Below are 61,200 nucleotides of genomic sequence, written 5' to 3'. Positions count from 1 at the left end.
TTCTAACCACTGATCGGTATAATAAAGTGAAACTATTTAAATGCGGGGATTTTCCTAAAAAATGAATTGGAGGCTTAGATTTCCCATAATTTTCGCTGAAATCAACAATTATAACAAAGGAATGATGATGCCACTGATCTCTGAAAGGTGGCAATATCACTTTAACTGACATACCACTTCCACCCACAAAACATGTATACAGCATACCAGTCTTATACCGTATTATGTTATGCTGTAGACTTCAAATATTCGACGTAGAATTTTCATTCGACAAAATATTCGCTACGGTATTCAATTCATTTTTATTTCCTACCAAATGTGTGTTGACAAAAAATCATTTATATGTTATGTCAAATATCTGGTGGAAATACATTATCGATTTTATGATTTTATAATAACTGCAAATAGAATGGGAGATTAAATAACGAAGACATGTCGCATCGAATATTCTACGTCCACTAAAAATTCTATAATGACCTTAACAATACGGTATTCATGAATTGTTTATGAAATCCACTTTGAAGTGAGTACAGTACAGAGGGTTTTCGTTATTGATTTTTTTAAACAATGGCATTCAGTAATATGTCAGGCTGTCCAAAGAAAATAATGAAAAGATGGGACCATATTGATATTTTAGAAACCCGGCCGCGTTACCAAAATTGAAATTTTGTGGGCCAATCTAAGCTAAATTACAGCATATGTCACTGAGTAATCATGCATTGTCGTAATGCAATAATAGTTACACAATTTGTTTGTGCTATTTCATGTAAAATTGCATAATCTTACCAACGACAGACCCAAACAAAGATTTGAAAAAGCTGAATACTAACATAGCTATATGCAGCATGGTATTGATAAATAATTGCAAAACCCTCAACTTTTAGGAGCAACTCAGCCGCTTATTGCACCTTTTTTGGACAACGCCTGCCAGGCCCGTACGCAGAGGGGGGGGGGGGGGGGGGTGCGGGGGTGCGGCGCGGCCAATTTGGAAAAGTATACAAAATGTCCAAAAAATAAAGAATTTGCGAGCGTAGCGAGGCAAAAAAATCAGGGTTTTTACACTTTTTTGGACAAAAAAGGTCAAAATTTTAGGCAGAAAGTCCACTTTTCACAAAATTTGGAAAAAAGGTCCACTTTTTCAAAATCAGCACCCCCCAAATGAAATCCTGCGTACGGGCCTGACGCCTGCGATTGAATAGGAAGATTGGACTAGCAAAGTAGAGGATGCACAGTGTCGACTTCCTATTCGATAAATATAAATTTAATACTCCGTTGGTGAGCGACGGGCGACTGGTATTTCACCGAACGCAAGAAAAGGAGTTCTATCTGATTGGCTAGCAATCGATCGCTTAGGTCGCTTAGTAGTCAACTACAAACTCAAAACTGAGCATCGTATTCAATTCGATTGAAATCGATATTCTATTATTGCCGTAGATAAAGAGGGTGATAGTGTGTCAATAATGTACATTGTATTGCAGCTGGATTTTACATGCATTCTTTTATATAAATTTTTTCTCAAAGAGTTGAATATGATCAAAATTTTTACTCAGGATTTCAAATTTTTACCCGCAAATTGCAGTTAAACATATCCACAGCAAAATACCGGTCCTCACTAATTAGTGTATTTAATTTCCAGTTAGTGTATTTAAGATAAAACCTGACAACAAATAAAATTTTCTTGCAATAGAAATATCATATGGGATACTGATATGGTAGGCCGCAACCGCCACAACGTGGAGCTGGATATACGCGTAGCTGACTTTTTGCTCCGTGGAGCCAAATTGACCAATCATGATCATGTTAGAGTTTTTCATTACTCGGAGGTAAAACTGACTAATTAAGTACCGGTACGACTTACTCATTACGTGAAGCGAATTTATTCATTAAGAATTTGCCAGGCGAGCGTCACGTAGTTGCAAGATATCCTCGGTCACGAAAGTTATGATTCAAAAAGTAGTTTATGAAAAGTACGAACTGACTTATTATTAAGATGGACATGCACTCATAAGAAACTCATACAGTATTGTACATAACTATATAGCTAGGCAGAGTGGTGGTAAACTATGCACACAGTTCTGCGATCTGCAGTGTATCGCCGGGAGCTAATTTGTATAACTTGCGCGGTGTCCCTGCGGAATTCGACCTTCAGCAAACTGCAAACCAGTTCGGATTTACTTTATATATACTAGTAGTAGGCCATACATACTGTAGTTACTGTCCGTTTTCCTATACACAATACTCAGTGCGCTCACCATTGACGCGTGACCTCTACAAATAGTGTATGTTAGAAGTATAGGCCATTGCCTAGTTGACGTCACTACTGTGTAAAAAATAACCGACCAATATTTAAAGTATTCTCTGAAATTCTAGAAAATATAGTTTTGTAACATGTCCTAAATTTTAGCTAATTTAGGTGTTTGGAAATATTGGTACTTTTGTACCAAAAATATGAAGAAATTATTTCTAAACCGTGTTAAGTCATTAAGCTTCTCATTTTCAAGAACGCTGGTTAACAATAAGCAGACTATTGTCTCATTTCGTAAACAAAAGCCCACAGTATTGTTACCTTGCGTTCGCCTTATAATCGTTCACCCAACTGAAACTATAATACCAGCTCATTGCTCATTGCACAGGTAAAACAGACACAAGTGCAGTGTGTATTTAACCAGAGAAGATCTGATGTAACATAGTTGAGCCGTTTTCATTGAGTGTTATCTTGGTTTAATAGCTTTTAATAGGGTTTAAGTCCTTCAAAGGTCGTGGTGAGTTCTACTGTAGACATGACTGCATCATGATTATTTTTAAGTCAACAACATTCAACAATATGCTCACCGTGATAGTATGAGAGTATCAGTACCGTGGGTGTCATTGATCCTGGCCTGACACAGTAGACAAACAAACAAACTAACACGCCACACACATGACACATGCATGCAAGGTAACATTGACTATACACTAATCAAACAATGGTATTGATCCTGTACAACTGGTCGTGGTTTATTTACAATCGATTCATTTAAAATCCCCATAGTAAACATTAATTTTGGCAAGAGTTTTCTCTCTCTGGAACGAGGATGCATCCACTGGCTCCGCGTAATGAAAAGATCTAACATGATTGGTCAATTTAGCTCCGCGAAGCGAAAAGTAAGCTACGCGTAGAAGCTCCACGTTGTGGCGGTTACGGCCAGCCATATATTGATCATGCGAAAATCGTAAAACATAGAATAGAAACAGTGTGGCAGGCGCTCAAAATCTCAAATTGTACGCTTAGCCTGAGTTGCACGGCCTATCTCGAATAAAATCACCATGCGTAGTTGTTGAAAAACGTGAGGATTCATCGTACTATCACGGCAATTTTTAACATGAAGATATAGGGATGATGACGGTGTGGGATGCACTGCCGATTCACATTTGAAGAAGTCAGAGTCATACCTTACGAAAGCTCGACAACATGTAAATCCGGCAACAAACCCGTTGGACCCCTGGCCCTGTTGCTTGATTCTAAAGGCAGTGTTTTTGATCAAAACGGAAATTAAAGCCATACTGTGTGATTTGCATAAAGAATATAATAATCACCTGTTTTATTGTATTATCATGCGAATTGGTTGACTCTGTCATGAGTGACGTCGTATTGTGTAACAATTCTGCAATATTATTCAAGGTTGTCATCGACTTGACAACAGGCACGCCCCGGTACAAACAGTTGTAACTTGTGGAAAATCATGTTTAATTGTCGGCCGTATTGCAAAATACGCATTTCGAGAAAATCGAACTTTAAAATTGAGCGATTTTCATTTGCTGCATAATCTTGATGAAAACATTATTGTCGATTAAAACCTGGTTAAAAGTAATGCGAATATTCCATATTTTTAATGAAATTCACTTATCACTATCAGAGCATAAATTCTGCAAAAATCAATATTAAATAAAATAAAATACGTCATTATCTGAAACAGTTGCGCAAATACGTCATGTAAAATGGACAAAACAGCAATTTTACCCTGCAATGACAAAGGTGCGCAAATACGTCACTATGTGAAACGGCAAATTCTTCAAATTGCAGTTACGATATACTGGGCTTACGCAGTATAGATGATCGGCAAATACGTCGTTATGTGATACAGACATTTCAAGGTTTGCAAATACGACATAACTAAATTAATTAATATTTTACAACTTAAGCTACTTTGAGGCATGGTTTTTTAGTGAATATATAGAGTAGAACATAGCAAACTAATACCAATTTTCTCAAAATGTTTCAAAATGTCCAATCAACGATGGGATACCGATTAAGATACAGTAGATGTGTTTGTCTGGATCAACGAAGACGGGCTCCAATTACGAATTTGATGACAGCAAAATACGGACGCGAATGCCTTTCGATAGCGCGCGTTGCTGACGCTATATAAAATCGGATTCACGACTGCGTTGATTGTTATTAACAATCTGGCTATCAGGAATAAGAGGGCCATGTTTTCCGTCTGAAAACCAATCTTCATTTCAGACATTTCGAGAATCGCATCATTCAGTCCGACAATATAATACGGTAAATAGCAGAGAATGAACACAGAGCCAGTAATGATTAAAAGCCGGGCTACATGGTTGCGCATTCTTCTTGCGTCGATTTCTCGCAGAGTTATCGTAGTGTTGTTGCTTGAAGATTTGCTCTTTACTCGTGAGTGCATCTTCTTGATGATAGAGGCGTAGATGAAAATAGTTATAAAAGTGGCGAGAAAAATGGCACCGCTTGAACTATAAAGGGAATCGATTCGAAAATTGGATGTACTGGCTCGCATGCTCCGATCACTCTAGGCATGTTCAAGTATAACTCGTCTTCGGGCCAGATTATACAAATCTTATAGAGTTTACCGAGACGAGGAACAATCAAGAAAGAAAAGACAAACCCGATGAGCCATGCTGATACAATAAGATTGCGGATAAGACGGGCTGTCACAAGATGACGATGTTGCAATGGTCTGCAGATTCCGAAATACCTTTCTAAACTCATGAAAACAACGAGGCAGGTAGACGTGTAGTGAGTAACGTATGAAAGGCCAAAGACAATTACGCAACCAACACTCGAATTATAAGGATCCGATTCGATATGTGGTGAATAGATATAGACACCTAAAATGTTGTAAACCGACGTCAAAATAAAAGTAATATCACAGATTGCCAAGTTGGCCAGAAATGCATTTGTAAACGTACGCATATCTGGAACTTTGGCAACGATGACCAAAAAAGCAGCGTTGCCAATCAGACCAAATACCATCAGGATCGGGGAAAGTATCAAAATGAATGCTTTCTCCAAAGAATGGTAGAAGTATTGAGACTGAACGATGTCGAGTGGAACAGATCTCAAATCTAAAAGCTTCATATCTTCTTGACAAACGTCAAATATTGACGAGGATGTGTGACTTTGCAAAGATGAAGATGTCATCATCACAGTCATGTTAGTAGATTGAGACTTCCTGTTACGTCTTCTAACGTCGTGTTGAAGTTTTAAGTTGAAAATATTAAAAAATGATCCAACATCATTATTTATATACCTTTTTGCGCCAGAGTATTGCTTTTATTACATTTAATAGAAATGTATTTTATTACAAGTTTGAGCGTGCGGTAATAAAAATTGCGCTTTTCTCTACTATTGAACATAAATCTTATAGTTATACATGTATTGAATTGAAACGTACGTAATATTTTGCGCAAATATTATCAATCAGTATAATAGTAACGTTACAATATTCGAAAGAGTCGTTAATCGGTTGGAAGTAGCAATAATTGTTATTCAATCTTATAAAGGTATAGCATTAAACATGCCATACCGTTTTAATCAATTTTGAATTAGTGTGAAATGATTAATAATAATCCGTCGTTTTGAAATAAATTACGTCGAATATGATGGCGCTGTTGTTCATTCGTGATCATTTTTAAAAATTCAATTAACATTTTTATGGATTCTATTGCTCACCATCTCAACCTTCTCTTGGTACTGCACTTGAGCCGCCCCTAAAATTAAATACATCACTAACATTAGAACAGTACTGATGGAGTTGAATGTCCTGCTCTCGACCTTTGATCAAGTCCTTGATCACGGTTGAGCGTGCTTTCTGATTTGAAGGGCCTCCCGCACCAGGCGGAGGTATTCTCTGTCTTCACGATTCAAAATCTTGACATTATCCCAGTCAATTTGGTGATTGGTATCAGTACTGTGTTCAGACACGGCAGATGGTGTCCTGCTGGGGAGGGGGGGGGGGGCAGTGGACTTATGTTCTTTAAGTCTCTGTTCCAGTTGTCTTCCAGTCTGTCCGATGTAAGATTTTGTGCATTCGGTGCAGTTGATCTGGTATATGCAACCACAGCGCTTTTCAATTGGAACTGGATCCTTAGTTGATACAAGGATTTTGCGAAGAGTCGTGTGGGGTTTGAACCTGGTGGCTACCCCGTAGGTTTTGAATATACGCTGAAGTTTTTGCAAGATGCCCTCCAGAAAGGGTAGGGTGATGAAAGTCTTGTTGCTTGGTTGAGGGAGGTCAGATGTTGGTGCCGGAAGGTTGGAATTTTGAGTGGGGGGCTTATTTCGACTGGTGGAAATGTCGAAAGTCCACTGGCGGTACCCACATTTTCCAAGCACACCCTTTATGATGTTCAATTTCCTTTTCCCTTTCTTCGGGATCGGTGACAGCGGTATTAGTTCTGTGAGTGAGAGTTCTTATGACACTAAGTTTATAAGAGATCGGATGATGAGAGTTGAAGTGAAGATATTTGTTGGTGTGTGTAGGTTTTTCGCTAAATTGTGATGTCCAGTGAACCACTTTCTCTCCTAGTGATTTTTGTATCAAGAAAGGCAAGATGTCCGTTTGCTTCTGGCTCACACGTGGATTTGATATGTGGGTTTTGGGCGTTGATGAATTGGAAGAAATGTTCTGCCGCTGCTTTACGTAATATCACAAATGTGTCATCCACATAACGTAACCAGTTCTTAGGTTTAATAATGAAGTTTTTAAGCGTTTCAGTTTCAAAACACTCCATGAACAGGTTTGCGATAACTGGACTCGCAGTTGATAAAACTCTCCTTGGGCTACAAATAATGGCAAAATGACTGTTGAGGTAGGCACTGTTGCGGTAGAGTTCATTCTCCATTAGTTCATTATTGGAGCCCTCCTGATGAGGATGTGTGTTGTACACATCGAAATATTGAGGTAGCTATCTCAATATATGTTTGTGTTGAATTACAGTTGAAGACCTGAGCGCAAGAAGACCGTAAGTCCAATTGGCCCCTCAACATGTATACACTAAAGTTACGTATAGTTTCTTAGGGTTTTATAATGTTTTTAAACATTAAAATACATGTTCCAGGGTGAAAACATCATGAAAGGTTGTGAAAGATTTGTTTTGGCTCCTGAACATGTATAAAACATTACCAAACTATATAAAACTATACGCATTTTTAGTGTATACATGTTGAGGGGCCAAGTGGACTTACGGTCTTCTTGCGCTCAGGTCTTCAGTTTAAATCTACTTTGCTTGATTATCTACCAACACGTATGAGCATACACAGTGATGTTAGACCAGTAGTTAGGCCAGTAAGATCGAGGTAACCAGTTATGTTTCGAGGCATGCAACCAGTATTTTTACAGTAAAAATACATGAGGTTCTGCCTGGAAACACTCACCTCCGGAGCCTCAATAAAGATAATGCTGTGAACATGGTGAGTTAAAGAGCTATATATATATATATATATTCTTATTTATATATCCCATTATTGTGGTTATCTGGTAGAGGCTTCATCAAAGTAATAACTTGAATGCTGCTCATTCCGAGGTAATCATGGTAATAATAATTGTTACACATTCCAGTTAACAAAATTGGTTACTGGGTAGTTCCGACAATGATGTATCCATGATTAAAATCATCGCACAACTTACCTCGTCGTTGATGAGGTTTTGGTATCATATGATAGATCATATTTTTCATATTAACCTCCTGGAATCTGATTTCCAAATCTACGTATTTTGCAAAGAAATCGTTGGATTTGTGGCTTCTGTATACTTATTCCTGCTAAGTGCACGCTTCTATAACATGCAATATAAAATTGACATAGAATCACTATTTCTTCTATAAACGATAAAATAAAGTTCAATACGGCACACGTTCGCTGGATTGGCGGCTTTGGACCACAATGCAATGCAACATGTACTAGCTAGCTAATTATGCTAATAAATCATATTTTCGCTGAACTGGGTTTTTTTTGTCATAAATTTGACATTGTACGTAGATTTGAACAAAATCAATACCTAAACCAACTCCGTTACGCCCGCTTAATTGTTGCTGTGAAATTAGGAAACATTTATATTAACTCTCTGAGCACCTGCCGATCTAACATTGCCTCTGATTGGTCAATTACATGATGTCTTCACTTAAAGGCTTAACTCTCTTCACGCGGGTGTCGACTGCAGACGACAAGTTTCAATTTTTCAAAACTTTCAGAAATTAAAATTTTCATGACCATATTTGGGATCAGCATGAAAAATGCATTATAATGAGTACAAACAAGCCTAGTATTGATTCAGTATTTTCTTAAGATAGCTCTTGATATTTTGAGAAAATGTTTCAAAACTTGAATCTTTTCCATTGAAGCGCATACTCAAAATGCTGAAATAATACTATAGTAATAATTATCGGGAATGGTTTCTGTCCATTTTGAGCTGAAATAATGAGGTAAAGTGAAAGAAACACTGCTTGTTTATTTTGGCCGTTAACACGCAGTTCTATGGGAGGACATAAAGTCATAATTCTTTGAATTATGACTTTATGTCAAACTTTGCTCTGTTTACCTACAAACACAACAAATTTGGCTGATTCCATTTAGGTGCAAGTTGTGACATGTGTAAAATATGCCAAAAAATCAGGTTTGAAAAACATTAACCAAATTCATATTATAAGACCGTACATTATGACTTTAAATCACCAATCAGAATGGAGCTTTGCAAATAATTCACCCCATTTTGTTTGCATGGTGAAATTATTCTAACAATGTTGCTGATTGGTCTTATTGATAATGAAAACTTCTTTTTGGCCAATCAGTAGGTAGTTTTCATGGGGTTAACTGTTTATAATGAAACTTGTTATGTGTATGATGGATGATAAAGTTGCACCAATGCATGTGTCAAGACAATTGAACTCGACCATGGGTTTGTGTACTTTTGTCTCGACGCCTGCTGTTTGCGTAAGATAAACTTTACTATTTAGATAAACTGGGCTCCGTGAATTGTCCTTATCGCAGAACACGGTAGGGCAGAACTGACTATTTACTGCTAATTTTTTACTTTTACGTGTTAATTTAAAGATGGCTACAATATTGGATATACTATCAACGTTTGGTGTGTTAGCAATTATATCATTGCTTGTGAAGTTTATATTACTCATGCGGACAAGATGGTCATTTCAACATAAATTGAAAGATTTTCCCGAGCATTCTCGTGGATTATTCTTTCTTGGACACGGTAAAGCTGTAAGTAAACACATCACATTGTATAAATGCCTATGTGATCAAAGTACAATGTAGGACCATCGTCGCTCTTTCTAACCTAACTGTTGTTTGCCTTGCTCTATCTATCCTGTCTGATTATTTACAACCTTCAATGTCTGATTGATTGGAGAGGTCTTGCAATTTTCTTTCACTGTGATGTACAGCTGCAACTTCATTCCTCTAATGACACTGTAATCGCCTGTAGCACGTTTACGACATTCTACAGCATGCTTCGACTATAGTTATAAATACGTATTTATAAATACGCACTTGACCCATGGGCATGACATACCAAGACCATCAAGCGTGACCAAGTCTTCATGCCGTAGACATGGATAGGAACTCAGATAAATATCATCAAATTTAAGTATTAGTTGAATTGCAAAATTATTACACATGGGGGGATTCCGAATTTGTAATATGTTATCAAAAACAACATTTTGAAAGTATTTGCCGACGGAAAAATATTTATCGACTGAAACGTTTACAACAATATCACAAAGTTAAACAAATAGACAAATTTGCAGACATTTAAATTCAGACTTCCGCTCTCTCCATAGTTCATTTAGAATTGCGTAAACGAATCATGAAAGTACTCCGTCCTTCGGAGGGGACGTTAAGCCGTCGGTCCCGTGTTCAGAAAGCCATATCTGTATTTCGCAGACAAACAGTAGGGTGTTAACCCCTGACTGTAACCAACCCGTCCCGATGTTCAAATGGACCCCAATGGAAATAAGCTTCAATAGAGGCTTTCCTGGGTTATCCAGGATTGTCAAAACCAGAACAAATCAAATCAAATCACATGCGTATTTATAATCATAGAATTCTTGATACTTCATGTTACAGTCTTATAGTATGTTATGTTATTTTACAATTAAATCTTTATTACACAGATATTAATAAAATAACATAGTGGGCTATTCCAGTTAAAATTCTTAACCCTCTATCAAAGACATGACCTTAATCCTCAACAGAAGGCAGCGTGAATTTCAAATTGGGTTACCTGAATGGGTGACATCATTTGAAATCTACATCCTTAAGGGGTGGGGTATGAACGTTTGGACAGTATTTATTGTGGGACATTAGAGCACATCAGACATATCGAATTGCATTCTGAATACGAAGAATGTCCTTCTGATATCAAATGTGACCGTCCACGGCGAATGAGCCGTAAATTCCTCCCCCGATCAATTTTGTTTTATTTCGTGTTTAAAAAATAAACATCATAAACTTAAAAATGGTATATAATTTGACTTCAAACGATATCCAGAAGCGGGGTTATGGTTTGTTAAACTTTGCTCCTTCAACAAAATTATAGCTTTTTTCATTTCTACGTGTGTCTCTTTTTCCACATTGCTGGCAATAAATATCAAACAGTCATAATTGGCGGTCATTTCAAATCATCCCCAAGTCAACGAGGTTTAAGAAGGTTCTCTCATTGTTAATTGTTGGTTATGCATACCTATACAAAATACAATGCCTGGTAACCCACCACTTGAAAAGGATTTAGCTAAAGCAAACAAAGACCAGAGCTATTAAAAGTCCTATAGCCATCTAAGGTAGAAGCTTATTATCCACTTCAATAATAGGATTATTGATTGGTGTTGTGACTATCAAAATAAGACAGATGTCGCGCCAGCTTAAGTGACCGATGAATACGACCTTCGTACACATTTTACACCGTAACTAAGAATACAATTTAGGGAATTTACGGCTCGTTTGTGCTGCCGGGTCACAAATAATTTAGATTTTTGAAATTCGCAATATAATACACATTTTATGGCAAATGATTAAAAATTGATATTTTTGATATTTAACAGTATTCGAAGTAAACTTTATAAATATGATGATTTATACTTAAGGTGTATCAAGTAGGTGGGATGAAAAGCCGACGATCAATTGAAAATTTTGACCTTTCGTATTAAAGATATGGATTTTTTTTCCCAAAACACCAAAAAAAAATGGTCTTTTGGGGGAAAAAATCCATTATCTTCAATATGAAAGGTCAACATTTTCAATTGATCGTCGGCTTTTCCTCCCAGCTACATACACTTTAAGAATATGTCATTAGATTTATAAAATTTACTTCGAGGACTGTTATATATCAAAATGTGAAAAATATCAAATTTTAATAATTTGTCATAAAATTTGTATTATATCGTGAATTTCAAAAATGAAAATTATTTGATATCAGAAAGACATTCTTCGTATTCAGAATGCAATTCGATATGTCTGATGTGCTCTCATGTCCCACAATAAATACTGTCCAAACGTTCATACCCCACCCCTTAACTCATTCCAGATCCCTTAAGATAAAGGTTACGTATTTCATAGGGATGTATCATGGTTTTCAACTGCAATAACCCATTCAATACTTTGTTTGATACTAGATCAGCATTCTAAACAATGTTCAAATCGCTTTTAATCCTCCAGTTTTTGGAAGGCGCACATGGAATGCTATGGACCTTTGAGAATATATATGAGAATAATGAGAAAGCTATGCAGTTTTGGGTCACCCCATTTCTGCCAGCAGTCGTTGTCTATCATCCAGATACCATCAAGGCCGTATTCAATACTACAGGTAAATGGAGTCGTTTCAGTGGGGTAGCATGAGTCATCATAAAAGAGGAAAGGGGCAGCGACCATGATAGGTGGCACTGGGCCGGAAGAGGGGAACAAGCAGCAAGCCCCCTGACTCTAAGCCACTGAATCGTTTGTAGTGGCGGTGGTATTCATACGATAAAAATAAACCTGAATTTATATTCTTAAAGATGCCCGCCCCCTTTGGTCTTCCAAGAGCAAACAAAAAATCGCAGCAAATGCTCTTGCAAGCTAAACTACACACACTGTACAAGAAGTGATTGTTATTCGCCTTAGTGATGTACATCAATTATTCCATGGTGATGTAGCAGGATTAATTACCATAACGATAGGCGAAAATAATTTTTGAATGTATTGCAATGTACTATAAGTAGGCCGCACTCAATACATGTCATGTACAAAGAGCTTTCAATAGAAATAGAGTCGCAATAGATTATATAATGCTTTGTTTGTTTGATGCCGATTAGAAGTTGCGACAGGCTAAAACAAAGGGGTTCCGCCATTAAATCGGTCTCTGATCCGGCATCATATTTACGCTATACACAACAGGTAAGTGACCACAATACAGTCATGTGTAAGGGCAGTCATGTGTAAAGTGGTACCATTGTACCCACGTATCCCAAATGTGTGCTTGTGTGGTCTGAAGTCTATGAAGGAGGCTTTAGCTGTCCATGCAATCATCTTTACCACCCACGCTTCATTTAAATAAATTGAATGCTCTTGCTGATCGATTACACATTAGAATATATGAAGGCTGCCATTTCCACATATCTATATTACACTATAATGGTAATCGCTATACGTATACAAGCAAGTATAAGTATAGGCCTATAAAGGTTGTTTTTAAGAAATTTCCATTTAATTTTATTTTAAGAAGGAGATTGGTATAGAAATAATGGCCTACCCAAAGAGGGGAGGGGGTTGGGAAGGGGCAGATTCACCCATGTGAGAAGTCTTGGGAGGGGAGGAGGGAGGAAGAGGGGAGGAGGGGATATGGATAATGAGAGAGGGCTGGAGAGAGGGAGAAATGAAAAGATATAGGCCTAATAAAGAAAATAGATAAAAATAATATTATAAGGAAAATGATGGGAATGAGAGAGGGAGGGTGAGAGGAGACAAGGAGAGCGAGGGAGTGATAAAGTGTAGGCATAGGAAAGAATAAGTAAAGAGAAGGGAAAAGAAAGGAATGATGAATACATTAAATAATTATTATTAGGCCTATATAATAACTAAACACATAACAGCACTGGGCAGCCATTCGATGATGTACAATGCCTTTATTCGTTACCTAATTAAAACGCCCAGTCAGATGTATTTCACACCTGCCAAACACAAGTCACCCAATTTCGAAAACTGGACGTTGAATGTACACTCTCATGAATATTGATTGGCAACATTTTCCAATATGTCAGCGCTCTAATCGGAAACAATAGAACAATAGACCCTGCAGAGCGTTGGTCATGTATATGTACGTGTGCAATCATAGATTGACTACAATACCGCTCTTTTCAAAGACACTAATCGTATAGGTGCGAGTGAAACGTACAAGGAATTTGCATAATGTCAGTGAAATTTCTATACAATTACGATCCAGGTCTTAATATGCTTATTTTTTGATAATCACTGGTGCGAAGAAGAGTTACAGCGCTGCGTACGCACAGTGTCAACTCCCTGTATTTTAAATATTTTTTTCCATACAGCTCCATACTCCGTTGAAATCAATATTCTATTATTGACACAGATAAAGAAAGTTTACATATGCATTGTGTTATACATATAGGACTTGTGATTGAATAACCTATACAAGCACCTGGATCTTAACTGAATGGGCTAAAAGTGTTCCTTTATACCAATAAAGTATAATTGTAATTCTCAAAATTAAATATATCACAATTTTACGGCGATTTAAAATCTTTACGGATAAAATGCAGTAAAATATATACACAACAAACAGCAGTCGCCGCTAATTAGTGTATTGCATTTCAAGTTAGTGTACTGGAAAACAAAACCTGGGTTTTACCTGAAAACAAATCGATTTTTCTTGTAATAGCAACATCATATGGGGTACTAGAGCATGCACAAATCGTAATAATGTATAGAATATTGAAACTCTGTGGTATCTCATATGATAGTCATGGTATGCTTAGCCTGAGTCGCTCGGCCTATCTCGAACAAAATCGCCATGCGTAGCTGTTGAAAAACGAGATGATTCGCTGTACTATCACGGCAATTTTTGACACGAAGATATAGGGATGATGACGATATGGTACGTCTAGTGATCGCTAAGGTAATTAATCCTGTTAAATTACTACTTCTACCGCGAATACCATGTGCAGCGTTTGGTTTCAGTAGTATAGAGGCCCTGCATTCTTTTATCGATTGGCTCCAAACAAAGGATTTGAACCGGTGTCCTTCACCGTAGTTATGGCGGAGTGCAGTCCATTCAATCAAATGTTGTCATCAACCTATTTGATCGTAGTGCAGGGTTATGTGTGTGAGACTGTGAGACGAACTGTCACGGTAGATTGCAATCATGCTTTTGTTGAATGCATTTGAGTAGCCATATTTACGGGATGATACGTCACATGCAAGGCCTCTATTAGACGTTCGCTTTTCGTATCTCTTTCCTTGTTGGAAAGGTATAACGTTGAGGAGATAGGAACATGTACCGTCATCCGGGACCTACTCTGCCATGTTTGGCTGAGTAACGGTACATGAACACGGTCTTTTGTGCCTATGTAAATTAGTCATTGTGTAAAGCTGTGTTTATACCCATGGGTTCCTCATCATCAGACTGAATCCTTGACCGACAGAGGGTGTCAATATAGGCCTACGTGTCGCTTTTGAAAAACAGCGATTCATGCGCATGTTCAGCAGGCAAATACGACGGCGATTTAGTACACTGATCATGCGTGCGATTCAGATTTCTGCAAAAGCGATTGAGTATAAATGCGTCTTTAGAAATGACTGGCGATTGTGTGTTCTCAAGTGGGTTTTATCATGTTAATTAGTGACCTGACACACAATTGTATTGGTTCGATCAAGCATTGATTTTTTGTACTGGATCGTTCAAGCATCTCCAACAAATTTTTCAATGTAAGTGCCTCTGGCCCTAGTGGAAGTAAAAACGGATACTATGGCCAGAGTTCTAGGGCTAGCCTCTATAGAGCCAATGGACTTCGGACTCACTTGTTCCATTACACATTGATTGAAACAGCTGGGGTCGGAGGCGACATCATTATTCTTTACGTCGCTATTGGATTTACACGTCATGGATTTTTAAATTCTAAACATATACGAGTTTTATGTGTAGTCAAAGCAAAATTATGTTATTCTAAACCGTTGAAGTTCGACAATGAACTCAATTTGCTAACCATCTATATTGACCTTGTACAGGGTGTCCCAGAAAAAATTACCGTATAAATAAAACCGAATGTAAGTCGAGAAATAGACATCAGAATCAAAAAAATTAAAATGTAGCGTATAGCCTATTCTATTGTGCATCACATACGAAAATTTTATTTGATTCGGTTTACTGGTTGCAAAGAAATTAACGATTACATAATGCTCGCATCAATGCAGTTCATTCCAAGTTTGACCAACAGGCACTTTTTTTCATACTCGCTCACCGCTTCCTAAAGTTTGTGTATCTCATTAAATTTAGTCCACATTATCTATTTTATAATCCGACGGTGTTATGCTATTCATGCTTTCACTGAAGACGAATAAAAACTTTGATTTCTGCAATTGGAAGCTTTTTTTAGTTTTTTTTAGGTTGTGCAAATATATTATATTTTAACTCTCCAAAGAACATTTGAGCCAAGAAAGACAATGATCAAGTGCTTACAGCTTTGCGTGTGATTTTTGATACCATGCGACAATAATGTTGAAGCTTAAAAAGATTTAAACTTTGCATTACAATTTCGTGGAAATATTCCAAAAACATTAATCTGTGTGAGAAAGATTTTAAGCCAGCTGGAATTCTGTATGCAATAATTCTTTACGCAACATTTATATCAATATTAACGAAAAAAGATATTGAGAAGTACTGAGCATCATCTGAGATGTAAGCTTTCATTTTCAATATCGTGGAGATTTTCAAATTTGAACACAACCTAATTAAATGTTTTGCAAGAAAGATTATTTAAAAAGAACGAAAAGGATTTCAAAATATGAAGCAGATTGACAGTTAACCACTAGTGCGCATTGTGTTGAATGATCTTTCTTTCAAACTTGGAATGAAGTGAATTAAGGCATGCGTTATGTAATCGCTCATTTCTTCGCAATCAGTCAACCGATTCAAGTAAAATTAGGGTATAAGATGCAAAATAAGTTGGGCTACACGCTGATTTTTTTATTTTTGGATTCTGGTGTCTATGTCTTGACTTACGTCTAAATTCATTCGCCCGGTAATTTTTTCTGGGACACCCTGTAGTTTCGTCAGCATGGTAGGTAACTGGAAAAGCCATTTAATTTGAAGCCCCCACCCCATTTCATTTTCTCCTCCCCTATTGCCTTCCCATTGCACTTTCACCTTCCTGGATACTTGTTATTTTAAAATCCTCTTCTTGTTTTACAACTCCGTTTGTTTACAGAGCCAAAAGATTATACCTACCATCCTTTAGAACCGTGGTTAGGAAATGGGTTATTGCTATCAACCGGTCGGAAGTGGGCACGAAACAGGCGACTATTGACACCAGCTTTCCATTTTGATATTTTGAGACCTTACGTGAACAAATATGTTGACTCCACAAATACTTTAGCCGTGAGTATTATATTTTTTACATCTTTCTGTTTTGTCAAAAATGTAAGCTTTTCCATTAATAATAATAATAATAATAATAATAATAATAATAATAATAATAATAATAATAAAAATGATAAATGATAAATGATAATAAAAAAATGACAATCATCCCAAAGTTCGGTGTTTGTTGGAACATATGTTACCATTATAAATATGCCAAAAATCAGGTTTGAAAAAACATTAACCAATTTCATATTATAAGATCGTGCATTATGGGTTTTTCTGTTTACCGTCTTGTTTCCCTGTACAGAAAAAGTGGAGAGATGTGTGCAAAAACGGCGCATGCTCGATAGAAGTCATGCAAGATATAAGCCTGACAACACTTGATAGTCTCATGAAATGCGTCATGGGAGTTGAAGAAGATATTCTGCAAAAAGGGTACAACAAAGTTCTTTTATTAGCAATAATTTACAGATATGTTGTGAGCATCGTTATGGTAGGTGCCTATTGGCCCTAATCCAACCAATCGTTCCTGATTTGTGTAAGTCTGCCCTCTACTGTTCTTTAAGGAGGCACGCAGGATCGCTGTAGTGTTACATGACCAAAAAAGAGTTTTCATCACTAATGTCATCTTTAAACTATATTTTATCTTGTCATTAAATAAATTTTAAAGAAATCTTAAAATTTAAACCATAAGAAAAGCTATTTCAAGACCCGTTTTCCTTTTTTAAAATCGTCAAAATACAAAAGCAAGTAAATCATTGTTTTTCCGCAATAGATCGCGTTCGCGTATCGCGTATGCGGCGTACAGCTACCAAAGAGACGCACACGTGGTAAACTGTTCGGGCCGGGTGCGGATTGCTGATTGAGATTTATGAGCTCATTTCCATTTAAAAAATGTATACTTTTATATACTTTCCATAAATAGTTTTCGAGTTATGAGGCGAAAAAAATGGATAATTAGTGATCCTGCGTGCCACCTTAAGCACACGTTATCATTGCTAAAAATGACGTCATATGATGAGCTCCCTGAACAAGTACTATTAGGATTCTTCAAATTCTTTGCTCTTACTCTTTCTCTACTCTTAATGTTTTATACTTCATCTTTTGTTTTAGAACGAAGCATCCATATGTCAACGCAACATCCGTTTTAACAAAGCAAAATGTATTACGTTTTGCAACTCTTGCCTACCAATCTGACACTATTTACGCTTTAAGTTCAGATGGTGCTACTAACCGTGAAGCAATTACGGTAGCCCACGAATTCACGCGGAGAGTTATCAACGAGAGAAAACAACATATTTCTCAATCTCAAAGTGCCACGTCAAAGAAGGACCGATTGATGCCTTTTCTGGATATACTACTTAAAGCAAAGGTACACTAAATTTTACGGGTTTTTTAGGCTTTAATGGGCATCACCGGCCAGTCATAATATTATCCTCTCAAAACCATTTTGATTGGTTAAAAAGAGAGCTATATCATGTATTGCGCCAATCGCAGACGTGGTAAGAATTACATAATTTTCAAATCTAGACTCTTACAATACCAACACTATCAAACTAAATATACAGCGATTTCTAACTTAGATTTTCTTTTTTTAAATCCAATTTAATCTCTTTCTACCTTTTGTGGCAATAACTGTGTATTTTGTGTGCAAATTGAGGACTCTATTTACATATGTTTTTAATTTAATTTAGCCCAATAAAATTAAACGATTCCATTCATTTCATGATTAAAAGTAGTTTGAAAATGTCCTTAATCATTTTTATTATGTCTAATGCCATATAATCAAGTGTCTACCGCTTGTAAAGATGCAAATAAGATTTAAGATAAGTAGCGCCATCAGTGTTCAACTTTGTTTAAAAACGAATACAGTTCTACATGCCATCAAACAATCGTGAATAATCAGTATAGGCCTGAAGGGGATTTAAAAGCTCATGTATCATGTAATTATACAATGTAACCAATAACAAAGATGTTTCCTTAGTATTTTCTCTGTTCCTCTCATATAAAGGACGAAGATGGCGTAGGTTTGAGCGATCAGGAAATACGCGATGAAGTGGATACATTTATGTTTGAAGGTCATGATACCACAGCATCTGGATTGTCCTGGGTTGTCTACAACTTAGCTAATCATCCAGAACTCCAAGAAAGATGCAGGAAAGAGGTGGATGAGGTGATGCATGACAGAGATGAATTGGAATGGTAAGACTATTATATTGTCAACAGGGAATTGTCATCGTTTTTTAGCCAAATTTGCGAAAATGTTCAAAATTCGGTATAATGTCGAGTCTGTTTTTGCAAAATTTGTTTCCAAGTCGGGTACTTTTTCGGAGTCTCAGCCGCACATCCCCACCCGGGTGTAGACATTAAGCTCGGCGTAGATTAGTCCCAGAGGAACCACGACTATGACAAGTATTGACCAGTCACCTTGGCTGTATCTGAGCGCAAGAAGACCGTAAGTCCACTTGGCCCTTCAATATGTATACACTAAAGTAGCTTTGCTCCAAAGCCGACCTATTTTCCACCCAATAGAAAGAAGATATGAAAAACCATGCCATCCCTCGTTTCATCTTTTCTGTTTCGGGAGCTCTATTGTTCAGAAACGAAAACGCAAGGGATTATGTGAATTGATCTGCTCCTTGAATTCATTGAAGTACCAATCAGCTGATTTCAATAGGTAGATACCTGCATGCCTGTTGTTAATAAAGGCTGGATAAGACAAGAATGGAACACCCACAGTGTGTGGATGACCGGTGTTTTTAGTGGTCTAGCGCCCCTTTCGCTCGCTTTAATGTCCTCTAATACCGATAGGCCTTTGATGTTGGTAAACTGATTCACATGTAATGTGATAAAATGCCAATCGGAATGAAAAGGTCGACTTTTTCTGTAAAAACGTTGAAAATCAGCCCTTTAAATCACAAAAGGTCCACTTTTTCGCTGGTTACACCCTCAATAAATCCTCTCCTCTCCTCTTCTCTTCTCTCCTCTCCTCTCCTCTCCTTCCTCTCCTCTCCTCCCCTCTCCTCTCCTCTCCTCTCCTCTCCTCTCCGCGTCTCATCATCTCCACTCTCTCAAATAATATACATTTAAAATAGATTTGAGTCAGGCAATTTTGCCTGAAGCAATTATCAGATTACCAATTCCAATGAAAGAAATCCTATTAGTTTCACTTCAACGCACTTCTCTGGTGTTGCATATTACCAAGTTTTAAGGTGTATTTGGGACGAAAATAATTCTCCGTTTAATCGCTACATAATAATAATATGACCGATTTTTGCGCGATTGCACGAACAATTCTTGGCAACACTGATTACTATTGATTAATTTATATTAATCGTGTTAATGTATATTTCTACGTTGGGCTTTTTTTCACAATCTACTCCCGCTTAGGCTGGAGTACCTATACCCCCAACGCAAGTCAATTGAAGCCGTACAATTTATCGCGAATTTACGACCGTAAAATTTAGACACTTCTTTTGTCTGGATTAGCATCAACCCTCTCATCTCACGTTTTTCATGTCAGAAATTAACATAACTCACGAAACCGAAACAGAAGTTACCTTCGTTCAACTTTTCTGTAGTCAACAAAAGACTAGAATAAAAGGATTGTTCACACGTACCATGCTAACACTTCAAAATAACAATGAGATCCGAAACCGAAACCGGAAACAGAAACAGAAACAGAAAAGATAAAACGAGGGCATATCCCCTCTGACAGACTAGTAAACGACCTATTTTCCACCCAATAGAAAGAAGATATGAAAAACCATCATCCGCTGGCGCGTCGGCTAGTGGACGTTTGCGGTTAGTGGGGTGGAGTCATCAGTGGTCTTTCCTGCAGTGTGGCCCTGTTGTGATGTTGGTGAGCCACTGGCTCGCTTCGCTCGCGTGCCTTTGTTGCCTTCGGCAAGGGGATAGTGCAGTGGTCTGTTACTTCTGAGCACAGTTGTGTTGGTGACTAAATGTAGTTTTGCCTTAGCATGCTTAGTACTGGTAGTGATATCATAGCTTGTTCATTTTGTTTTACTATACATTTTCTTTACTTGTCACTTGCTTATTTTACTCGTGGATCACTGGATCTTCTTAAAGGGTACACCGAGGGCTCTGACCAAGAGCTACACTAAAGTTTCGTATAGTTTCGTATAGTTTGGTAATGTTTTATACATGTTCAGGGGCCAAAACAAATCTTTCACAACCTTTCATGATGTTTTCACCCTGGAACATGTATTAAACATTATAAAACCATAAGAAACTACACGTAACTTAAGTGTATACATGTTGAGGGGCCAAGTAGACTTACGGTCTTCTTGAGCTCAGGTCTTCAATTGCAATAGAAGAACTAATTCTGATCCATAATACCTGAGCGAGTTCTCCTCGTAGATTTGGTGAGTATATTAACCGTATCCATTTTAAATTAAACTATCCAGAAAATAAACAGAAATATCAAAGTAAAGGGTGCATGTACTGGACACAATTATAGATCTTGGTAAACCTGATATACACGCCATTGGATGTGAACACTTTACTCCTGGCATCGTGTGCAAATCCTAATATTTCATTTTATCAATCATAATAGGAAAGATCTGTCCAAATTTGAGTATTTGACGCAGTTTATCAAGGAGAGCATGAGGCTTTACCCACCTGTGCCGGCAGTTGCCAGACTGTTGAAGTCGCCTATTAAATTACCAGATGGAAGAGTCATTCCAAACGGTAAGAAAATAATGCAAGGAGATCACGAAATCAGGCCCGTAAGCAGAGGACGAAAGGACGCCCAAACGTCTCCTTTTTCTCCTTTTTACGCAAAAGTCCCATTTATAGTGCGCTATGCACAGGCACAACACCTTGACGTTGATCCACAAGCCTCAGCACACTTTACAGATTATCGCTGACCACTACGGCCCCATTATCATTCCATAAACCAGTTAACCACAACTTTGGGACTTGTAGCTTGGATCGCACACCCTAGATATTCCACAATTGACATTCGCAGCCAAGATCAGCTCCCCGAGTTTCGTACGGGTTACAACGATATAATTAGCAGTAAGTTCCTTTTTCACGAAATTGTACTAAACCACCACCAGGGTTCAAACTCGCAACCTCTCGCACCGAACGGCGAACGGCTTATCAATTGAGCTAACTTGACTGCTCTAGAGAAGTTATTCATTGGTAGAACATTGAGGTCTCTTGACTTCGGATCAGACATTGGTGGCTATAATTATAACTAAAGGTAATTAAGAATAATGTTATTTTTTCTATTTCTATTATTGCGATAATTGTTGTGTCTTCTATAGGAACCAGTGTTTATCTTAACATAGTCGGACTTCATCGTAATCCAAACGTGTGGGAAACTCCCGAGGTTTTTGATCCTGAACGATTTTCGAAGGAAAATTCCGTGAACCGGCATTCCCATGGTTTTACACCCTTCGCTGCCGGTCCAAGGTAGGTCAAATGTAAATTAATGTTTTACAATTTCCAGAATTTTTTTGGCAAATTTTGTTTTACTGGCTACAATAAGACGAACCTTTGGCGATTTGTCCCAAAAATAACCCTGACCTGAACTAAAATTGACATCGGGTTAATAATAGTTTGACCTATGACACCGTGGAGTCAGTACACTTTTAAACGATCTACTCATTTTTTTAATAGAAACTTGTCAAATTTGACATGGAAAATTTTTCAGATGAAGACATATCAGATTTCTCTTCAAAATTACTCATCAAAATGACATGTTGAGGTCATTCACCGAGGTCATTCACCAAACTCAATCAAATCGTTGGTCGCAGCACTTAGTGGCGTACGGGAAGGGCAAAATACGTTTCCGAGCAAAACTTGTTTGAAGGATATGCTACACATAACGGTCGGAGTAGATATTCCTCAGCTGTTATATTTCATGGCCCGATTCCATTTGAAATTGAAGTTCAAGGTTCAAACTATTAAATTGTATCTAATAGTTACAAGTTACTATGTGAAACGGAAAATTCGGAAAAATCACTCTACGTCACTATGTGCTGCGATCTACGAAATGTATAAACACAATGGTGTTACAAACACTATTGCTTAGTCAGTCTCGCTTGGTTATACCTTCTCAGAGGGGGACATAACAGAAACTTGTCAAAAGGAAATTGATAATCTTGTCAAATAATGATCTTTTCAATTTGAATAGTTACTTGTTGAAATAAAACGGAAACAATGAATATTTTGATAAGATTTTGGGTTCAAAGTGATAATATACCTAATCAAAATGAACAGTATATCTCATCAAAACGAATAGTTACGGGATCTAAAATAAATGAGTATTTAAGAAAATGAATAGTACAAAATTAGAGCGTAGAGAGGTTGCCATGTTGCTTACGCATTTTGCATTACTGCCGTTTGTATGTACGAATACACAGTATGCGGTCATATGAATTACACGTTCTACTTTATGAGTCGGTTAATTGCGAATGCGAGGGGGACTCCAGTGGTGTCCACCTGGAGTTCGGGATTTTTTGAAATCACGCGTTAAAATCACGCTTTTTAGTGACTCATATTGACCAGATTGGACACTTGATTAAAGTAATACTTAATATGCAAACAAAAAGCAAAATACTTTTTGAACACAGAACAAAATCACCCACCAAATGAACATAAAAAATCACCCACTAACCATGCTAACTGTGATCACGGTTGTTTGATGTATATAGAAGTGGCTTCATTATTAACTAAATGCAAACTATAGATGGCGCTCTTTATCCTAAATCATATTTCTTTATTTGCAAGGGGTAGGTGATTAATGCTGCCATTAAAACAGCTGGAATAGGTGAAACAAGCAACAAGGAAATTTTATAAACATATTTCATCAAAAAATAAAAGAAATTGTTTGTATTAAAAGCTTGAAAGAGTAATTTTTAGTAACTAAATAGCGTCACCAATTTTGTCATAAATAGGTACATTTTATATCAAAAAGCTTTAAAAATGCTATAAAAGTGAATAATTTTGTAAAAGAGAGGAAATTAAAGTTGAAAATGACTCAAAAGCATCTGAATACATTAGCATGATATCGCTTTTTGCTGTTTAAGCCTAAAATTTGGTTGTACATGATATTTTGTTTGAAAAACTAATAAATGATCCCATCAAACAACCGTGTGATGAGAACAGGCTAAAAAAAACACTAAATAAACAAAAAGCATCTTGGTTGAAGGATTATTATAACAAAATGATTTTGAAAGGAAAATTATTGCATTCAAATACTGTGCTCACTTGTCTGGATTCAGACTAATTTTTACGGGCAATATCAAAGTTTGCAAACGGGTGGAGTCCATGTTAGTGCCGTAAAAAAGAGCATATTTCGCTGCCTTGTGGGTTTTGCGCGGGCATGTTTATGTGAAAGACTGTACCTCGCAACCTCTTTTAGCTTCTTTTGCTATACGGGTGCTCTCATATCCAAATCAATGAATGGGAAAGTTTGCAGATATATAGCTCGCGCATGATTATAGTTAGATATTAATAGTTAGACTTTCATATATTTTTACAGGAATTGTATTGGACAACAATTTGCCATGTCTGAGATGAAAACGGTTACCGCTGTGCTCCTACGTCACTTCCGTTTTGCGTCTGACAGTAGCAAGCCAGTTCAAAGGATTAATAATAGCGTATTGAGGAGCACAACTGGAATACACGTGATGGTGGAAACAATATAAATAGAATACACGTGGTGGTGGAGACCAGATAAATAGAATACACGTGATGGTGGAAACAATATAAATAGAATACACGTGGTGGTGAAAACAAGATAAATAGAATACACGTGGTGGTGGAAACAAGATAAATAGAATACACGTGGTGGTGGAAACAAGATAAATAGAATACACGTGGTGGTGGAAACAAGATAAATAGAATACCACGTGGTGGTGGAAACAAGATATAGGATACACGTGGTGGTGGAAACAAGATAAATAGAATACACGTGATGGTGGAAACAATATAAATAGAATACACGTGGTGGTGAAAACAAGATAAATAGAATACACGTGGTGGTGGAAACAAGATAAATAGAATACACGTGGTGGTGGAAACAAGATAAATAGAATACACGTGGTGGTGGAAACAAGATAAATAGAATACCACGTGGTGGTGGAAACAAGATATAGGATACACGTGTGCAATTTCATGTTAAAATGACATTTAAAAAAAAACTTTGCAATTGGCAACGATTGATGATACATTTTTAAGGCCGTACTACACCCATATATTGGTTTGATTGGTCGAAAAAAATATTTGTTCATTTATAGCTAGGCGATATATGCACGGATCATGTGAAATAAAAATAATTATGAAAAAACTTTGTAAAAGTGTGTCTTTTCACCCATTTGTCTTAAAGTTGACTGGTTGGTAAGGACGCTTATTTTTTTAGCGATCCACTTTTTACGTCTGTGACAGGCGGCGTAGGAAGCGCAACACGTGACGTACGAGGCTGGCGAAGATACACTGACAGCCCCATTCAAACTACACGGTTAGCAATTACAAATAGAAAATTATCATACTTGCAGTGGGGTACTTTGTCGTACCCCAACGGTTTTAAAGTAAGATAATTTTGCTTTGACACCACATAACAAATTTAGAATTCTTTGTGACGATTTCATGATTATGTGTTAAATCTAATGGCGACCTCAAAATTGGCGATGTCGTTTCCATCACCGCCTGGTCTGTGATGTCAGCGGATGTCACTCTCCATAGGGATGGGCGATACCAGCTTTTGTCGATTGTCGATCTAGAGCAGTCAGGGGGTGGCGGCCGAATTTTTAGAAAAAATTAAATTAAATTTTAAAAAATGGCCGCGGAGCGCGCTTGCGCGACGCAGGAGGTTGTCTGAGGGAGGATGTTCCCCCTCAGAAATAAGAAACAGGTGCAAAATGAAGATCTAATTGAAGCGATTTGGTGGACAATTTTGGCGCTATTACTCACGGCGTAAAAATTTTAGTTTGGCGGCCGAATATTTGTGAAATGTGCGGTTCATGAAGTCTTTCTTGGACAAGTTTCCCTATTGTCGTAGGCCTATAAATTGTTTTAAACATAAATCGGCGAAAGAAGAAGCGAAAATGGCCACTTGTATATCGATTACGCAGGGGAGTGTAAAATGAAGAAAAGTGTTTTGGTGGACCATTTTGGTACTAGTGTGTAAAACTTTAGTTTGAAAAAGCCGCGAATTTGTTAAATGATGGTCCATGAAACCTTCCTTGGACAAGTTTTCCTGTAAGCCTATACCGCAAATTGTGTTAACATAGGGCTTAAATTTGCAAATGTTGGAAGAAGAGCGAAAATGATCATATGTTTATCCACAACGCAAGGGTTAGTCTGAGGGGGATGTTCCCCCTGAGAAGTTTGAAAAATTTGCAAGATGAAGGTCGAATTGAAGCCATTCGGTGCATTGTTTTTACACTACTATTTGAATCAATTGCTTTAAACAGAAAAAAGGGCCCGAACTCAATTTGCAAAACTTGAGATTGGCAATTTACTAAAGCATGCATAAATCGATGAAGTCGGTATGGAGTCCGTCTTAATACTGACTTTGGTGGCAAAATGTGAGGGGCCCTGCATATCGGCGGACCCGCAGTAATTTTCACATGCTTTTAGGACGAGGACCCGCCTTCAAGCAATACCGAAAATAATCGCAGGCCTATATAGGACCTACTTCCAATCGTCCCGACTGTGCGATTATTTAGACATCGGCCTACTCAATTACGTGCAATTTAGTTTCTCTCCTCCTTTCCTCCTTTCCTCCATTTTCTCTTCTCTTTTTCTCCTTTCTTCCCCTTCTCTTCTCTTTTTGGGGGGGTGGGCCCGTCAGCCCCCTGAATCCGCGCCTTAAATGAGTCAATGTGTATGTTGGGGGAGGGAGGGGGGTACTGAGGCCTACCACATTTAATAACGAACTTGCTTACTCTTTGTGGGATTTCGAATCGCAACACAGGTAATAATAAAAACAGTAGCAAACTTCACTTTACTAACAAGATACAACAACTTTGCAACTTTCTTTTTAATTAATGAAACAAAGCTTATTTTTGACTCAGAGTTTAATTTTAAGATGCTAGCCGAAGTCAATAACTTTGCACATTCTTCGGGTTCCTTTGTTTCCACTCTTGTTAAAAGAAGACATAAAACCTGATGATCAGCTGACTCTTTCTGTTGACAATTTAAGTTTAAAACATTATTAACACAATTTGTGTGTTGATTGTAAACAAAACCAATAGGCCTACAATTGGCTAGTTTCAAATCTTTCGTAACATATTTTAAACCGTGTTTTTGTACTGAAAATATTTTGTAAAAGATTTGCAATTACTTTGATTGGGATCGAACATTGCCACTTTACAATGCTCAAGGTCACCAAAACTCAGAGGTGTCAAAAATCCTTTTAGTTAAAAATTGTATGAAATCATCCCTCAGCGTAAACTAGTTTCTATACCGGGGTACACTTCTAAATGTGAATGATACGGTAGGTAGCTGAAAAGTGTTTTGTGACGTTACATGTATACGTAGGCCTTCATTAGGAAAACATTTGTTATTTAAAGCACCGTAACATTTTTCAAAATCGGGATTTTTACCTAATTGTAATAAATATAACATAACAAACACACCCTGAAATGTTTTATCGTGTAGGCCTACATGCCCCGCCAATACCCGCCATGATGTGCTGCTGAGTGCATATCCCATAGACAATCCATTGGATTATTCAAAACACTGTTAAATGTAGGCCTAGGCCTAGCGGTGAGCCTGGGCTGCGAGATCTGGATCTGGATCATTTATACTCCAATAAAAGCAGTGAATTCTGCACCCGGAATTCTGCATCACACTAGCTCACACTAGAGTTGGAGATAGTCTAGACCTACCACACAATTTATTCGCTACCTGAAGTCGCTAATAGAGAATGAGAGATTAGAATATTTGTTTTCAATTTTCTAATATTTTTTCAATACGTTCCATTAAATAATTCTTTAGGCCTATTTTGTCATGTTTGTAAAGTACGGTATCGTACGCGTCCCGGTATCAGATTTTTTTTTTTTTTTTTTTTCTCGCAACCTTAGTCAAAGGTCAAACCAATTATAAAAATATGGCGTCGATTTCGTCGGCTTATCTTCGAAGCGAGCAGTGATGTTATCAGTTCCAAGTTTCACACGGATTTTTCATCTTTTTCTCAAAGTGGAAGGAATACACACCCGCTACAGGTAAGTGACGAAACCGTTACTACACATGAAGTTTTAGGGTGTGTCCAACAGTTTAATATTGAGGTTTTACCATTGTGAACATACCGATTCACATTATTATCGTGTTTTGTAAGCTTTGCTATTTTCTCAGAAAACTGAGCAAAAATTCACATAATACTGAAAATTGACTGTTTTGACTGTTCTTTAATTTCAACCGTATCAAACCTGAAACAAATGTGCTGCCTTGTGAACACAAATTTTGCATATCATTGTCAACTGGAAGGGGAAAATAAGTTTAATTTCATTGATAACATGAAATTGATGCATATTTGTGTTTTCAAAGCTGTGCATAATTAATGCATTTCCAAAATAAAAAATATTTTGGTACTATTAGGGTCTGCCATTGCTGATAAATAAGTGTGTAAAGTGGATTCACGTCAGCAGTTCTGAAATTGCAAATATGATCAAAATTGTGATGGGGTCATCATGTACCTCTCTTTGGCTTGTACAATTAAAAGCATGTAAGCTACATTATTATCAATACCACCAATAGAACGAGAAGATTTGCCCCTTCATTTTGCATACCACTTTGACCAATTTTTTTTTCTCATTTCTTCACAAAATGCAAAAAACCCGCAAAAAAATGTGATGGGTGTAGTACCCCCTTAACATGATGATATATTTAACCAAAAAAAACCCCGAATATCAGCTGCATTATTTTTGTTCATCTACGTATGTGAAGGATTTAATGTATTTTCCTACATTTTGTTAACAGCAGATAGTCGAAAGTAATTACTTTTTTTCCTCATTAGTATTTTATCAAAATAAAAAATGAAAAATGTGGCTGGCCAGGACATGCATGATGGCATGGCAAGTTGTATAATGTTAAGTATGTAACTTTTGAATGTAGTAAAAAATCGAAAGGGTTAGTGCTCCCTTTAATTTTTCTCCTGGTTTGTACCATTGGTTTGCTGCCACCATTGTACCACCAGAGAGAGACTGTTTAAAATTGTAACGCAAGTCACAGTATAACGAGAGTCACTTAGGCATATCACCCCAAAAATAAGCGCAGCAGAAACACGTTATTTAATGTTTCTACATGATTGAGCTTTATTAAAGTATCAAAAATCAAAAAAACGGAATTGAAATCGGTCAATGCATTGTGATGTAGTGTCAATTTTAAGATGCTCATAAATGGAATTAAAACCTGCCACAAATGGCTATAATGACAAAATTGGCACATTATAATAAATTAACCAAATATACTATTTTAGCTATTTCAGCCAATCTGCAGACAAATTAAAGGTGAAAAAATGACTAAGTTCAGCAATTAATATGCAAAATTGATGCCAATAGAAAACCGTACATGATATCAGGGTGCGTTTTTTGCACACATATGTATACAAAGTTATTTCAATTGATAACAAAAAATACACAAAAAGTAATTAATTATGCAAATTAGCTAATTACAGGTAATTATGCATTCATGATATTATTATGTAAATTAGGCATGAGTAATCTTGGGTTTTTTCAATATTTAATGAAAGTCTATTCATTCACCATAAATTTGTCAAGTATGAACCTGTTATGATGTTGAATAAAGAAACTGCAGTTCATTACTTAAATATAATACAAAAAATACAAAGTTTGACATTTTGACGATGTCTGGAATAGAATTTTCATTTTTTTCTGTAAACATGGTATGTGTCACCATTGCTCAAAGCTAAATCCGAAAAGTAAAAATAAAAATTCATTTGCAATGACGCTTTAAATTAACATATTGTTATCTGGATTAACATGGGAAGACAAATGGTAAAAGGAACAGCCATTCTACTGTATCGCGTATACAAAAATAGTATGGCCTTGGACACACACAATGGCTTAGAGCTATTGTGGTTTGGAAAATTACTCCCTAAAAATTTCTTTGATAATGTTTTGTTTTTAATTAGTTTTACTCAAGACAAGGCAAGTGTTTCATTCGTTGTCGACGGAAATAATTTACATGCTAAGAAAGATTAATATTTCAGCTAAATGGTGGTAGGTCCCTTTATTTCAATAGGCCTATATTTACTGATTTATGAGCGATCTTCAAAAATCCATAAAAACAGGCAGTAGCTCTTAAACAAAACAATATTTAATTTTTGCGGACCCGATGGTAGCCTCGCACACCATATATTAAAAATTCAAACAATTTGGATAAATGAAGCATGTGAGGAAATTCATTTTTTGACATAGATGTTTTCTAAAATTGGTCAACTTTGAAGCGCGCGCTTTTCAATTCACTGTTATGCTTGCATGCACAGTGTGGCAGAATTATTGTGCAGCCACTGTGACATACCTACACGGTGAGCTCTCTGTACAGCTGGAAAATAATACTGCCCTTGTTTGTCTGCTACACTGAGCATTATAGGCATGAAAATATTCAGGTCCTATTTTTATTAAACTTGAAAGGCTGGCCAAAGCCTATATTTAAATAAATTATAAATAAACATCTGAGATGTCTTGCTAAATAATGTTTGTTTACGACAGGAACAATTATGACCTTTTATACAATACATCATGTGCCCTATCAAAAGATACCTCAGTGGGGTTTGGGTATTCTGTTTTCTAGTTTTGAGAAAAGTTTCTATGCTCTAGTTTTTGAAAAAGAAATGTGCCGTACATACACTTTTTTGTATGCCTGAATGTCGAACGGTGTCCCTCTGACATTTACTTCTAAAATATAACAATGTTTATATACCTCATATATAGATTCCTGTCATCTGATTGGTTGAAAGTGCAATCATTGAATTAACTATGCCCGCAAAATGAACTATGGACCGGTCCATGGAAATGAACTATGGACCGGTCACGTGCGTCACGATCAAACTGCGCGTTTTTCCCAGCGTAAAATGATATTACGCACGCGTTAATGTTTTCACGCGTTATAATTACGCAGAAATCGCAGATTGTAATCTATGTGCCATTCGCATTGAAACTATTAATTTCTCTTTCCAAAATCGATGCTTTTAACCAAATAGATGACAAGAATATTAAGATTTGGTATATAAAACAAATATTGACTGCTTTTTATTCAGGGCATGGTTAAAATTATAGGCCCGCAGTGATCTCAAAACCATGACTATGCCCCTCGGCTACGCCTTGGGGCATAGTCATGGTTTTGAGATCACCGCGGGCCTATAATTTTAACCATGCCCCGAATAGCAGTCAATATTTGTATACTATGTCCAAGCATTGCAAGCACATCAAAGAGTATTTTACATATATCGTAATATTATAATTATTTAACTTGACATGTATGCATATGTCTAATATGGAACGTAATCTGGACGTGTTCTCAGAAGTTACATGCCCTCTAGCACCAATTTCTACTCAACCCATATTGGCTTTGAAGTCGAGACACATTTCAAGATCGTTCATTAGAGATCCATACTTTTATTAATATTCAGTTCAAAAGGGATCAGTTCGACAACTTGAATGCGTTTGGTGTTGTTATTTATAATACTAATATTTAATGTCAGGGCGTTGTCTGGTGGTGAGATTATTGGAAATGAAAAAGGTCTAAAGTGTCAAAAAATCATCACTTTCTTTCATCATAAAATATAACATGAACAATTTGCAAAGTCAAGAATAAAAGTGAGGATTTTTTCCTTCTCATTTTTAACTTCCCCTAAATCGTGCTGATTGAAAATTGATAGAAATATAAACATGTCTCGAATAAGGTATGGAAAAATAAGTCATCTAGAAATATATAGCTACCCCTGGATCATGCGCTTTAACTCACCAATATTTCTCGAAGTCATTATTTTTTTCATTTTATTGCGTTTGATACTTTGGTTTAATTCATTGTGTTAAAAATAATTTTATGACCACTCAAAGCAGGCGGCGAGCTGCATGATGGGTGGAGAGAGACGGCAAAACTGCTCAGCCGTATGGCATTTTCCATACACTCAGTTAATTTTGTGTGGTTCAGTATCGAACCTCAACGGTTTTAGCTTATATTAATATTTTTTATCAACATAGGTCTACTTGTTTGTGATATTTTAAGTATTGTAAAATTTCAAAATAATCCCATTCAATTACACGGTTGTCAACAGAAATGTACTGAATTTAGAGAATTCGTGGCGCTTACCACCTGACTCAAAGGTTTCTTTTTTTATTATTGACAACATAATACCTAATATTTGTTTCCAAACCACGCACATGCACATCTCGGGAGAATACATGGATTTGTATACAAAAGAGCATACAGGGTGATTTAAAATGAACTGTACCCAACTGTACCCATTTTTTATATATATTCGCGGAGATTGTACATATCAAAAAACTATCATAGAAAACAGTGATAAGTGTTCTGTAGTAGAAGTTTTGAATTTTGATAATAAGTGGTTTTAGTCAGAAGATATCGCATTTTCAATTTATCATCCCATTTTTAGACCAACACATGGAACTAAGTTTATCCGTGTTCTCTACCGCAGTAACAAAATTGGTATGTTTTATAAAAATGTACTTTTCTTCAAAACCATGTAAGGTAAAGACATGATTTTTTCACCAATAATAGGAAACATACTATCCTGTCAAAGCTTACAAACACAAATTATTTAAATGTCGGTAAGTATTTTATTTTAATTTTTGAATTTGGGTACAGTTCATTTTAAAACACTCTGTAGATCTAGATCCTGAAAAGAAGCAAGGGATAACCTACTTTTAGCCTTGGTTCAAGGTGTCAGGCTCACGGTTGTTTGATGTATATAGAATCGGCTTCATTATTAACTAAATGCAAACTATAGATGGCGCTATTTATCCTAAATTATATTTCTTTATTTGCAAGGGGTAGGTGATTAATACTGCCATTAAAACACCTAGAATAGGTGAAACAAGCAACAAGGAAATTTTATAAACACATTTTATCAAACAATAAAAGGAATTATTTGTATTAAAAGCTTGAAAGAGTAATTTCCAGTAACTAAATAGCGCCACCAATTTTGTCATTAATAGATACATTTTATATCCGAAAAAGCTTTAAAAATGCTATAAAAGTGAATAATTTTGTAAAAGAGGGGAAATTAAAGTTGAGAATGACTCAAAAGCATCTGTATACATTAGCATGATGTCTCTTTTAGCTGTTTAAGCCTAAATTTTGGTTGTACATGATGTTTTGTTTGAAAACTAATAAATAATCCCATCAAACAACCGTGGGCTGTTGTTGTCTGTCACTCTTCTTTAATAAAATGTTTAGTTTATTCACCAGGGTCTATACATTACTCTACTGCTGTAAGGACTATTCAGTGATTTGCTCATCTGGATGATCGTAGAAAATTCAAATTTTGGCACCTTGGTTAGTGTCGTAGATGTGCTAACATAGCCTGTCAATGGTTAAACCGAGAGCCGTGTATTAAAAACAAAATAAGTAATTTTACATGAATGTGCAATTTCTCTGTTTAAGTAGAGAAGTTAGCTATAATGTATTTAAATGGGGCTTTATTTAATTTAAAAAACATTCACTTTAATGACTACTCACTTTTAGGCAATATAAAACAATTTAAATTTTTTTCCAAGGTTCATGGTTCAGAATGTCATTAAAAAGTGTCAGAGAGTCAGGATCAAAAGGAATTGCAACTACACTAGTGATTACAACCTTTTTGGCCCTAAAATGATTCTCATAAGCGGCTTATAATGTTGGTGAGTGGTGACTGATATCTATATAATTCGTCGGTTGCAACACATAGTGGCGTACGTGAAGGACAAAATACGTTTACGAGCAAAACGTTTTTGAAGGATATGCTACTAGTAACGGAGTCGATACTCCTCTACTAATATCTCTCAGTTGTCCGATTCCATATGAAATTGAAGTTTAAGGTTCAAACTATTAAATTGAATCTTTAATAGTTAACAAAGAAGAACTATTATAGGATAATAGCTAGCTCGAAACCTATACGCCATTATGTGAAACAGAACATTTGGAAAATCGCTCTACGCCACTATGTGTTGCGACCGACGACTTGTTTAATCATCTGGGTAATCTAAATTGGGAATATTTTTGGACATTAGGAGATAGAGACATGGTTAAATGGAAAGATGTTGCAAAAAGGTATAATTTTGGAATTGGGAAAACACCCATGGTCGTCCGAGAAACGAAATTAGTTACGTTTAAAGACGTCATCGATCTTTTGGTTTGCTCCCCTAAAATGTACGTGGTATACGCTGGCGAAGTTATGTAATAATCGGATTAACTACCAGAACGCTTTTTGTACAAATAAATAGGACACGCAATAGCGTCTTAAATATGGGCTAAAAGATACAGCTATTGGCTGCTGGTGCCAATTATGACATATCTGTCTTTGTGGGGCTGTGCAATAAAAAAAATTCTCAAAGTGGTCTGCCAAAAATTGCTTGGCCCACCCCCTTTGGCCGTGCCAAAAAATCATTGGCCCCCTTTTGACATGCCAAAACACCTCCCCCTTTGACGTGCCAAAAACATCTTTGCCTCTCCCCTTTACACACTTTTATTTTGGGAAACCCGAATTTAAAACCTTAAATTGTCTTATATATAATGTGAGCGCATCGAGGGGGAAATTTTGCATATTAATTTGAACGTGTTCCTAATGTTGTCCTTTTTAGGGTCTAATATAAATTTAGAACGGTGCCCAAAATATATGTGCCAAAAATCGCTTGCCCCCCTTTTGACTTGCCCAATTTCGCTCGATCCTCCTTTCGACCTGTCAAAAAATGCTTGCCCCCCCCCCTCACTTTTGGCCTTCCAAAAATCCCCCCTATAATTCACCACCCCTGGGTACATATAATTATTGCACCACCCCTTAGGATATAAATGGGTGAACATAACTGGTACATTAATTCTTTTGCGCACTGTATATTACTGTGACCCGAGGTCTCGACATTGCCCTCATGAACTCCTTGTCTACGGGTAAATCGGGTGGACGGATAATTTACTATTTTAGGCTTACTGGTAGTTCTTCACCTGTTGTGTATTGAAGATGGCTACAATACTGGATATACTATCAACGTTTGGTGTGTTAGCAATTATAACATTACTTGTAAAGTTTGTATTACTCATGAGAACAAGATGGTCATTTCAAAATAAATTGAAAGATTTTCCCGAACATTCCCGTGGCTTATTCTTTCTTGGACACGGTAAAGCCGTAAGTAAACACATTCCATTGTATAAATGCCTATGTGATCAAAGTACAATGTAGGACCATCGTCGCTCTTTCTAACCTAACTGTTGTTTGCCTTGCTCTATCTATTCTGACTAATTATTTATACTAGCGATCACCCGTCTTGCGCGGTCAGAGTCTTTCGCGGTTTGTAATTTTTTTTATATTTTGTGAACATGTTTTATTTAATGTGATTAATGGTATGAGAGGAGATTATCATTTAGCAATATAATATGTAGTATCCCTTCCATATAAATCAATGGCTTGAAATTGCAATTACATCGTGATCGAAGCAAGTCTTCTTGCCACCATATCATATCCACCGTGAGAAGTCTTGCCCCTGTTTGATGCTGGCCGCCCTGATATTTAAGATTTTTATGCATTTACAGTACTTTTTAGCCCATTTTGGACAAGTTTGTTGTACCTTTTGGCCATTTTTTACCATTTTCGTCCCCCACCTTGAAATGTACATTGCTGCCCCCTGCAAAAGTCCTGGCTACATCACTGAGCAGATGAACACAATTTTAATCAATTCCCTCTTGGCCCCTGTGGTATGCTGGCTGACCTGATATTTAAGATTTGTATGCACATACTTGTTGTACTTTGTATTTGTTAGCCCATTTTGGATAAATTTGTTGTACTTTTTTACTTTTTAGCCCATTTGTGACAATTTGCCCCCCATGAAATTTGCCTTGTCCACCCCCTCTCTCTCTGTCTCTATCTGAAAAAGTCCTGGCTACACCACTGACTGATAAATACAATCTTCAATGGCTGATTGATTGGAGAGGTCTTACATTTTCCATTCACTTGGATTGGATGTACAACTGCAACTTCATTTTTCTAATAATTATGACACTGTAATCTCCTGTAGGTTGTAGCATGTTTGCACCATTCCAGTTTGTGTTCTTGCTATACAGTCTTATAATGTTATTTCATGTAACCTTTAAATTTATATTACACAGATATTAGTAAACATAATAAGCTATATAATAAGCTATAATAAGCTATTCCACACAACCTCTATGGAAGACATTGCCTTAATCTTCCACAGAAGGAGTGTGAACTTCAAATTGAATTACGTACTAGTACCTTAATATGTTACTACATTTGAATCTACACTCCTGCGATTAAGGTCATGTCTTTCATAGGAGTGTTTCATGGTTTTCAACTGCAATAGCTCACTAAATACTTTGTTTGATACTAGATCTGCATTCTAAACCATCTTCATTCAAATCGCTTTTAATCCTCCAGTTTTTGGAAGGCGCTCATGGAATGCTATGGACCTTTGAGAATATATATGAGAATAATGAGAAGGCTATGCAATTTTGGGTCCACCCATTCCAGCCAGCAGTCGTTGTCTATCATCCAGATACCATCAAGGCCATATTCAATACTGCAGGTAAATAGCATCCTTGGATTATTAAATCATTATAGAATCATTTGTAATGGTGGCGACATTCATAAGATAAAGAGAAACCTTGATTTATATCCTTAAAGATGCCCTCCCCCTCAAAAAAAACAAAACTTGGAAGAAAGCTTCCCATAGGGCTATTTCAGGATATTTTTCATTATAAAAAACAGCGCAGTGATTTATAGTGTTCTACGCACAGGCACAACGTCTAGACATTGATCCACAAGCCTCAGCACACTTTACAGGTTGTCGCTTACCACTGCGGCCCCACATCATTCCAAAACCATTTAACAAGTTAACTCAATTATAGGATGCGGGGTGGTGTTATGTCATGAAATATGACCCAAACTCATCAAATATATTGCTCTGTGCTTGCATGCTAAACCTACGCACTGTACTACAAGAATTGCTTGTTATATTATGTTCAGATCGCGGTTTCTGTAGTGTAGATCCAATGGACTTTGAATTCACTTGCTTCCATAGATTAATTAATTAGATTGGAAAAACTGGGGTCGATGCAATATCGCCATGAATTTTAATACGTAATCATGAATTTTTCACAAACAGTTCTGAACGTATACGAGTGTTATGTGTTGCTTTGTGTTGTCAAGCAAACTTATGCTATTCTAAAACCGTTGAGTTCGACAACAAACTCCACTCTATGTTGTTCTTCAATTTGCTAACCGTCTATTTCGAACAGCCTCGTACGTCACGTGACGCGTGTCCAGTACCTGCGCACTCTTTATTTAGGCCTAGGTGAATAGATTTAATGTTGACCTCTGCAAATACCTTGAGACCAGGGGGTGGGGGGCAATCGCGTATGTAGGGCTGTTAGGAACCGCTTTTTCAGCATCGCTGTCACCCAAAGACACAAATATATGTTCTGTCATCCAAAGACCTCTTCTTTTTCCATTCGATTGGTCACCCAAAGGTCCTTATTTTTAATTTGAGTAGTAATCAATGATTGGGGCTTCTGTGGGACTGTTTTGGCTCTCACTTAAAAAAAATCACATTTAAGGGGTCATGTTCTCACTCCATGCCCCTAATTTAGGTCCAAACGGTCCATCTCTCACCCAAAGACACTATATTATTTGTTACATCTTTGCTCTTACCGAATGCCAAAATTCAAGCTCTCACCCAATGACCCCATATTATGTATACTTTGCTCTCACCGAACGACCCTTCCGAATGACTCTTAATGTGAAGGTGTCAGGCCGACACCTATAATCCATTTCAAATTGAATTGCCCCAACCCCGCCTTGGCCTCTGAAATTTTAAATTGCCAAGAGGTGCCAATGTTTCATCATTTATACCAGCCACATACCACTCATTATTATCAGCATAGAGACACCCCACCCCATTTCATTTTCCCCTCCCCATATTGCCTCCACCACAGCACTTTCACCTTCCTTGATACTTTAAAAATCCCCTATTTTTTGTTTACAACTCCGTTTGTTTACAGAGCCAAAAGATTCTTCCTACGTTCTCTTAAAACCGTGGTTAGGAGATGGGTTACTGTTGTCAACCGGACGGAAGTGGGCACGAAATAGGCGACTATTGACACCAGCTTTTCATTTTGATATTTTGAGACCTTACGTGAACAAATATGTTGACTCCACAAATACTTTAGCCGTGAGTATTATATTTTTACATCTTTTTTTTGGTCAAAAATGTAAGCTTTTCCATTTGGTAAAATAATAATAATAATAATAATAATAATAATAATAATAATAATAAAAATAATAATAATAATAATAATAATAATAATAATAATAATAATAACAATAACAATAACAATAATAATAATAATAATAATAATTGAGGATAAAAACCAAAGTGCTGCTCTGTGATTTGTATCCTTATTAACAACCAATCACTGCTAATATCTTGCTGTTTGATGGGGTCATATATTAGTTGTTGTCACGTTCGCTTTCCTCGGCTACGGCTTCTTCTATAAGCTAAATAGGTCGAATAAGTCCAATGGCTCAATGCCGGCTCTGTTTCAAAACATGATAACTATGAACAAGTGTCGCATTATGCAGTTACTGTCCGTTTTTCCTATTCAGTGCACACACAGCGCTCCAATTGATGATTGACTTCTAGCTCACTCACTGTACTGTAGGTATAGACAATAGACTAGTTAGTGAGCTAGTGGGAAAACCCTTCACCCAATATTAGCCATAGAGGCTCACATGTGAATTATAATATTCATCCTTAACATACTACAATTTGAAGTAAAAAATGTCACGGAAAAGTTGTTGTCGAGCTATTTTTCCGAAGAGAGAATTCCAAAATTTCACAGGCAGTCGGACGTGTAATTTCAATGGCAAATTGTGCTCAACAGTTGACTTGTGATAGCTCCAACTTCGAAGGGGCACCGTCGGGTGATCGGTTTGCTCAATTTTCGCCATAGAAGCTGAAAATTTCAATTCTTTTCCTCTATGGTCATCTAAATATTATTAAAATGCGATTTTGGAAAGATTGTTGTCGAGCCCTCCAAAATATGGAGTTCTGACTGCCCGATAGAGAGCTCACAAATGAAAAACTTATTTCCAAACCGTGTTAAGTCTAAAGCCACATGTTTCTCATTTACTTGTGTGATACAATCACAATTACTCTAACAAATTTGACATGAGTTGTACCATCAACAAGCCTGGTTAACAATATGCATACTATTGTTCTCATTTGGGAAACAAAGGCCACGCACACCATTGTTTAATACTGTGCGTTTGCTTTGTAATGGTGCATCCAACTGAAATCATGATACCTATTTCACCACAGCCCATTGCAATAATGCACAGGTAAATCAAAAACATGTGCTTGTGGATTTAACCATGGATATGAGACGCATCCCTGATTTAACATAGTTGAGCTGTTTTCAATGAGGTTTATCTTGGTTTAATGGGGTTTAAGTCCTGCAAAGGTCGTGGTGAATTCTGCTGTAGACATGACTGCATAGTGGGTGTATAGATATAAGAGAACAAAACATATTCCGGTTCGGCATGCTTGCGTATATAAAAAAAATACTCAACAAAACTCGTAGACCCTACATACATTTGGAGGAGGTGGCCGGATTTCCTGGGTCACAACCGGGGGTCACAATTTGGACAGTTTTATTATTATGTCAACTGTTATCGTTACTGTAAAGCTGACGCATTGACACCTAGATAGCTGTTAACCTCCTTTTTGAAGCTGGTCCGTTTCACAATTTCTGGAATGCGAGGCGGCAGTGCATTCCATGTACCGCTGGTGCTGGAATCAAGGAACGTTCATTATGATCTTGGAATTTGAACTACAAAGTCATGAGATCTAACTGAGTGGCGAAGGTCAGTCTGGAGCTGGTCTGGAAGTAGTTAGTTGACCCAATAGCTCCGGAGCTTAGTACATTCGATGGGACATAGTGCGTAGTGATACCAACTGCTCTACGGTGGACCAAAGGCTGAATTTGGAGGGAGGCGAGTTCTTCGCGAGGAAGATCTATGATGCGAATGTCACGCCTCTCGACTGCATCTAGCTTTGACAGTGATGTCGGAGTTGACCCAGTGCCGCCGACAAGGGGGGGGGGGGGGGGAGAAGGGGGGCGCTCCCCCGGGCCCGGTGTCACAAACCAAAGCCAAATTTGTTTCCTGTGGGTGGCTTTAAAAAATTGTTTTCCAGAGTCAAGACGCAGATATCATTATTAAGCCTCATGTCACTTATTTATTGTCGTGCAAAGTAGGTTAGATATGAATATTAAATGTTAGACTAAAGTAGCTCAAAGTACTATCTGAGACTATATATATAATAATCACAGGTGTAATAGTCTCAGGTACTAGGCCTATACACCTGATCCGTGACTTGTCTTTTTTGAAGACAACTTCTTGTTTTACTAGATTCAAATTTTTAATGGGGGATTTAGATCAAATTTACGATATGAATCCCTCTCCCTAATCCACCTCCCCTAATCCACAACCACCCTTGGCACATTTCATGCCAAACGTCATAAGAAAATAATTTAAAATTATTTTACAACAGGACAAAAACACGAGTAGAATTTAGCCTCAATTTATGACCTAATTGAATCTTCTAAGTGAAGGAATACTCAAGAGACAGTGTTTTGAAATTCAAGCTGCATATCAAAATGTAACAAAGCCGTCACCCCCTCTCCCCCCACCCCCACCCCAATGTTATGCAAATAAATATTTCTAGGCTAATAATCGTTTCGACAAATTGCAAATTTACGCAAGCTTCTTTTGATCATTTTATAGCTTTAAAATTTCCGCGCTTCGCGCGCAGTTTGTTCCTAGAAGTTTAATCTGGGAGCAAAGATTGCTACTTACAAATTGCAGCTTTTTGTGCGCTTCTGTCCCGTTCAATGTTCATACTTGATCAGTTTTTATCTTGAGATTTGTTCAAAAAACTTCATCAGAGAGCAAAAGACACCAAGCTGGGCTTTTCCATCCTAGTGTTAACAGTATTCAAAGATAAATCTCAACTATTCACATCAATTTAAGGGGGTACTACACCCCTCAATAAATTTGTGTCTATTTTCGCATTTTACTAATAACACAGTGGTAACAAAAGTTTTGTATATTATAGGGGCAAGGAATCCAACTACTACACTGAAATTTCAGTGACCCAAGACAAGCGGTTTGTTATTTATGATAAGGAATAAGGTACCGCTAGGATGTACCTCGTTTTCTATCATATATACTGAACCGCTGGTCTTGAGTCACTGAAATCTCAGTGTAGTAATTGGATTCCTTGCCCCAATAATATACATAACTTTTGTTACCAGTGTGTTATTATTTTTTGAGAAAAATGCAAAAATAGTCACAAATTTACCACAGGGTGTAGTACCCCCTTAATGCTTCGTAGACCACGAAGTGGCACCACGATGAATCGCACAATTAAAGCCAGATGTATACGATTTCTATCAAATTTTAATTTTGTAATTCTTTACTCAAAATGCTGAAGTAGTGTTTGTAGCCCACTCACACCCGTGTCAGCTGCTCACTCACATCCGCGCAATAGACTTGATATCTCAGTTCAAATCGGCTCTCAAGACATTTCTGTTCGACAATGATTTATTGTAATTTTATATTTTGTGCAATCTTCATCATTTGAACATTGACTTTGTGCATTGGATCCTGCTTTGTATTATATTCTGCTGCAAGTTTTTAACAAATTATCTTGTGTGCTTTTAATTATTGCTAGTGTGTATTTCATATAAATTTCTGTGTAAACTGTACGATTTAAGGTATTAAGGGTTTTTTAGTAAAGTATTGGTTTTGTCTTTCTTTTGTTCCGCGCCTTGAGGTGTACGCGTAAGGCGCTATAAAATGCGGTTTTGTTGTTGTTGTTGTTGCTGCTGTTGTTGTTGTTGTTGTTGTTGTTGTTGTTGTTGTTGTTGTTGTTTTTGTTGTTGTTGTTGTTGTTGTTGTACAATTGTCAGGAAAGGTTTCTGTACAAAAGAAACCCCACTGGGTATTTTGACTGTTTAACGTGGAGTTCTATAATGGGGAACTTTTATGTCTCAATATGAGGACATTATGTCAAAATTGCTCCGGTGACCTTACAAAGACAACGAATTTGGCTGATTTGATTTAGGTGTATGTGTACACATGTGTAATGATTGCAAATATGCAACAACAAGAAAGTCTTTAAAAAAGGCAATGCCACGGCTGAAGATCAAGTTTAATAATTTAGCATTGATAAGTGCCTGATATGCTGGTAATTTGTTTTGTGTGTAAATTAATTAACCGGATGGGACATATGGGTATTTATTGGTAAATACCACCACGGTCCATATGATGAAGATTTTAATTCTATAGGTCTATACAACATTAGATCTGTTATCAACCCGGGTTATCAACATGATCAAACATATCATGCTGTGCTCACTGCTCAGTGGTCTTGCATGTCTCCAAAGAAGGTGATAGGAGGAGAAAATATCAACCATTACTTCAAAGAAAGTATATCATATTTTCCTCAAAATTTTAACAACTTGAACGTGTTTGGTGTCAATCTGGACTGAAATTTAGTCATGCACCAGATTTCTTTGATTATAGCAAAATTCACCCACAAACAAAAAACATATCCAGCACATTTCATATCTGCCTACATTTTTCTAGTAAAATAGTCATCGCCACTAAACAACAAAAGTAGTATGAGCCCAAATTAAAGATGTTATTAGACATATTCCGCCAACAGTGGGTGTAATAAATAAAAGATAAGAGACCCACATAGCACCCGAATGGGCTATTTTTAAGTGCAAATTCCATATTAGTGCCACTGTCGTGGCAAAAAAATCAGGTATGAAAATTTTCTTTTACCATTTTGCTTCCATGTACAGAAGAAGTGGAGAGAAGTGTGCAAAAATGGCGCATACTCGATAGAGGTCATGCAAGATATAAGCCTGACAACACTAGATAGTCTTATGAAATGCGTCATGGGAGTTGAAGAAGATATTCTCCAAAAAGGGTACGCCAAAATTGTTTTATGTGCCTACTGGCCCTAATCCAATAACTGCCCTTTACTGTTCTTTAAGGCGATGCGATCTTTGGTTTCATATCTAAATCATTATATTATTGAAAAATAACACTTTGATGTTTTGCAAAAGTTCATTCTACAAATCATATACTTTGAAACTTGCTTGATTTATTGATGTTAATGAGTTTTCGGTCGCCGCCTGCTATCCATGTCAGTGAGTCTAACTGATGAATATCTTTCACCACGGAAACACATTCAATTTGAGGCCATTATTTTGATGTGTGTGTAGATAACGAATGGAGTTTGAAAATACACACTCCATGTGTGGAAGATATTGGATCATATGTATGACGCAAGAACAGTGATGGAAGAATGTTCTCTGCAAACGTTAAATATTGTTATACGAGTTAAAATTATTTGCACTACTCGTAATGTCTTATATGTCATCCTTTGTTTTAGAACAAAGCATCCATATGTCAACGCAACGTCTGTTTTAACAAAGCTAAATGTAATACGTTTTGTGACTCTTGCGTACCAATCAGACGTCATTTACGCTTTAAGTTCAGATGGTGCCACTAACCGTCAAGCAATTACGGTAGCCCACGAATTTACGCGGAGAGTTATCAACGAGAGAAAACAACAACTTGCTCAATCTGAAAGAGACACGTCAAAGAAGGACCGATTGATGCCTTTTCTGGATATACTACTTAAAGCTAAGGTACACTAAAATATATTGTACTGTTTTTCCATTAATCAGACACGTTTTACCCTTTTAAAAAAACTCCACGCTGATGTCCACTGCAGACGACAAGTTTGTTTTTTTAAATCAAAATCAAAAATTTCAATTGTCAATTTTCATGATCATATTTGGGATCAGCATGAAAAATGTATTAAAATGAGTACAAACAAGCCTAGTATCGGTTCGGGGGTTCTTAAGATAACTCTTTCGACAAAATATCTCAAAACTTTTTGTGTTGAAGCTTATGGCTAGCGCGCACGCAGAGCATTAATGGTCAATACAGCCGGCCATATTATCAGCGTCTCAAAAGTATTTTCTGGTTATACAAACAGAGCTATATCATGTGTTTTGCCCATTAGAGGCGTGGTAGAGTCAGCATTGGCCTCAAGGGGATAAAGCTTTAAATTGTTAAGATTTACGTTGCTTATTCTGTCGGTCCAGCTTCTAGTCTTGGGTCCAAGCTTCACGTGGCTCACGGTTTGTAATCAATGACAGAAACTGGCTGTGAAGGAGACTATTGATGTTGTCACTCCAGTCCAAATTCAATTTCGGAAAAACCAACACTCGACCATGGAATTTAATTGTCGGTTTGTCATTATATAAAACGATAAATCAAGTAAGTAACTTCAATTTTGAAAACTTAGAAACTTGTTTGATTGCACTGACTATTTGCGATCGAAATATACATAACTCCAATGACAGAAATCATCAACAAAAAATCGAACCAAGGACTTTTTTTCACTCAAATTTGAGTCGCATCATCAACCGGAAGTGACATGGCACGGACCGACAGAATAATAATTAATTATCATGTAATTTATCAATAATAATGATGTTTTCCTTGGTATTTCCTCTGTTCATATAAAGGACGAAGATGGCGTAGGTTTGAGCGATCAGGAAATACGCGATGAAGTGGATACATTTATGTTTGAAGGTCATGATACCACAGCATCGGGATTGTCTTGGGTTGTATACAACTTAGCTAATCATCCAGAACTCCAAGAAAGATGCAGGAAAGAGGTGGATGAGGTGATGCATGACAGGGATGAATTGGAATGGTAAGACTAAAAGACTGCCATTTACAATATAGACATTACGCTTGCGTAGATCAGTTCTAGAGAAACGCCAAATATGGAAAGTAAGACCTTTCTCCTGATTACATCAAGAAATACAATATCTATCCGCATTGCAATGGATGAACTAATTCAGATCCATATTACGTGCGAGTTGTTCTCGTAGATTTGGTTTAATTTTATAGCATGTTGACTGTATCCATTTTAAACTAAACTATTAAGAACATAAGCTGCAACATCTAGACTAAACCCTTCAGTCGTTTACACTGCGCATGTATCTGTGCTATACTTGTAGTGACGACTGGAAGACTTACAGCTCGTATCGTGTCGGACTCGTGGATATATTCTCGCGCGGCTTTGGTTGTGCGCCATAGTGCGCCTGTCATCGGCACCCTTGTACCATACGAAAACGTTTCTATACAAAAACGATTCTCTTATAAACCCTCATGCGTACAGTTTCCACCTCGATACACTTGAGCACATATTTTCGTCCAAGAGCTCTCAAGCAAGCAGTGAATTGTCTCCACAGTCTTTGATTACACTACACGGTTGAGTACATAGCATCGTGAAAAATGGTCCTCTTTGATTGTTTTTGTCGAAACCTCAAGTGTTCCCTTCATTCAATCAGATTTTTTATACCAAACGAAAGCTAACACTTCCCCCTAAAAATACTTTTCGTCACTAGGTCAACATAATTTGCAAGACGAATGTGGTAAATCTGTTGAAAACTACCTATCCAAGCAAATTTTTGACCAAAAATGTAGGTTTTAAAAGTCAAAGCCTCAAGTGTTCCTTACAATATTTTTCAAATTTTATGTCAGTAAATGAAAAAGCACACTTATATTGTCCATATACTAGAGTCATTAGAATGAGCAATGGGCAATGCTCTTTAAATTGCAAATCTTGTGCAAAAGGTTACTATATTCGCATGTTTTGTCATACGGTTGTAAATTCAACGAACTATAATTTTGCTAAAGAGCGCTTACAAATTGATATGCGCGCCATCGTAACAAGATCGCGCTCTGAAGTTCTAAAAATACGTGTTCAATAACAAACGCAGTCAAAGGTCAATTTGGACACAACTGCGCAGTCTCAGATCACCAGAATCTGGTGGGAAAGTTCGACACTTTTTTAACACATAAGTTACTCAGTCGTCAGTCCACAGATTAATAACATATAGCTTGGAATGTTCCATGCCTGTGTCCTCTAAGCATACCTGAATTCAGTAAAAGCGTTCAGACCTGGCGACATCGTTCATCTGATCGTACACGGGTCGTTCAACTTGTCAGCGCTTAAATCTCTTGTGTATGCTCGCGCTATTTTTGAGTTCGCTAACGCACCATTTATTTATCGTCGACCCACATGGGCAAAATGCTTACGTTCCGCGGTATGCGTCAACTTATAAAGTTGACGAAAGAGAGCAGCAGTCTAAGCATCATCAAAGTATAGGGGGCATGCACTGGACACATTTACAGACCTTGTTTGACCTTGTGGACCGAGTCTCTCCCTCCCCCAGATGACTTCAACCGGGCAGTCCAGCTCAATTTATCGGGCAGAAAATCGACAAAATTTGGGCTAGTTTAGCACCAAAATTTACTTTGATAATGGACCAACATAGTAGTAAATCCCGCGGCGTTTCGGTCTATAGCACCGATATATTTGCCCTCACCCTATCCACACACATTACAACTCACCCCTGATATATATACGCCACTGAATGCTAACACCATAATACTCCTGGCACCGTGTGCAAAACCTAATATTTCATATTCTCAATCATAATAGGAATGATCTGTCAAAATTTGAGTATTTGACGCAGTTTATCAAGGAGAGCATGAGGCTTTACCCACCTGTGCCGGGAATTGGCAGACTGTTGAAGTCGCCTCTACAATTACCAGATGGGAGAGTCATTCCAAAAGGTAACAAAATATGTACCGATATCACGAGAATAAACGTATATCAAATTTCAAACGTAAAATAGATCATAATAGAATGTAGATTGACATATCGAAGACGTTTCCTAATACTCACATATATTTATACTTTGTATCTTGGCGGATGGCTCACTTAGAATCGACTCCTTTTCCCGCGGAATACTAAGTATTCCGGTACTTCCGGTGATTTTTTTATCTCTAAGTAGTGGATCGTATACGTGAACACGAGAATAACATCGTGTCGTGAATTGGGAGGAGCTTAAAGCTACTACAAAGCAGACACACACAGGACCTAGACGTTGATCCACAAGCCTAAGGCACCACATCCAATCTGGACCTATAGAACCATCGGTGCCCGGTTAGGTACCGATGACTCTTAACACCACTCCGTGGAGATGTAATAAATTGTATCAAGCATAATAATTAACAGTTGCATAATGTTATTGTTTTCCATTCAAATAAAGAACAAATGCACTGTACAAATGTCGGTAGTCCTATAGCACTATCGGTACCTCTTCGGGCACCGATAGTGCTATAGGACCAAAAAAGATGTTGTGCCTAAGCACACTTTAAGGCTACTTCACAGGTTGTCGCTGACCACTACGGCCCGATCATCATTCTATAAACCATTTAAAAACAAATGATGATCCTTGCAGCTTAGGAGCGCACACCCTAGACATTCCACAATTGTCCTTCGCAGCCAGGATCAGCTCCCCGAGTTTCTTACGGGTTATAACGAGACAATTAACAGGGGAATTTCAACTTAACTCAGTTCCTCTAGAGTGTATTAAACCACCGCCAGGGTTCGAACCCGCAACCTCTCGCACCATAGTCGAACGTCTAATCGATTGAGCTATAACTTGACTTCTCTATATGCTAAAAAGTAATTAAGAATATTGTTATCTATCACTTTAAATATTACGTTATTATTATAATTAAATGTATGCTTGTTCTATAGGAGCCAGTGTTTATATAAACATATACGGACTTCATCGTAATCCAAACGTGTGGGATACTCCCGAGGTTTTTGATCCTGAACGATTTTCGAAGGAAAATTCCGTCAACCGTCACTCCCATGCTTTCACTCCCTTCGCTGCCGGTCCAAGGTACGTCAAATGTAAAGTAACGTTTATAATTTCCAGAATGTTTTTGGCATTTTTTAACTGGCTACAATAAGACAAACCTGTGGGATTTGTCCGAAAACCCTGACCTAAATTTAATTTAATTTAAAATTAGATTTTAAATTAAATCTTAATTTCAACATAACATAATTTGATTAATAGTTAGACTCTCCTTCCAGATTATATTACATGTACATTGTTTTTACAGGAATTGTATTGGACAACAGTTTGCCATGTCTGAGATGAAAACGGTTACCGCTGTGCTCCTACGTCACTTCCGTTTTGCTCCTGATAGTAGCAAGCCCGTTCAAAGGATTAATAATACCGTTTTGAGGAGCACAACTGGAATACACGTGGTGGTGGAAACAAGATAGATAGAATACACGTGATGGTGGAAACAAGATAAATAGAATACACGTGGTGGTGGAAACAAGATATATAGGATACACGTGGTGTTGGAAACAAGATATATAGGATACACGTGATGGTGGAAACAAGATCAATAGAATACACGTGGTGGTGGACATAAGATAACTAGAATACACGTGGTAGTGGAAACCAGATATATAGGAACACGTGATGGTGGAAACCAGGATCAAAATATTATTAAAATTTGAAATACTACAATTGAGGGTATACTATTTTTGTAATATTTTTAAATTAGTATTATTAACTTTAAAAAAAAGGTTAATGCCTGAGCTTTCGATCCTAGCAGATCTTTATCAAAGGCAGAGTGAGAAGACAACACACAAACTTATATGTATAATAGCCAAAGGTGCAGGAAATGAGATGAGACATAATATGATGAAATGATCAATGAATGCAAAAGCTGATAGAAATAAAAATGAACGCTGAACGAGGAGAGAAAATAATCAAGTGGTGCCTATAATAATGGGGCAGGGAGTAGGAATACATAAGTGCGATAAAGGACAAGACAAATGTGATGAAAGAGTACATTGGGTAGAATAGAAATAATAATATAAAAAAATAATGGAATAAAAAATGAGAGGAATGCTAGGATCGAAAGCTCAGACCATTGACCAAATTTGAATTTAACTACATGGGTTATTTTTGTTGACAAGCAGTTTCCAGCAGCTCTTTTTAACTTGGTTGTTTAAAATAGATAAAATGATTGGCATATTTAGAATATCGCGATATACTTTATTGGTCGCTCTTAACTTTTATTAACTATCATAGCCATTATAGTAGGAGAGTCACAGTTTATAGGGACAAATTAAGAAAAGACAGAAAAGAAACAGACTTAGTGCTTTTTCCAAAGGATGGTAAAAGAATTGTGCATGGTATCAAGTGGAACAGATCTCAAATCTAAGAGCTTTATATCTTCCTAAGTCCTGACGGAGTACAGCGCAGAACTTGCAAGACCACTTAGCCTGCTGTTTGAGCTTTGCTTCTCCAAGGTAGTTTTCCCAAGCCAATGGAAGACTACATCTGTCATCCCTATTCACAAGAGAGATTCGAAGTATAATCCATCTATGTACCGCCCCATCTCTCTGCTCTGCATCATCTTGATGACCTGTGTGATGAGTGTGAAAAGCAGCTATACCTCTACGCAGAAGATTCCACCTTGTTTTGCGAGATTACATCTAGAGACAACCCTGAAGCAGTTACTGCTAGCCTTAACAGAGACCTGGAGAAAATGAGGATCTGGGCAGACAGATAGAAGGTGACCTTCGAGCCATCAAAATGTAAGGCATTGGCAATATCAAGAATAGGAATCTAACCAAGCTTTATCTTCTGTTTGGCATGAGCACACATGAATTGAATTCCTTACTTTTGGGCTTTTATACTTCTTTTGAAACCTTGTGACTCGATGAGTAGTTTGGTGTGGTTTCCACCAAGATAATTCTGTAAAAACTTTGATGATCTTTTTCCGTTATCTTGAAAATAAATTATTTTGGCTCTTACTCTAGATTGTTCAGCCCATCAAAACCTACAACTGAGCCAAATTTGACGCTTTTCCTGAAAATTGCACCACACACTTCTGATACTTTTAAAACACGATTTTGCAGCACTAATGGTATCGATAGCCATAGTATAGAGAGTTCCCGTGTTTTCAAGCGGAACGGACTACAATAGTGTTTATAACGTGATTCGCACCGCCGTATTCCTCATTCATTTGATTTGGTCAATGACCCTATTGGTGCTACATTCTACAAAATAACATTTGCTAATTATTGCGCGAGTGTTGGTATTCTGAAAATTGTAAACGGAGTTTAGGTTTCCCTCCAAGATGGCGGGTAACCCAAAACACGGGAACTCTCTATTATGTGATTCTTTCCGATTTAGTGATCGCTCCCGTTAACTAAACAGCGGGACACGCGCGCCCGCTTGCAAATAATAAATTGCCATCACAATAATCACTGTAAAATCTGTAGTGTTGGCCGTAGTGCTGCCCTCTACCGTTATTTCCCTTTCGTCATGTTTGTGGCATTGTAGCAAATCTTCCATTAAAAAGACTAAAGGAACTGATCGCAATCATGTATGTTCCTTAATACTTCATTTTTAAAAATGGAATATGAAAATTTAATACTTCATTTAAAAACGGAATATGACAATTTAGGAGTAGCAGGAAGTGTACGGTAATGACTCTTAATATAAAAGTTGATTAATTAGTAATAAAAAAAATGTAGTTGCCTGTTGTTGACCTGAAAACTAAAATGCGAAATGTGTTATTTTATTTCCCTTTTTTAGAGGGGAGGGGGTTCAGGATTTCTGCTAAAAAATTAATATGCCATATATTGATGGTTAAGGCATTTGTAAAATATATTGATTTGGTTTTTCCTTTTTTTTTCATTAAATAACAATTTAATTCAACCAAGTTACCAGGAAACGTCAGAAATGCTCCTACTGTAGTGCCTTTTACAGCAAAAGACGGCCAACACATGAATGTTTTGGTTTTCCTCCGCTCCCTCTCCCATTTCTGGGCTTTGTCAGATTTTTTTTAAAACATTGTTCACAACTTCCAAGACTTGTGGTACTTTACATGGTTAATCCCTCAGAATCTCACATTTCAAAAAAAGAAAGAAAAAGGGCCTCCTCATTTCCTCGAGCACTCTTGCCCCCCCCCCCAAAAAAAAACCCCAACAACAACAACAACAAAAACTCCCTCATCATTCATGGAAATTCTCTGGACGAGAACCAAAGCAATAATTTTATACTGCTGAAAAAAAGGGCAGCGTAGTGATCTAAACACAGCCAAAAAAGAAAGTCTCCAGTAGTTCCATCCCCATTTAATCAGATTCGGATGAGTTTATGGCAAAATAATTTATATAATAATTTTCTATACACTTTCCTGCGAAGATTGATACCAAATTTGATATCAAAAGTTTAATCATCATGAGCAAAGGAGCCGTTGTTTGGAAATTCGTGCAATTTTAAAATGACAAATTACGAATTGACCACGCAAAAATCAATGCATGGTATCAGCTTATTATGTGGCCTGAAGCATGCCCGTACAGGAATCATTGTACACTTGCCTGCGCACATAATTGAAAGAGCGGGGTATTTGATTTGCATTTTGACATGCATGGGCAAACCTTTAACCTGCCGGCCTATTCAGGCGACGTAATTCTTGGCACTCACGCTAGCTCTGCTACGTGAGACAATTCCCTATGTCATTTTTAAAATTGCACGAATTTCCAAACAAATGTTTCTATGCTCACGATGATTAAACTTTTGATATCAAATTTGGTATCAATCTTCGAAGGAGAGTGTATAGAAAATTATTAGATAAATTATTTTGGCATAAACTCATCAGAATCTGATTAAATGGGGATGGAACTACTGGAGACTTTCTTTTTTGGCTGTGTTTATATTATACTTCAATGTCGGGTTATATAAAGGTCATAAAAACATTTTAAAACGTTTTATATCAAAACACACCACAACAAAAAAAAAATTCAATGTGTTATTGCAAAAAGATTTGGTAAATATTTGTATAAAATATTTTGTCAATATTTATTAACATGTTAGAATCTTTTGCACCACATTTTCACACATGCTTTCTAAATATTATTATAACGTTTTATACCCTTTATACAGGGTGTATCAAAATAAAGTATGAACAATGTCTCTAGATTAAGAAGTATGAGGTGTTTGATCACAATACTTGAGCTGAATCAACATATTGTCCTCCCACAACTGTAAAATGCCTGGCGTGTGACTATTGATAAGGACCCAGTAGATAGAGCCGTGTAAAAGTGCAGTTGCGTGAAGTCAATTAAAATAACATTAAAATAACAAATTACAGTTTCACCACTTTCTTTACAGTAATTAACAGATCGCCGTTCAGAACTTTTTTCAATCATGTGATTGATTTAGAAGCACCAAGCCATTTATAATAGCCCCTAAGATCTACTGATCTTAAACCTTTGGATTTCTTCTTGTCGGGCTATCTGAAATCAAAGGTTTTCACAAGTCCTCCTGCAGAACTGCAGTGATATATAATTGCACAAGTTGGCATCCCCAGGTAAGACAAACCTCTCGTAAGATGTTGCGTGAATGCCATGTTGAGGATAGCAGATATCTGCATACAGAGGTATAGTGACCATACACTGGTGGCCACGAGGAAGACTATGACTGTTAGTTACTGTAAAGAAAATGGTTAAACATGATATTTTCATGTAACTTTGATTTTAATTGGCTTCGCGCGACTGCATTTTTACTCGGCTCACAAAAATAGCAACTGAGTCCTTATTAATGGTCACACGCCGGTGATTTTACAGCTGTAGGAGGACAACATGTTGATTCATCTATCAACTAAAGTATTTTTACCAAATACCTCATAATTTTTAATCTAGTGGCATTGTTTAAACTGTATACTTTATTTTGATACACCCTGTATAATCCGACATTTAAACGTTTTCTGTAAAACATTTTGTGTTTGCTGGGTGAGGGCAATACCACGCTAATTATTGCCACCTTGCAACAACTACACTGCAAATAATACGGAAGAGTGCCAATCTAAATACAAACTGGATTCCCACTCCATTCACCTGGGAATATACGCAGGAAAGTATGATCACGCAAAATCAGTTCGAAGTCTGACATATTCAATTTTCAGTTTCTTAGAGGATTGTAAACAACATTTGCAAAGCAGCTCCAAAACAATAGGAAACAAAAGGAACTTTCCTTTCGATAGATGGCGCTGTTGACGGCTGCATCGTCTTTTATTTCGCTCGTATTTTGTGGTCTATATTTTCTAATTTTCTACGGTTTTGCATCATTATTATAATATTACATGGACTTTGTGAGTACATAAAAACAATTTGAAAGACTCGTTTGATCAAAGAATCGTCTTAAATTGCCTGTCTTAGTCAAAACAAGGACTTGCTTCATGTACTTTGCTATTATCGTTGTTGTGTATGGCACTGAATTCGACATAAACTCAGTACTTTGTAAAAATTTTTATCATGTGTCGTCTGTTTTTTTTTTATCATGTGTAACAAAAGGAAATATGTTAGGCTATAATCTTAAAATCAATATTTCCGACTTCCGACTGTCATACTAGTCTAACAAATGAAGTATTTCCTTTCGTTTCATACTGTTTTGGAAACTCTTTAACTGCTCATATATTTTGAACTGGTTGTCGAAATTCAATGGGGTTTTCTGCAAAATGTAACTTTGCAAATGCTGTTTACAATCTTATAAGAAACTGAAAATTGAATATGTCCGACTTCAGACTGATTTTGCTTGATCACACCACATTTGTACTTGCTGTATATAATCTGAGATTTCATCACGGAATACGAGCTTTAAATCATATGATCGAAATAATGTTAACTTTCTCATGGATGAAATATCTCATTGCTCGTGTGAATGTTGGATGTATTTTATTATGCGCCATGATGTTGTTGTTGCATTTTTTCCATAATTTTAATTTTCATATATATATAAAATTCACAAAATGTTTTGTCTGTCTATTTACAATTCGTACCACACAACTGTGATATATTAAAAATCGAGCCTGACGTCTTGATTTATTATTGTTCATCATCGTATTTTGTGGTGAACTTTTTAAAAATATTGTATGTGGCTAATATTTAAAAACCGACTCTGAGCAGTTGCGCAGATTTCTTTTTGACATGGGTGTTGGGGATTGGGTTGGAAACAATTTCTTGAAGTATAGTGAATCCAGCACCTTTGGGCGACATAATAAGTTTATATATTTAAATATTGAAGCCAGACTAATGACATACATGTATGGTGCAAAAGTGGAATAAATTCGCGCGAAGTGAGCAGAAATTTGCACTTTTCTGTCTAAATTGGCCATTTTTGGTTAAAAACCCACATACAGGCGTCAACATGGGGGGGTAATTGTATGGACCATCACCCTTGGCAAAATATTGGTGGATTTATCCTCCATTCCCCGCCTATGAGCTTTAAGGGCAATGCACATGTTTTAGACCTTAATACGCCTGCTTTTTGTACATCAAAGCGGCAATTACCTACCAGAGTTCAATTTAAAAACCTTTTTTTTTTTTTTTAAATTTTGCCTCATTTTAGGCAGTTACTTTTCACAAATCGACCCATTCTAAACTTAAGGAGGGCATTGACTCTATTGAATACTACGTCATTCTTTCTCATTTTTTTAAAGCAATATATGTCCACCAAGAGGCCTCCTCGAGGCAATTCGCATGCTAATAAAATAAAACATGTGATAGGTATAATTTTAAATAAACTTTGTAGAGAACTGTCCCTCTGATACTTAGAACTGTCCACAACTTGGCTGATCTTTCATTTGTTGTAACGTTCCGGTTGGTTTATTGGATAGGTCTACATTGTGATGATGGTCCAACAGGAGGTATAACCGCCCATCTTCAAACCCTACCACTGAGAGCCGTTCCAAGAACCAACCACGTTGACCACCTAAAACAAGTCCGTGTGCTTAAATCTTAGATTGGATCAGTCGGGAAAGGGTAATACAATCTTTTCTTTTCTTAAGGAATTATTTCCGCAATCCAGACAAACTTTCTTTTGATAGTAAAAGGCCAATCCTTCATCTGTTTGTTTTTTATTCAGAGAGCACCACCAGAAATAATATTTTGCTGTACAGCTGCATTAATTTAGACGTAATATAAAACTTTCGATCTCTATTGCATTCACTGTTTTAACGATAATCGCGTATAATTATGTAAAACTATTAATATTAGATTCTATCAAAAGTACTTAAAAAGTAAATAGGAAGCCTAGTTTGTATCACATTACTGTAATGAGTTGTTGAATAATCAACATGTAGTTCTTGAAGTACCGTATTCAAAGTGTCATTATGGGTCCTTTACTTTAGTCTTTCACAAGTTCTGCCCACTTCAAGTAGCATGATATGCGAAGAGATTACCGTAAATATCATCGTGGTCAAGGAGATCTCCTGCAACTGTAATACAACACAAAAAGAAACTCCTCACTTACATGACCCATCATAAATCCAAACCTGCTTATGTTATGACAGTTTGATTGACACAGTCGTATGCAACATCTTGTTAGCTCCAATTTGATACTGCATTTGCTACTAAAAGCTTAAACTTGGCAAAGATTAATACCGGTATATAAAACTTGATGCATTGTCAAAAGTTCCAGTTAGAATTTAATGCATGACCAAGCTCGCTAGCCTTGCCCGCGAACATCCCATTTATTGCGATTGGTAGAGATCTGAGACCTCTGATGTTCGTCAGGTATGTTCATTGTTTTAAATTATGGTCCAGGTGTTTCCAGTCGAGTCGTCAACGTCCGTTTTCGTAGCTTCCTTTTTCCATTCATAACTTTGCAGAAGGGATCTTCAGCTTCATTAATACAGTCTCTTCCGTCATGTATCAGACAAAGCAAAAGAGGTTGTCTAATGCCTTCAAGCCGGACTGCAGTCAGTTCCAATAATCATATTAGCTGTGTCTCATTGTACATACGAGTAGCTGCAATCAGTTGCACTATATCAGGCCTACCTTGTACAATGTGCTAGTTAGTTGGCAATGAATCCAACTAGCACATCTGACTAGCAAAACTAGCAATTTTCCATGCCGACTTTCTCGTCTTACCTTAAAACACCAAATCGATGAAAACTGCATATTTACGCCCTAAAGTAATGGAATTGGGACCTTAAAATACTATATTTACATGATTTATATACTAAATTTTGGTTTAAATTGAAAAATTATCAAATTTTGACATTTTAATCCATTTTTAAAATGCAGAAAAAATTATTAAAATTTAAAACAACTAATTTTTGTTATGAAGCCCAAAAGTTATCATAATTCCAGCGTTAAGACCAAAACACTGGAGGTAATTCTCCAGCTGATTTGCAAATCATTTTCTGGGTAACATAATTATATAACAACGTTTTGTATTTGCGTTATAACCCAGTGCAATGGTCACACCCAGTGATGGTAGGACAAGATGTTGATTCAGCTATTAATTAAATTATTTTGACCAAATACCTCACAGTGTCATCGCCCCGATATCTTCATGGCAGAAATCGCCATGGTAGGTTGAATCCACAGCCACGCATGGCCATTTTGTTTCGACCTTTGAGACGCATAATTAGCCGAGGGACCTGACTAAGGCTACTGACAATAGCCGGGTAATTGATTTCTCTCTGTGTTAGTAAGCTTGTATACGACATTGAGGTCAATGGTCATCGACTTCTATACTGCCTCCACGGGAGTAGTGAGTGCAGCTATAGCCTGCGCGCTGTAGTCCATACAGGACCAACGCAATATAAAATCAGAATTTTGGTCAGATTTTGAGTTCAAGACGCACGCTTCCTTCTCAAGACGCTAGCTAACGACTATCATATCTGTTCAACACGTATATTCAAGTGTAAGGAACCAGATCTGGTTTCTTTAGACAAAATCATTTACGGGAGATATTCATCATTTTCTACCCCGGTATCCAAAGATTTTCGTCTGATATCAAAATCGTGCATAGCACATTCACGTGTATCGGTCCCGGGTATTTATTTTAGTATCTCTGCTGTACTAAGTAATTATTAGCCAGGCGATGTCGGTATGTACCTCATATTTTTTAATCTAGTGGCATTTTTCACAACTGCATACTTTATTTCGATACACCCTGTATAGGACATATTGACCACCACCCCCTAAGATTAAGCGTACTGCTGACAGTACCCGACATCGGTCAACAAATTCAATATAAACTATCTCCCTTAAACTATGTAACTTTGTAAAATGTTTTTCAAAAGTTTGAAAAACTTACACTATAGAATATTTATGAGAACCATACATAACCAACAATACAATAACACAGCTGTTACAAGTGCGCCCATTTTAAAAGATTAAAGCGCATTAAAATCAGGTGTGTTCAAATACAAAGTCCGAATGATAGATAACAAATTGCCAATGACAGGGAAAAAGCAGTATAAGTAAATTTGAGAGATTAATAATAGTTATAAATATTTATCTGAAAACAGGTAGTGCCTTGCAGTGGCACCATGAATTGGTAATTCCGTATTATTAAAGCATGTTTTGGAGTTTAACAGTTACGGATCTCTTTGTCCAATAAATCTGAACAGACATGACAAAGGCCCTCAGATTATACATGACTCGTTTCTACACAAACCGGAACATGTCAAAAAATTTTTATAAAAATAAATAAATAAATAAATTTCGGATTTATATAGCGCCTTTTTCCAGCTAGATCTTGAAGGATTCAAAGCGCTGTAATTTCGCTGCCATGGTGAATCATCACAATCAGATCGTATCATCTAGGCTAGTTGCAGCCGAACCTCAGGCGCAGACCTATCCGCACTTAGATTGTAACATCCACCAATTATCTGTGCAGCTCCCCAAATTCCATTGGGTGAAGGAAGTTTTGATAACCAAACAACTAATCACCGATTTTTTTGAAAGCAGGAGGAAACCGGAGATCCCGGAGAAAACCTGCGAGGGCGAGCATGGAATCGGGATAAACCAAGTGCACATGAGTCCTTGGGCCGCGCCGGGGCTTGAACCCGGGACCTCAGTGGTGCAAAACGAGAGAACTACCGCTGCGCTAACTCGCCCTAACATTTTGATATAAGCTTTAAAATAATATATGATTGTTTTTGTACCATGTATAATTTTGAAGATACGATACATTTTTGCTCTTTGCTCTTTGGAACTTAGCATGATTAGTGAATAAATGGGTTCCTCCGATTACACAACACCCAGTGGGGATTATTAAAGGTCAACAGCCTGGCAATTATTGATCAAATAATCCTTTCTTCTTCAATACGTTTAGCTTAAATATTGTATTGGGCTACTCCAGTTGAAATTAATACACTGTTAAAACGCTGTTTAAAAGTTTAAATATAAATGGCAGGCGTTCCCCCGGAGCGTTCCCATGATCCTTCCACTTGAAAGCTAGACCCTCCCTCGGGTCCATGGAGAACGACTGGTATTGTAGATTATATAACTTTAAATAAACCCGATACATGGACCCTCCCAATCTGTAGGCAAGATGCCTTCCAGTTCCCATCATTTTGTGGGAATTCACTTTTACCGATCCTGGGTCAGACGAGTTTTCTATATATCACGTCCGTGGTCTTGCCCTGGTCTTGCCGTTTGTGTAAGCGGCTACTTTGCGTGACCAATCAATGTAGATCTCAGCAAGCAAGGCGATATTTGAAATGGGTTTTCATTGAGTCTGTTGATCATAACCAACGCGCGCGCAAAATGACAATGGAAGGGAGTTTACTATCAAAACGGAACAGTCTCGGATTAGGAGAGCTATTATAAAAATAACAAGTTGGTATGTAGATTATATGAGTTTTCGTCGACACACAGTGCTCCAGGAGCACTATAACGTTGTTGCCATTAGTTAGGGCTTAGTGGTGTGTTGGTTTTAATCTTTGGAGTGAAGGAGAAGGTGGTTTTAACTCTAATTATTTACCCAGAGATGGAACCGAGACTGTGGGACAGTCTACTTGAAAGCTAACACGCATACAGACAGTTTATAACACAAATGGGTCAATGAGTTACATAAAAATGACATTGTGTGGTATTTAGTTCCCAGGAATTGAGTTTTGCCTGAGGCAATTTGTGGTTAAATGTTGATCCCTCACTACGTCGATTTGGTTGAAAAGGGAGAGGAGACCTGATCAAATCTCTACAGGTAACAAAACGTAATGCACAATCACATCCATGCTATGATTTAATTAAATGAAATGTGTTTGTTTTCTTGTTACCGTAGTAGCAATAGACAATAAATAAGCAACTGTACATAAATACAGATCAGTGGTATAAAATACGTTTAAAGAAAGAAATTGACATATGATGTCAGGGTGCGCCATTTGAAAAGATTAGAGCGCAGTAAAAACAAGTGTGTTCAAATACAAAGTCCAAGCGATAAATAAGAAATTGCCAATGTCAGGACAAAAGCAATACAAGTTAATTTTGAGAGATTAAGTTATAAATAATTGTCTGAAAACAGGAAGTGCCTTGCAGTGGCAGCATGAATTGATAATTTTAGTTTAAGCATGTTTTTCTGTTGAAAGTTAAAAGGTATTCGATGAATCTGAACAGACAAGACAGAGGCTCCGAGATTATACGTGATTCGTTCCCATAAAAGCCGGAGCATGTCAAACTTTTTTATATTTTGATATTATGTAAGCTTTAAAATGACATGATTTTTTTTAATGAAGATACGATACAATACGCTGATTTAGGGTTTCTCTACCGGAAGTCAATTTGTGCCGAAATTCCTTCCCACAATGCAATAAGCGTTTTGCATAACAATAGATACAGTTTGGAGGTTAATCAATATTCTTTGTTGCGCAATACGCATATTGCATTGTGGGAAGGAATTTCGGCATAAATTGACTTCCGGTAGAGAAACACAAAATCCACGTATTTGTCAATGGCTCTTTGCTCTTTGGAACTTAGCATGATTAGTGAAAGCGCAATTCTGAGAATAAATGGGTTCCTCTGATTACACAACACCCAGTGGGGATTAATAAAGGTCAACAACTAGGGCTAGGAAATTTTTGATCAAATAATCCTTTTCTCTTCAATACTCTTTAGCTTTAATAAGTAGGCCTGTAGGACTATTCTGGTTGAAATTCATACACTGTTAAAACGCTGTTTAAAAGTTTAAACAGCGCTGATTAACCGGTGCACTAGTCGAGGATAGAGATCTTTGACGAATCAGTATAACCGGGAAGTTGCCTACTAATGCACATTTTTTTAGATTCCGGCGGGAACCACGCGGGCACCCTTGAAAAAGAACTTTCCCTTGATCTTTCCATCTTGAAAGCCAACACGCATATAGCTGAGGGAAACACGCATACAAAGTCAAAATTGTGTGCATTTCTGAAAATCTGTACTGAAAATACGCACTTGTTGAGAACAGTTGAGAATATTTATTACATTCATATTTCCAGACTGTAAGATCTCACCCTAAAGTCAACCAATATTTTCAAACACAGCCAGTTATAATTTATGTGCAATTTCAAACCTGATTGTGACTGAGGCCAATGTATATTCAGCGCCCAAGCAACGGATGTACTAATTTTTAAGGTAATACACTATTTTAAAGTGTTGCGATTTGGTAGTTCACAACATCTTGCGACTGGTAGCGAGCTTTGGCAAAAATTGCATTGCTCATTTCCTTGTGAGCGTGTAGAAGAATTCAAATATCACAGAAATATTTTGTAGGTCCTGTGGTTCTTGAGTTATGTTGTAAAGAGGGCTGAAACAACAACACTTTTGTAAAATGTACATAACTTATTAACAACAATAAATTAAGCAAGTTTTCAAAGTATATGATTTGTATAATGAACTTTTGCAAAACATCAAAGTGTTATTTTGCAATAATATATTGATTTAGACAACTTACTCTTACTCTTACTCCGTCGACTCTTGCTGTCGGGCATCAATGATGGCTCGCCATAACCGCCTGTCCTGCATGCTGGTCTCAATTTCTGCAACTGTGTATCCTGTGTCTTGTTGAAGCAGGTCCACATAGGTCTTCTTTGGACGTCCTTTGGTTCGTTTTCCTTGGGAGGGCTTCCATGTAACCAGATCAGATGTAATCCTCCCTTTGGCTCTCTTACAGTGTCCCGCAAACCGTAGCCGTCTTGTGCTGATTTTCGAGGTCACAGGTGATAATATAAATAGAATAGACAATATAAATCGATTTTTTGGCTGCTTCGACCAACAATACCGCATCTACCCTTAAGGACTTTACATATCGCAGCCCAATACTG

At 37.1% G+C, this 61,200-nt stretch overlaps 2 protein-coding genes across 2 annotated transcripts; both read left to right on the top strand.

Moving 5' to 3' along the window:
* The first annotated feature begins 9,349 nt into the window (after positions 1-9,349).
* Positions 9,350-24,562, top strand: LOC140158022 (ultra-long-chain fatty acid omega-hydroxylase-like). The gene is made up of 9 exons (XM_072181271.1): positions 9,350-9,514; positions 11,966-12,113; positions 16,729-16,898; positions 17,191-17,318; positions 17,997-18,255; positions 18,895-19,085; positions 21,460-21,593; positions 22,175-22,322; positions 24,397-24,562. Exons 1-9 carry the CDS (start codon positions 9,350-9,352, stop codon positions 24,560-24,562), a joined length of 1,509 nt encoding a protein of 502 aa, XP_072037372.1.
* Positions 24,563-35,058: 10,496 nt separating this feature from the next.
* On the top strand, positions 35,059-48,361 carry LOC140158021 (ultra-long-chain fatty acid omega-hydroxylase-like). Its single transcript, XM_072181270.1, has 9 exons — positions 35,059-35,223; positions 36,490-36,637; positions 38,112-38,281; positions 42,984-43,111; positions 43,580-43,838; positions 44,727-44,917; positions 46,718-46,851; positions 47,825-47,972; positions 48,196-48,361. Exons 1-9 carry the CDS (start codon positions 35,059-35,061, stop codon positions 48,359-48,361), a joined length of 1,509 nt encoding a protein of 502 aa, XP_072037371.1.
* The last annotated feature ends 12,839 nt before the right edge of the window (positions 48,362-61,200 follow it).

This window comes from Amphiura filiformis, chromosome 7 (genome assembly GCF_039555335.1).
Source record: "Amphiura filiformis chromosome 7, Afil_fr2py, whole genome shotgun sequence".
In the NCBI taxonomy this organism is placed as follows: Eukaryota; Metazoa; Echinodermata; class Ophiuroidea; order Amphilepidida; family Amphiuridae; genus Amphiura; species Amphiura filiformis.
This window is presented reverse-complemented; position numbering and strand designations above follow the sequence as displayed.

What these genes read in the sequence shown, in the direction of transcription:
- LOC140158022 (XM_072181271.1), top strand. Translation starts at nt 9,350, where the DNA reads ATGGCTACAATATTGGATATACTATCAACGTTTGGTGTGTTAGCAATT. An exon ending in GGCCGTATTCAATACTACAG is followed by an intron (nt 12,114 to 16,728) that starts GTAAATGGAGTC and finishes GTTTGTTTACAG; the next exon opens with AGCCAAAAGATTATACCTAC. An exon ending in ACTCCACAAATACTTTAGCC is followed by an intron (nt 16,899 to 17,190) that starts GTGAGTATTATA and finishes TTCCCTGTACAG; the next exon opens with AAAAAGTGGAGAGATGTGTG.
- LOC140158021 (XM_072181270.1), top strand. Translation starts at nt 35,059, where the DNA reads ATGGCTACAATACTGGATATACTATCAACGTTTGGTGTGTTAGCAATT. An exon ending in TGGGAGAGTCATTCCAAAAG is followed by an intron (nt 46,852 to 47,824) that starts GTAACAAAATAT and finishes CTTGTTCTATAG; the next exon opens with GAGCCAGTGTTTATATAAAC. An exon ending in CCCTTCGCTGCCGGTCCAAG is followed by an intron (nt 47,973 to 48,195) that starts GTACGTCAAATG and finishes TTGTTTTTACAG; the next exon opens with GAATTGTATTGGACAACAGT.